This window comes from Leuciscus leuciscus (genome assembly GCF_965113295.1).
Source record: "Leuciscus leuciscus genome assembly, chromosome: 15".
Lineage (NCBI taxonomy): Eukaryota > Metazoa > Chordata > Actinopteri > Cypriniformes > Leuciscidae > Leuciscus > Leuciscus leuciscus.
In genome coordinates, this window is record NC_138739.1 from 31,531,640 (window position 1) to 31,603,429 (window position 71,790).

At 37.6% G+C, this 71,790-nt stretch overlaps 2 protein-coding genes across 2 annotated transcripts; one reads left to right on the plus strand and one right to left on the minus strand.

The window, feature by feature from the left end:
- Positions 1–36,089: 36,089 nt before the first annotated feature.
- On the minus strand, positions 36,090–37,967 carry LOC309476697 (putative inhibitor of apoptosis). The gene has a single exon (XM_082139853.1). It carries the CDS (start codon positions 37,898–37,900, stop codon positions 36,335–36,337), a length of 1,566 nt encoding a protein of 521 aa, XP_081995979.1. The 5' UTR covers positions 37,901–37,967; the 3' UTR covers positions 36,090–36,334.
- A 4,025-nt stretch (positions 37,968–41,992) lies between these two features.
- On the plus strand, positions 41,993–43,861 carry LOC309475741 (putative inhibitor of apoptosis). The gene has a single exon (XM_082138618.1). It carries the CDS (start codon positions 42,063–42,065, stop codon positions 43,626–43,628), a length of 1,566 nt encoding a protein of 521 aa, XP_081994744.1. The 5' UTR covers positions 41,993–42,062; the 3' UTR covers positions 43,629–43,861.
- The last annotated feature ends 27,929 nt before the right edge of the window (positions 43,862–71,790 follow it).

The window sequence follows — 71,790 nt, forward strand, 5'->3', positions numbered from 1 at the left end:
TCTAGGTTCAGGAAAAATGGCATGCCAGTTGCAGCCGAACACGGCTGAACTTTACACCAGTAACAAGGGAAAAGCAGCGGGTGTGAAAAATGCTATAAACAATGCACAGAGATCTGTTGGTACTTGTACTTAGAGGACTTTTAAGTGAAACATTGCTTCTTCTTTTTTTGACAAGCCAAAGAACATCTTAGTACAATCAGAAACAGTCTAAGACCAAAATGGCTGCCAAGAAAACCCAATCTCATGAGAAAACATAACTAATTTGGTAGGAGGAGGCGATTTTGTATATGAATTTGAACGATGTGATTCGAATGGAAGTGTCTAGTCAAGTCAGTGATTCGATGATGCAAACAGAGTTCATTTCGTCTATAAAACGGTTCTGCAGAAACAGTGACGTTGTCGTCCAGCTCAATTCAGTTCTCATCCAATAGTGTCAGTGCAGTCAAATCAATAATATTGATATATATAAAAAATATATCAATAATATTGTTGAATATTTAGTGTCCATCTAAAGTCCATCAGGAGATAGAATGTAGACAAAACCTTGGGAGAAACCAGGCTCAGTCGGCGACCAATTCTCCTCTAGCCAACGAACAAATACAGTGTGATTTTGATTCAAATGTAAAAAAAATAGAAAAAAATAAATAAAGCATTAAGGTCCCCCCCGAGACCCATCTGTCAGTGGGGTGTACCAATTATATAGTGAAGATGACGATGCTGACTCGTCATCTATGCAGTGTAGTGACCGCGCGTGCACCTATAGAGAGAAATGCACCTTTTATTTGGATTACATAATTAAACTATTTGTTTTGAATTGGTTTGTTTAAAAGTAGACATTTCAAGCTTCAATAAGCCTATTTCTCATGTCTGTGAGGCAAGTATCCTATAAGCTGAGTTTCGGTTCATCAGTTCTTCTTGCTGTCGAAGACGGATCAACTCTCTGCTGGTAAGTTTATTCTGTGAGCTGTTAAGTGCTTCATCAGATTTGTCGTGTTGCCGGTCATGGCAGCAATCATCTTGTCGCAAATATTGCATCGCTCGCTGCTGGCATCGAGTCTGGTGAAACATAGCTACACTTTTGATCTTTTCTACTATTTTTCATTTATGTGGGTTAGGACACTTACACAGTATAGCCTCACGTGTGAGTCTCGTCTCTGTGGGCAACCGCGTAAACTAGTGTTTTTCTGCCACACTCCAATAATGCTGCATTATTGGCTCACTGCAATATTGGCTCACTGACGTTGACGAGATTAACCCCTTAGGTATCGAAATCTGGTACCAAACGACAAGACATGTTTCAATACTCGATAGCATCGAGGCAATTCGGTCGGTACCTAAAAAGTATCGAGCTCGATACCTAGCCCTAGTAGCTGTTGAATATTGTTGCTGCTGATGGTTATTGCTGCTGCTGTTGGATATTGTTGCTGATGGTTATTTCTGCTGCTGATGCTTCTGTTGGATATTGCTACTGCTGATGGTTATTACTGCTGCTGTTGGATATTGTTGCTGCTATTGGATATTGTTGCTGCTGATGGTTATTCCTGCTGCTGCTGATGCTTCTGTTGGATATTGCTGCTGCAGATGATGCTTCTGTTGGATATTGTTGCTGCTGTTGGTTATTCCTGCTGCTGCTGCTGATGCTTCTGTTGGATATTGTTGCTGCTGTTGGTTATTCCTGCTTCTGATGATGCTTCTGTTGGATATTGTTGCTGCTGTTGGTTATTCCTGCTGCTGATGATGCTTCTGTTGGATATTGTTGCTGATGTTGGTTATTCCTGCTGCTGATGATGCTTCTGTTGGATATTGTTGCTGATGATGCTTCTGTTGGATATTGCTATTGCTGCTGCTGCTGCTGCTGATGTGTCTGTTGGATATTGCTGCTGCTGATGATGCTTCTGTTGGATATTGTTGCTTGCTGTTGGTTATTCCTGCTGCTGATGATGCTTCTGTTGGATATTTCTGCTGCTGCAGATGCTTCTGTTGGATATTGCTGCTGCTGATGATGCTTCTGTTGGATATTGTTGCTGCTGATGCTTCTGTTGGATATTTCTGCTGCTGCAGATGCTTCTGTTGGATATTGCTGCTGCTGATGATGCTTCTGTTGGATATTGTTGCTGCTGATGCTTCTTTTGGATATTTCTGCTGCTGCAGATGCTTCTGTTGGATATTGCTGCTGCTGATGATGCTTCTGTTGGATATTGCTGCTGCTGATGATGCTTCTGTTGGATATTGCTGCTGCTGATGATGCTTCTGTTGGATATTGCTGCTGCTGATGCTTCTTCTGTTGGATATTGCTGCTGCTGTTGGATATTGCTGCTTCTGCTACTGTTATTGCTGCTGCTGCTGATGGTTAGTGCTGCTGCCATTGGATATTGCTGCTTCTACTGCTGTTATTGCTGCTGATGCTGTTATTGCTGCTGCTGTTGGATATTGCTGATGCTGCTGTTATTGCTACATTAATTACCCGTAGCAGATCTATACAGGTGGAGCTGGGGAAGATGGAGGGTTTCAGAAAGCACGCTGCAACTGCTACAAGAAATGATGTCCAAGTATTTGAAGGTTGAACAGCGAGCTCATAGGCTACTGATATAGCAGGAACCAATCAGCTGTGCCCTATAGATAATGATGTGATTGCAAGCAGATTGAGTCTGTGCCACCTAGAGTTTCATGTCATTTTTTCTTGTCATTGTCCATTGTCAACAGTATAAATTAAGTTTAAATTAAAATAGTTTTTTGGGGGGTATCATTTTGTTGATGTGATTAACAGGGCATGTGCAAGTTTGGCTGTCATTAAAATAGTTTACAGTGTTATTTTAATTCCCAACATGGATGGAGTCCATGAGCTGCAGCAACATAAACACACAGTGGGAGTTTCTACAATTTGACATATGTAGCTCCTGATACACACGCACATAGTGGCTCTTATAAGGGATTACTGTCAGAACAGATGACAGCTATGTGTCTGCTTAGAGCATGTTACAGAGCATAAGTGAGATAACTGCTCTTTGAACGTGATGCTAGCCTGCTGAATAGTTCATTGGGCTTCCCGTCCCTGGAGCTTTATGGTCTGTAGCTTGACAAAAACTTCATCTTGAGATGTACCTACTCAAAAGCTGTCAGAGACTGCTTCACATTTTGTTTATCGCTGTCTTTAAAGGGACCCTCTCCTCATGGACTTACCATTTGGAGGTCTGCCCACATTTCTCAGCTCTACCTGATATGATTGTGTGAATCTCTCCAGGTCATATGCTGCCTTGATCATAGGAATTATCTTTTACGAATTGAGCACACGGGCCACCAAGTTGCAATCGTGAATCTTAATTGAATGCATTAACATTAATTTTGAATGCAGTTTGAGTACTGTTGTGACATAAACGTTGCTGGAATATATAATTTAGCTGGTCATTTTAGCTGAAAAGCTAAACTACTCTTCCCATCATTCTGGCTGTAAAGATAAAATACACAGACAAAACATCTGTTAAACATTTAATATGCGTCCTTTGTGCTTCCTGAAATAAACATAACATTTCCCAACATATTCATTTTTCAAAAATGGTGATCACACATGATATTATTAAATGATTTACCAGAAGGACTTGAAGGAAGATTTCATTCACCCCAACATCAAAATAACACAGCATAAACACAGGCAACACAGCATAAACAAGTAAAATATTTTATCTTTTTGTATTTAGTGTTTTATTTTGATTGTTTCTATTTTCAAATGAATTATTTCTAACAACTTTTTATGATTTCATTGATTATTAGCTTTTCATACATTTTATGAACTACATGCCATTTAATGTTTAATGCATATCAATATGGTACAAGATTATACTGTTCAAATCAATGTTGTCACAGTCACCAGCTGGTGTGCCCAGGACAGCCATTCAGTCATGGACTTCATTGCCCACAATCCTTTGTACTCATTATGGATTCATTCATCACACCTGTGGATTGTTATCTTGTTTGATCTGGCTTATTTAAATGGTGTCTTTTCACGATTTCTTTGTGTAGTCTCATTTGCTTGTTACCTCTTCATGTCCGAGCTCCTGAATTCCTTTCCTGGATTCTGTGTTTTGTTCCTCTGCCTAGTTGTTTTCATTTTACCCTGTATTGGATTATCTTGATTGGTTTGTTTGGAACTTTGCCTGCTTTTGACTACTCTTTGAATTTCCCTTAAATAAAGTATTGCATTTGGATCTTCAGCAAAGACTTGGAGCATTGATTCGTAACAGTTGTACACAAGTTAGGTCAAAAGTAATCTAAAAGTAATCCAAAGTAAAGTACCTAAAATGTGTAATGTATTAGATTACTAACCACATTTTTTAATCATGAAATGTATACGCAGTAATGGATTACAATTTGTAACCCACCCAGCACTGTCAATGTGTTATGCTTTTAGAATTGAATAAAACAATTAAATTAAATGGTGTCTGGAAAAGGCTATAATGTAATGGATTTTTTTATTTTTTTTGAGAAAAAATATTTTTGCTAAATATAATATATTTATTACATTCAGTAATATAGTATATGCAAATACAACTCTGAGCACATCAGTTGATGTGTATATTAATGTGTGAAGTATCTACATTTCTTGGCAACTGAAAACAGCCTAGTTACACCATGAAACGATCTGGAAAAACAATTGTTTATTGGCATTATTAGTTCTTTTAATGGTTTATTGAACCTCAATGTCTTTTATCATGCCGCCTTTGCTTCTGTTTAATGAAAGCCATAAGGCACTTGAACCCATATGTTAAATTGATTTTTACCATGATTAAGGGGGATTTTAACAGCCCCAAACTGTGGTAAAATTCATTGTAATGCATGGCTCCAAGTGGCTTATTGCTTATTAAAACCATCTATCAAAGTTCATCCGTGTGGAGTGCATTTCTAATGACGAGTTAGTTGGCATAAATACATCAGCACACAGCACGTTCTTCACACAGATGACCTCCAGTACTTCTCAGCACTCTAAAATCCAATGTACCGGGAGTTCTTAAACTATGAAAGAAACCTTAAATCACACTCTGACCTGGCCCACAGCCCAGCGATCAAAAGCCCACCAGACTGACACGCGAGGAGAATGACAATGCGAAAAGTAACATCCCTTCCCTTGCAAACGAAACTATCAACAATAAGTGCAAGTCCATTCGAAAATGACTGTATCCGCTCCCATTATCGCCACTGCAATTTAGCTAAAGCATCCGGCGCAGATGCTGGGCTGCTCTTCTATCTCCAGCAGAATAGAGATTCATGAGGTCAGGATCTTTTATATTTTCAGCATATTGATGCATTTTTATTTACAGTGGGGTACAAAAGTCAAGTGAAAGTGCTGCTGCTTTGCATTCCTTTTTTAATTTAATACAAATGATTTCATGCTAATTATATTGTTGAATTGAGAATTTTACATGCATTTCAGAATGTATTTGTTTTGCCCCCCTTTTTTATTTAATGACAGCAGCACTCGAGCTGCATGAACAGTTTGCATAAAATGTGATGATCATATTCATCATCATTTGAGAATCATCCAAAGAGTTTCTTGTGCTTCAGCTAAAACTGATGTTGTTTAGCGTTTCACATCCCATAAAGAGTATTATTCTTAAGTTTACTTGTCTTTTGCGTATTAAGAAACACATTACTCCATTTAAATTTTACATAATTATTCTTAAAGTGCCCCTATTATGGATTTTTGAAAATGACCTTTCATATAGTATAGCTCTAAGTGAATGAAAACATCCTGCAAAGTTTTCAATCTGAAAATACACAGTATAGAAAGTTATGGTTTCTCAAAAGTAAGAGTTGACTCTGAGTCAATGAAATGAATAGTTTTTCAAACGAGTCCTAAGCCTTTTCGTTGTGACATCAAGACGAAACATTAGCATATTGCGAGCACAGACACCAGGGAAAACTTGAACCTCAAACCTGCAGCTGATTCCTGTGGATACTGGACAGCATCATGTCGAGAAGACGCTGTGCTCTACAATGTGAAGGTAAAGCCAGTTTTTTTTAGACTGCCCAAGGATGAGCATGTGAAGAATCAGTGGTTAAAGTTCATCTTTACAAGGATACCACAGCAGTATAGCCCGAACTTTGTGCTGTGTTCCCGTCACGACTGCTTCTTCAACCCAAATGCGTTCAACGGTGGATTCGCAAACCTGGTTGTTATTGAAGGATGGGTCATTACATGTACTAAGTGTCAAAAGCACAAGTATTGCAGAAACAATACACTACCTGTCTACTTCCTTGCAGCAAAGATTTTCAGCCTTGCTTGGCATTTTGATACAGTTCTCACACGTGCATCTAAATACATTTGCTAATTAATTTGTCTGACTCGTTACACTGAACTAACAAATGGCGACAGACAGCAAGATTAATCAGATTACAGCACGTCACTTATCAGACATTCTTACTCTGATTCTGCATGTTCCATCGGCCTGAAGTGCCATAAACTACACTGACACCATTGAGAAAGGTCCTTCTCCAGTTGTGTTTGCGATTGACTTTCTGGTTCATCAGCAACTCGTTTCCTCGTCGGACTCTGGCTCGAATTAGTAAGGCAAAATTGATGCCATGTCTGTTCATACACTGTATACAATTTTCAACACTTGACAAGCCGTAATCCAGTAATGGTGATGGGCGTTCCGTTTCCGACAACACGCAGTATACCAATCACAACTGACTGGGTCATCTGACCAATCGCCGCAGATTAGCGGGGTTTGGAAAAATTAATCGTTGAGTGAGTCCCTTGGGAGTCGTTTAACTTTTTTTTTGTCCTTGCATGCATGCAAACCTGTTTTGGGGGATTTCCAAAACAAAAATAGGAACCTTTCAAATGCCATGATAGGGGCAATTTAAGCAAATGTTTTAAAAGTAAAATCAAGCACTCGCTGAACATATTTTGACAAGTTTAACAGATACTTAAAATATTGCATGCAAAACATCTTTAAGCACAATATGCATAAATCTGGGGGGAAAATAGGCATTTATGTATCAGAATGCCCTTCTAACGGAACCATCTCTACATAAATATGCATTACATGTATATAACCTTCTTATATTTCCATCATGGGATCTTTTCATATTTTATATTTCAATTTTAATAAAATTTTATGAATTAAGCAGCTTGTTAACATACTTTAACACTAGAAAAAATAATAATAACCTGTTATATATGAAAGTATTATGCATTAATTTAAGACATTTCCCCTTATTTATAACCTTTTGGCATAAAGGGCTCTTTAAAATTGAGTCAAGAACCCTAGAATTCTATTTAGAATTTTTTTCTAAGAGTGAATTTCTAAACAGGATAGTAAAGGGGTATTCCACCGCGAACTGCTGCCTATGCAGTAGAAAGGCTTAAAAAAAAAATTATCGGTGCTACCTGACTAGAGAAAACGCTGTTGTCTTTCCTTTTGCCTAATGGGAATAGGAAAACTTAGACACAAATAATGCACTGTTGCCGTCCAGGGCCTTAGCAAACTCAGGACAGTCGAGGAAGCTTAAGGGAATATATGGAACAACTGGGGTAGCAAAATATGGGCTACAATTCAATGACTTAAAAGTACATCCAATTGAAAATTGAGTCTTTAAATTACATGAATGTGGAATATATTTTATTATTATTAGGCTATTATTATACACCAAATTCACCTTTGCTGGGTTGCTGACAATATTAATAAAAAAATATATATAAAAAAAGATCAATCTGATAAATTATCCGTCTGATAACTACCAAATAAATTAAACATGAAATATTGATTTGAGCTTATTAGTTTGCAGTAGCCTATGTAACCCTCATTACATTCCCTCATGTAATTTTATATTGGAATCCAGTTCAGAATTATATTAAATTTCCAATCAGAGCATGTTGTTTTCTTAAGTGTGCTCTTTATATTTCACTTTTTTTTTAAATTGTACCCAAGGCTTTGTAAATCCCCTCCTTACCTTTCTGAAAGAGTAAAACATCGGAATATTTCGAACACTTTTTCTAAAGCTTCAACTACAGGTAAAATTTTCTGTTCAACTGTTTTTTTTGTTGTTGTTTTTTTAAACAATGCACTGCATATAGCATCTCTAAGCTGCTGTAGCACATACCACTGTGTCCAGATGCCCTTGAAATGTTTCAGTGAGCTCAGTTTTGACTGGCATCTGTTGGTTCTATACCGCAGCGCACCGCACTCTCTGGGTAAGATTTCTGGAAATAACTTCAATTCATTCATGTCACTGAGGAGTTTTCCTCAGGTTCAAGGGTGTGCAGCTAATTATTGAGCTTACAGAGGATTTCTAATTTGCCGGCTGCCTACAGCCTGTTCCACACTACCAATAGAACAAGCAAAAAACAAGCATGCGAAATCAACTGCGTACATCTGTACGTCTCTGGAGGGCTGCGTGTATCTGTTAATTATCAAAGGTCACGCGAAGGGAAACAAGAAATGAAGGTCAGTGAAAAAATCTTTTAATTCTTTCTCCAGAAAAAAAGAAATACATGAGATTTTCCAAGATACAATTAGTGCAATATATATATTATTTATACTGTATATTATATTATTTGATTCAGATACTGCATTTCTGTAGCCTGGAAATCCAGACCTAAATCTAAAAGATTAATGGTCTGGCGTCGACTAATGAAAATCGGCCAGCTCGAGGGGCGGCACCAAGCATGCATTTGAAAATCTCACTGCACGCAATTGGATAACACTACGACCAATCACAACAATAAACCCCATACGCTTAGCTACCAGCGGAGCTAACTGGTAGATTATACTCTTACCGTATCCGGTCGGCAAAACTGCAAAAACGCAATTCTTGCAAAGGAACGATTCGAGCGGCGTCTTCTGTTCCTGTTTTAGATAAAAAGCCAAGTCTAACTCGTTCATTGTAGCGGCCAAAGCCGTTTCAAACAACTGGTCTTCATCCATAGCCATCTTGCAATGTTTACAAATGACTTCGACGTCACAGCGCTTATTTAATGAGCATCATTACTCGACACCAGAGTAACTCGCTGAGCAAATTCAACTTGTGCTCTCGCGAGAACTCTGGATTACCAGGGTAGCATTTCTGTCCTTTTTGTAATAAAAAATAAATGCCGAATTCCCAGACAGCAAACATAGTTTTGGCCCAGATCCGGCCCACATCTGGTACACGTTGAATCACATGTAACAGATGTGGACCAGATCTGGGCCGACACTATGTTGCTGTCTGGGTTCTTTAACCTCCAGAGCAAAATGCCCTAAATGCCAACATTTAAGTGTGAAGTTTGTCATTTCTGAGTTTAAAAATAATGTTGTGTATCCCAATTCAATATCCAGTCAACAGTATGTAAGCAATTTGTAGGCTACGTTTAAGCACTCTAGCGTTATTATTGCTCTGCAACCCAACCCAGCGACATTAGGTGTGTTCGACTTGAAGCTGTGCTGCATAGACCGATCGGTGTATGACATCAAAGTACCACGAGAGCGATTAGAGAGAACATGGCTCTGAATGCTTTTGAATCGCTCTCTCGTTACATTTGTAGCCCTCCCGCCGGGTAGAATCTTGTGGCTCACAAGGAATCTGTCTTGAGGATTTTAAATTTGCCCACAACCCCGGTAAAGGCACATTTCTCTTCTGTTAGAGTATTGACACATATAACCCAGATCTCAGATCTTCACCTGATAGTGTCAGATTTATGTTTTCTGTTTGGAAATAAGAAATACACTACTGTGTTTACCTTTAGATTTGAAAATACAAATCCCTCAAAAAAAAAGGGAAAAAAAAGTATTTATTCTTCTCAGTGCTCTTGTCTTTTTACTCTTTGAAAGACCAAATAATTCAATTCACAGTCACAAGACTCACAACACAACAGCTAATAATCACCATAACCCAAAAGAAAAAAACAAATGTCAATGTAATACTCTAATTTTACCCAGCTGGGATTTTCAGTACAGATGGCGCGCTAGTTGGATCTCTGTGATGCAAAACCAGTGTACTCACAAATCAGGAAAAACAAGAATTCCAGTTGCAGAATAGTGATCTCTAACCCTCACTCCCCAACGAGATTATAAACTGCATCCGTGACGCAACCCACAACGACGTTGAGTGGATCTCGATGAACAAATGACAAATGAAAATCGCCCAGCTCGAGGGGCGGCACCAAGCATGCATTTGAAAATCTCACTGCACGCAATTGGATAACACTACGACCAATCACAACAATAAACCCCATACGCTTAGTTAACAGCGGAGCTAACCATAGATATTATATAGAGATGATGACTATGGAGCTAACTGGTAGATTATACTCTTACCGTATCCGGTCGGCAAAACAGCAAAAACGTCCTTCTTGCAAAGGAAGGATTCGAGCGGCGTCTTCTGTTCCTGTTTTAGATAAAAATCCAAGTCTAACTTGTTCATTGTAGCGGCCAAAGCCGTTTCAAACAACTGGTATTTATCCATAGCCATCTTGCTTTACTAATGACTTTGACGTCACAGCGCTGTCGTCATCTGTTTAGCTCGCCTCTGGCCCGCCTATATCAGATAACCCGATGTGATTGGTGCAGCTCAGATTGAGGGGTATATTTAATGAGCATCATTACTTGACACCAGAGTAACTCGCTGAGCAAATTCAACTTGTGCTCTCGCGAGAACTCTGGATTACCAGGGTACGATCTATCAGTCTCTTAAAGACAATGAACACGCACTTGACATGACCTCCCAACTACATATGCCACTGCGATGCTTTTACCCAAAGTTAACAAAATAAACACAGGTATATTCTTCCGGATTTAAAACGAATTACACAATTTATTATAACTTAAACTGCAACACTGAACTTAAGAAAATAAACACGGGAATATTCTTCTGGATGATTTCACAATATAAAACGAATAAAACAAATAAACGTGACTATAAAAAAAAGAAGAAAAAAAAGATTCTCTCACGTGAAATCCCAGCAAACACAGAACGTTGGCACAACGTACCCAACCTTCTAACAACGTTTTATCAACATGACCAAAAGGTTGCTATAAATACGTTGTGTGGTGAAGGTTGTTACAGCATTGTCACAATGTTGACATTAAACCACTGTTCAGGGCCACAGACTGCTTAAGGTTGTGCCAACGGTGTCTTGACAACCACTGGACTGTACTCGTCACTCCCCTGAAGCGCGAAAATCAGCCTTTTAAATTCCAACCGCCCGCGTTGGGCTCATTGTGTTGTCTCGTTCTTCATCGAGCAAGGATACGTGCGTATTGCATTTTATTTACCTCAGCTAAATAAGATACGTAATTATTCAAACACAACCTACAACTTCATTTTCTAATGTGACTAATGTAGCTTTGCTTGCACTGTTTAGTTTTTTATTTGAATTTGTGGATGTTTCCTGGACTGATTCCATTTACCGAACTTTATCGTCCGGCTTTCGACTACTGTCTGCCATGTACAGAACCGGTTTTGTTCATTAAATGTTCTGATCTTTGCTTTTTATGTTTTATTTATTATACTTAAAAGAAATTTATTGTGTATTATTTTTTTATTTTTTTTAATTTTTTTTTACAAATGTATGACTTTTGGAAGTGCAATTTTATTAACATATATGCAGTTAGTTTTAATAAAGTTGAATTAACATAACCTTCTGTAATTTTTACTCTTCAAAGTGTACTTGCAGGTGTTGATTATAATTAGGCTAATGTACTGATAGCCCCATTAAATAATAATAAGGATAAACAATATATGTATATATATATATATATATATATAAAGATATAATTATCTCAAATCTGATTAAAAATTAACCTCAAAACATAAAATGCTAAATGGGGGATATCTATAGGCCTATCTAGCATAAAAACATGAAATTGTCAGAATGTCGTCTCTCAGTTGCTGAATGTGGATTGTGGACAACGTTGCTACAGCCCTGTCGCGTCTTACAATTCTACGTTGTTACAATGTTGCAAGCACGTAGACAGCGACGTTGCCACAACGTAAATGTGTTTGCTGGGATCCTCATGCTAGATCTCTTCCATCTCTCTCACGCGAAACTCAAGTGCACAGTCAGTTTCCACGTTCCCTGGAAATCCAGAGTTCTCGCGAGAGCACAAGTTGAATTTGCTCAGCGAGTTACTTTGGTGTCGAGTAATGATGCTCATTAAATATGCCCCTCGATCTGAGCTGCACCAATCACATCGGGTTATCTGATATAGGTGGGCAAGAGGCGAGCTCAGATGACGATAGCTATGTGACGTCGAAGTCATTAGTAAACATTGCAAGATGGCTATGGATGAACACCAGTTGTTTGAACGAATGAACGAGTTAGACTTGGCTTTTTATTTAAAACAGGAACAGAAGACACCGCTCGAATCGTTCCTTTGCAAGAAGGACGTTTTTGCTGCTTTGCCGACCGGATACGGTAAGAGTATAATCTACCAGTTAGCTCCGCTGGTAGCTAAGCGTATGGGGATTTATTGTTGTGATTGGTCGTAGTGTTATCCAATTGCGTGCAGTGAGATTTTCAAATGCATGCTTTGTGCCGCCCCTCGAGCTGGCCGATTTTCATTAGTCGACGCCAGACCATTAATCTTTTAGATTTAGGTCTGGATTTCCAGGCTAGTTTCCACGTGCAGCAAGCTGCAAACTTTCCCACTTTCCCAAAGTGTGACACTTTCCCAGGTCACATAAAAACCCAAAAATGTGCGTGAGCAATGACTGCTGTCAGCTTTTCCAGCGGCGAACTGAAAAAATCATACAATGGCTGCATTTTTTAAAACTCTTGTATAAACACGTCTCATATATAAACATGAAAAAAAAAAAAAAAGTCTATCAAAAAGTCTATCTCTTCTCATAAAAATTTAAAAAAAAAAAAATAATAATACGACAGTTACACATTTAGAAACCCAAACATTTGTCAAGGTCTCTACACATTGATGTCATAGATTGATCGGTTTGCGTAGCACCGTTTTAATTAAGAGGAAAACACCTAATAGGTGTGTTCAACTTAACGCAGCACTGTGCAGACCAATCGACGAGATATGCTGCTTGGAGTTGGGGGCAGAATTGAAAATGGTAGCCGTCAAGTCAGACACTTTCTGCTTCCCGTAGTAGTGACGCTGACGCGGTGTTTGCGTACTTGGACGAAGTGGATTAGATGCAATATTTGTCAAATACACAAATTGCTGTCCAGTCTCTCGCTCGGTACTTTGATGTTATACGTCTGTGACGTCCCATCAGCGCGTCAGACTCAGACAAAATTTCTAACCAGCATTCCCTGCTTCAAGTCAGATGCCCATCATTCTGAGCAACATTGCATGAAGTCCAATGTCATTAGTTTTGGGGCTGGGCTAGGGTTTGTCTTACCAATAGGTGATGTTTGTTGGGAATTACCTTTGCTGTTGCTTACCATTGCTGTTTCTATTCAGTCTATTCAAAGTATTCATGTTTTGTTTTGTTGTTTTTTTTGTTTTTTTTGCAAGCAACATGTAAATTGCAAAAATGTCATTATATTCTAGCAGAATATAAAAGTTTGACATGGACTTCCTGTTTTTCTCTTTATTCCATGTCTTTGAAAAAATGTGCATTTCCTTTGCCATACTGCTGAAATTCAGAAGTAGAGCAGTCTACAATCATCGCTTATGTTGTTGTTGTTGTCATTAAGATAGCAGTAGATGTTCTTGCACCAGACATCATCTCATTCTAGGCGATGAGTCCAGTACCTCTGGAAAGGAAACGTTAATGATGTTATGCTTTAATGTTGAGCAGTGCAGTCCAGGGTCAGAAGGTAAACAACACTGGACTTAGTACAAAGCCCTCATTGCAAAGAACGGTAGAGCACAAGTCCTATATTTAAAAATTTTTTTTTTTTTTTTAAGGTTAAGATTTAAACCATATCTAAACCTTTTTGGCCCATACTCTGCTTTGGTGACAAAAAAAAATCTCGATCCCACAAGACATATGCCATGACAACAACATATGTATTAATGAACAAAGTTGTGTCATTCAATACATTATTAATAGCCTGCAGTCAAACATTGAAGAGAGATGGCTTACCAACAGCAGTAAACGCGTTTTTGGTCTTTCTTTATACTCTCCTAATCATACATGCACCATAAAATAAATTGATGAGCTCTAGATGATCTGTTTTCAAAGCAAATAGACATGAACATGTAGCCCTTTGAATTTGACTGGGTTTACAGTAAAAGATGGATAATAAATGCAGTAACCCTATTTTCCTCTAGAGGGCCTTTATTTTGTACAATTGTCCTCTTGTGCTCAGTTGGTGGCAATCTTGTTGAGAGAAAAGTGCAAAGACACCTGTTGAGTTGGACTGATTAGGGCAGAAGAGAGTGGATGCGAAGAAAAAGAGAGGATTATTAAATCCTTTTCAAGAGAATGCGACAGAAGATACTATTTTGAAGGATTTGATTTCAAGAAATTCTGATGGTTTTTATGTACTCTTCACAATTGTGATTAATCCTTTGTGCCTGAAATTACAAATTAATCATCAGATCGGTAACTGATGATTGATGTGAAAATACTGAATTATTAATTGTTAATTGTGTGGGTGTTTTCAAAGAGTTATTGCACTTCACTTTTTTTATTTTTTATTGTTGTTGGCTATTGTGGTGCTGAGGGATTCAGTGAGGTCTCCTTCAAATTGTCATTCAGCCAGCGAAGACCTTGTTTTCTCATAATAGAGCAACCGAAAGGTAAAGCCTTCTGGGTGTCCCACATTTACCAAAGGAAATGATTCTAAACTAATCATATTGATGTAACGAAGCTGAGCTCCCCGACTTTCCAGTTGAGGAGTCGTGTGCTGCAGTCTCTGCATTTTGAATGTTTCCGTGCTGCTGACTCAACAGATGGCACCGTTCAAGCATCCAGACGTCTGCCTGAAGTGAGTGCATTCAAAATGAACAAACACTCAACTGAGAAATGCTACAATGAACTCAGACAGAAATTCAAAAGCGGAGATGTGAAGCCATAAAATGATGAAACATGTCCTCGACTCTATTCTTGGCTTCGTAAAAGGCGTGAAATTAAATATTTCTCGACTTATCTTAGGACTGAATGGAGACACGACTAGTGACTACTGAAGAGAAATGCAAATTAAATTTAGCTTACAACATACCCTCTGTATGAGCAACGGTTGCGTCACACCAACCACCGCTGGTATAGTGCCTGGACATGCATTATTGAATTCATTTCTAAATTATTACAGATAATTTATATATTTTATGATTTATGTATTATATTATTGGAAAATCACAAAGTAGGCAATAAACAAAATGTCTCAGGTTACGACTGTAACGCTAGTTCACTGAGAAGGGAACAAGACGCTGTGTCGAAGACGCTTTGGGAACACCCCTGTGTGATTACGTCTGAAGTACGTATGTCAACTAGTCCAATGGCGAGAGTGAACGTCATGGGCGGATGACGTCACGACCAGGAAAGAATAAAAGCACATCCGGTCTGACCGGAAAGTCGATCACAGGAATGCAGGAAGTATGGCAGGGCGACGCATCGCCTCGTTCCCTTCTCAGGGAACTAGGGTTACATTCGTCTTCCCATATATACTCCACCACCTCGGGGTGGAGTCTCCAATTCCCTGGCCTCAGCCCCTGTGTCGACAGGATGACTGCTCCTATATTTTGGTACCCCGGAATATACACTGCCCTCAGGGAGAGTATCTTCCCTAGGGACCACAGGAGGATCTGGACGTGAGCGCAGACCCTCCTGGTGATTTATGTAAGAGACCACCGATGTGTTGTCTGACCGGACAAGCACATGATGGCCCCTCAGATCTGGGATGAAGTGTCTCAATGCATTGAAAACCACCATTATTTCCAGGCAGTTGATGTGCCAAGAGAGATGATGACTCCTCCACAGACCTTGAGCTGAGCGGTGGCAAAGAGCTCCTAACACTGGATCCTGGGATAGGAACCAAGGTTTCCTCCATATAACCAAGGTGCGGAGACACCGCCGCGTGATCTTGATCATACGAAGTGGGTTTCCCCTAGGGGAGAACCCTTTGGTCCTGAGCCACCATTGCAAAGGTCTCATGTACAACGCCAAGGGGTATCACATTGGACACCGCTGCCACAGGGCCTAACAGTGTCTCGAACTGTTTCAAAGTGCATGAGCTTTAACTCTTTTGTGGCTGTAAGGATAGCAGCTACACGAGCGGGCGATAAGACGGCCCGCATCGTGACCGAATCCCAGACCACACCAAGGAAAGTGGTTCTCTGTACTGGAGAAAGCACACTCTTCTTGGCATTGAGTCTCAACCCCAATTTTTGCATGTGTGCGAGGACGACATCTCGATGCCGAACCGCCACTTGCTCCGACTCTGCTAGTATGAGCCAGCCGTCGATATAGTTCATAATGTGTGTGGCCTGCAGCCTGAGCGGGGCCAGAGCTGCATCTACGCACTTCGTGAACGTGCAGGGTGATAGAGCTAGACCGAATGGAAGAACCCGATATTGATATTCTTTGCCCCCAAAAGAAAACCTCAGGAACTTCCTGTGCTGAGGGAGGATGGAGACATGGAAGTATGCGTCTTTCAGATCTATAGTGACAAACCAGTCCTCGGACCTGATTTGAGTCACGATCTGTTTGAGTGTCAGCATCTTGAACTTCAGTTTCTTGACTGTACGATTCAACTGACGAAGATCTAGTATAGGACGCAAAAACCCTATTGCTCTGGCGGTCTCCTTAGTGGCCCTGAGAGAAATATCTGTGGCCCGATATTGATGGCCCGAAAAAATGGAAGGCCCCGTGATGGAGGTGACACATTAATTTGTGACAAAAAGCGCTCGTCTAATTTTCTTTTGGGACGGGCGCCTTGTTTCTCGGCCGGCCAGTCATTATTAAGTTTCGCCACGGCACGAGTCATCACCTCCACCAGCTCCTCATACACTGGGGAAAGGGGTGGCGAATCCTCTTCCCCCTTATTTTCACTTTCAATGCTCAGCACATCTAATTCCTCGGAACTAGAGCACTCAAGCATTGGGCTCTCACCCCGAGCGTAAAGCCACTGGGTGGGCTTCCGACACCGGTGAGAGAGCGCTGGATCCCTCGGGTAAAGGATGAGAAAAGGCGGAGCCCGTCTCTAACCCCGCCGAGAGATCCATTTGCGATCCCCAAGAATGCCTTCTCCATGCTGCCTCAGTAGCAGCGGGTCCGGATCCCTGAGGATCACAAGCCTGCCCACTTTCCTCGAAAAGTGACAGGCGAGAGCGGAGCGTGCGAAGTGGAAGCCTCTCACAATGCTGACAGTCAGCCCCCTCGAAGGCTGACATAACATGCTCTGCTCCCAAACACATAACACACAAATCATGTGTATCCCCACCCATTAAATAACGCGGGCAGGGAGAAGCACACAATTTGAATGATTGCATTTGTTTCGCCATAAAATACTGAGTGAACAGACAATACAACAGAAATTATAACAGACAGTTTCAACATAGAGCGCTTGCTGAGGCACAGAAGCTAATGCCGGTCAGACCGGATGTGCTTTTATCCTTTCCTGGTCATGACGTCATCCGCCCATTACGTTCACTCTCGCCATTGGACTAGTTGACATACGTGCTTCAGACATAATCACGCAGGGGCGTTCCCAAAGCGTTGTCGACGCAGCGCGAGTTCCCTCAAAAGGTAACTTAATATAAAAGAGTATTTGCGTATATTTAGAGTGTCGACAGAGCAAATATTTATCAAACAATGATGGGATGTGCTACATGCAAAGTGTGTGTAGCACAGTTATTTTGGGGGGTGTTTGTGGTGTTGCCTGATTTGCATAATTCCTTAAGCGAATCGCTTGCCAAAATGACAGACAGCGTTTGCAAATTTTCAAAAGTAGTAGATTAATACTAGCCTGGATGCCAGCCGAACTTAGCCCCGCCCACAACATTTGAGGTCGGGAAGTTCGGTCTGGACTTGATCCATTGTGGAGCTACTATGTTCGAACCAGAGCTGTTCGGACCAATCAGATTGTCAGGGCAGGCTTTATACGATGATAGACAGATGATCAACAGTAACGTAATTATCCACGTCACCAAAGAGCGCTTGGGTTGAATTCGTTTACAACAAAGATGACTGCCGCTGGAGAACTGATATGTGTAGATTCTCCATCACGACATATTGAAGATATCGACAGCGCATTAATTTTAAAAGAGGAACAGAGAAATGCACTCAAGGCATTTGTCGATCGGAAAGATAAATGAAGAACATCCGTCACTTACTCCGTTGCTCTGATTGGTTGTAGGTCTATCCAATTGAGTGCAGAGGCATTTTCTTTCCTGGTTCGGTTGAAACACGCCCCTTAATCACAGCCCAATGGAGAACTATCAGACTCATATTCTGACTAGAATCTGAGTATGACGACGTCAGGCTAGATTAACACATCTAGTGCCGAATGAAAATGACATCTAATATGAAATGTGTTGTCAGCTTATTTGCCTTTAATACCTTGAAAAAGTATGTGTTCATTTATTTATTTATTTATTTATTGTTGTCGAATGCATGCAAGCCATAATCTTGTGATTAGTCCATAAAATATGCAATATTGCCCAAGGCAGAATTCTTGTGGTACACGAAAGCATATCTGCCTGCCAACATCAGTTGATTGTTGAATGAATAATTTGATTATTCAGCATAATCAATGCATTATTGCCATTCGTGGCAGAAAGGGTGACTGGTCCATCAGTCATAACTTCAGGCAGTTGAATGCATTAGCACATGACAAACAGTTCAGTGATGCAAACCAATGTTTTGTTTGTTGTTCTTCATTAGCATTCAATTTCATTAATAGGTAATTTCCTGTAATACACCATCACGTGCATTGCTAACAGACAACATGTATATATTACAAACTGTTTAAGACCACAAATCAATCTATCTATCTATCTATCTATCTATCTATCTATCTATCTATCTAATCTATCTATCTATCTATCTATCTATCTATCTATCTATCTATCTATCTATCTATCTATCTATCTATCTATCTGTCTGTCTGTCTGTCTGTCTGTCTATCTGTCTATCTGTCTGTCTGTCCATCCCTCTATCCATCGATCCATCTGTATGTCTATCTCATCCGTCCGTCCATCCATCCAATCATCTATCCATCCCATCATCCATCTCTCTGTATATATCTATGTAAAAAAAAATCGGTGGTTTCTCTACCTTCGTGAAATCTGCAATTGCTCTGTGAGATCTGCAAGTGCAAGGCAACACTATCCACACGTACATAGTCCCTATTAGGTTTGTAAAAAAAAGTTACGAAGCAGGGAGGTCGATTTGAAAAGCAATACAGCAAGTTTTCAGCTTTCCTACGGCTCTTGAAATATGGATTTCTGGGTAGAATTCTGTGAAAGACATCTGGGATGTCTCCTTTTGCACCTAAATAAAATCAATTAGCCTGCTTTGAAATATGAAACAATATTTTGAAGGCACTAAAGTCACCTTGTAATGAAGCATGAACCTTTTACTGTCCAGTAATATTAGAGTAATTAAACATCATTGTACATGTTGTTCTGGGTGATGAGTCACTCTGAGATGTGTCGTTATAAATACGTCAATAAGTGTGTTTTGAGTGTGTGATTGTGTTCAAAAATGACTGTGTGCATCTCCATGTGCCCTAACCTCCAGAAATAACCATGGTAACATGTGACGGCGAGGGGGCTTGGGGCTGAGCTCACCTGTGACTCATTAGCAATAGACTTCCAGGGTTACACAAAACATGCACAACATTCCGTCAGTGAACTCAAAATATGCCATCGTGGGGTTTGATTCTCCCCCGAGGTTGCACATCAAAGAGAATATATGAATATCCACATGCTTATTTTCACAATGCTTATCTAAAACATTCTCAAGAACTGACCTAATTGAGATCCGACCCTGTCCCATCATATCTGCGTGTTTGCTGGGGTTTTGTCTCATGTAGGTTGAGAAATCAGACACATTTGTTGGCCTTTCTAGAGATATATTACATCAGCAATATGTCAAAGTGACATGCTGTCCACTCGTTTTCACCAATTGAACATGTTGAATCAGTGTTTGTCAGGTCGTGGAATGTCTGAGAAGTGACGTGCTGTAATCTGGTGACTGTTGCCGTTGGTCGCTGTCTGTCGGTGCAGTGTGAATTAGCCTCTAGGGGCCTAAAAGGGGGACTGCCAAGTCTCTGTGACAAGGCTCAGATCCCTCCATCAGTATAAGCCTTTGGGATTTTGTTGTCATTTCATTGTATACCATTCTCAATTGTCAGTCATCATGGCTGCAATTATGCTACAGATATCAACATTTCTTTCCAAAGAAATTTACTCTTACTCTTAAGCAAACCTCTGTTAAAGGGCCTTTCAAGCTGCTATTTCTGAATTATGCAGGCAGGTTTTATTGTGCTGTCCCAGGAGGTCAACAGGAGTGATACAGAGAAAAAAATACATCAATAAAGCACAAATATCATGTTCTGTTATAAAAGCAGGAAAACAATGAAAGAAAAAAAGTGTTTGTATTTCAGCACTGGGATCAAATGCCTTCAGCTATGTCACACAAACACTCACAAGCGGCCAATTTGCAACCTATAGCCCTTCTCAGCACCACTGTTGCCTGGACACACATGCAATCCCACTTCAAAAGTGTCTACTGTTCACAAATTCATCAAACTGAGCTTGTCTGTTTTACCATCCTCCATATGCAACCTGCAGTTCTGCAGTGACCATTTAATCAAATGTAATATCACAGTGGAGAAATGGGTGTGAATATGTAGGGGAATAATCCAATGGAAATGCTCAGGAACATTTCGGCTCCATAAGAAAAAAATATGCAAGAACTAGGCAGTGTGGGCGCTGGGCTTCTGCAATTTCATTTTTAAATGAATGACTGTGCTTAGTCTTTCCACATGGCTCATCAGCGTCTGAACCTCAGATGGGTTTTGGAAGCATATGCCCCATAAGTGGAGAGATGAGCCAGTCGGGGAGCGGAGGGAAGGGGCGGCGTGGCGTTGGTTCTTGACTGAATTTGACTGGGTCCAGAAACGAAGCATAATTACCCTCCCCAATGAGGCGACTGGTATTTGGCCTTGGAACATTAAAGGAGCCATTGCCAGGCACTGATGGCCCTACGATTAGAGGCAATTTGTCGATTTCACAAAAGTAAACAAGGGTAAATTGATATTGCTATGCTAGATTTATATTACGACTATACGCATATATGTGGATTCATTGTAACTCTGTAAGATTATGCTATTTTTAGATCAGCCAATTACACCACAATTTTTTTGCTAAATTATTATTGTTGGAAAGACAAAAATGTGTGTTGGTTGACTGATATGGTGTTTATTTCCTTTTTTTTGTTGGATTTATCAAAAAAAAAATTCCCCATTAATTTACATTAGGCCACTTAAATATCAATAAGATAATTCTAATATTAAAGTTGAAGCGTAATGATTGATATTGTTTTAAGTTTAATGTAATTTTGCAGTTGTCCTGCGGGTTACTTGCAATGCACATTGCAGCACTTGTAGATCTGCAACAATTTTAAGTACAACTTAAATTATAATGCTTTTGTATAACGTTTTTCTAAACCTTTTTGTAAAAGCGTGTCTGATCGGTTCTACCATCCGCTTAGTCAATACATCAGTCTATGACCAATCATGACTAATCGGCCATCAGTGTGATAATAGACTAAAGATAATGTAGAATAGCTCATAGTGCTCACCTACAATGGCTCTTGTTTATTAGATTTGGGATCTATCTATCATGAAACCACAGCCAGCGAATGACCTTTCTTTGGCAACATCTTAGTGTGAAGTCATCTGTGAGAAGGGTGCAAATTTATGAGCAGGCTCAAGGCTGAGGCCAGCCACAGCTGACTAGGAAGCCTTCACCTTTGGAACGCTACTGCTGCAGGCTTGAAGATGTAGGGCAGCGGCGGAGTCTTTATTCCTGCTTTCCTGGTCTGCTTTCACCTTCAGGAGCTGATCTATCACATGCATGCAGGCGGCAGTAATGCATGTCATTACTCTGAGTGTAGTTTTATTGGACTTTCGGCTTCCTGGGAAGGATGATCCCTGGGGCCTTCGAGAGAGGAATACATGCATTTTAAAACCCAGCTTGAAACCAAGCACAGTCCTGCACCTACTTGAATGATTAGCGGGAAGGTATTATCAGGTCGGGGAGATAAGAAGGCACATCAAAGAGGTAAGCAAAGTCCCTCTTAAACATGTCGGGTACACTTTACCTTGTGGAGGACTAAGATTGTGGAGTTGTCATTTTCAGCAAACTTGTTCCCTTTTTCTGCTGACAGGGTGCTGGTACTAAAAGTTCCACGTTTCCACTGGTAGTGCTAGGCCAAAAAGATTTGTTCCTCGTGTGTCCCCTGCTGGTCGAAAGCAAGGAATCGCAAACATCACAGGATAGTACTTTCCAAGTAAGGTTTCAAACCAACTATCTGACAAGACTGATGCTAAACACAAGTTGCTCCTAGTCAACACGGGAAACTCCTGTTAATTTTATTAGAGTGGTTCTTAGAGTGGTTTCGCCAGTCTTCCCCTTGCTGTGATAAAAGAACCAACAATATTTTGCTGGAAAAAAAGTGTATAAGTGAGTCTCGAAAGTTCGGATAAGGTGTTCCCTTTCAGTCGTTCACGTTCGACGTACGTCTCCGTTCCTTCCTTCAGGGAACGAGGGTTACATACCTAACCAAGACGTTCCCTTTCAATCGGTCACGTTCGACGTATGTAGACGTACCGATGTATTAGGATCACAATACGCCGGTATCCCGACTTCCGTCTCCGTTCCCTCCTTCAGGGCACGAGGGTTACATACGTAACAGAGACATTTGTAATCAAAAATGCTTTGCGTTTATGGAAAGCAAGGTACCTTCTCAATGGTGTATTGAGGTAGCAAGTTCCTCTGTGGGTTGTGGATTTTAACACTGTTGGGACCAAAAGCAAGCATTTGGGGTTAATCAGCATTGTAGCGCCAATTCACAGTGGAACAATGGACCCATTTAGCAAAACGCTGAGACGACTCTAGTGTCTCGTCTCCACTCCATAGGTTTTGCCCCCTCTGTGTTTTTTCCTCATCAATGCACATTTGATCAAGTTGCGTTTGCCCCTACTAGTCGATTAATCTTTGCCACCTTTCCAAGTCTTCGCCTGCTGCCCACTACTGTCTGGGAATCCCTCTGCTGCAGTGCGCTCTGACAGGAACATAAGTCACAGGCTGCATTAAAAACACATTAGACTAGCGGATGGAATTAGGGAGGCCTCTCTCCTTATCTGACGGCGAACCGCAGCGCACACCCCCTGCCTGAAGCACCTCGCGTCCCACCCCCACTACATGTATCACCATCTGCCTCTGACAATCACATGACAAATGTATCCCTTCGATACACTCCCCTGCACTACGGCCATGCGAACATTATCAATTTATATCTCAGAATAATCTGAGCGACATTCCCACAGCCCCCATTTCTCCGGGGCCCACAGTGTCACTTTCCCCAAATAGAGAGTGCGAGAAGTTTTGCTTGCAGTAATTTAATTTGCCATGACTCGTAATGCTTCCATGCCCAGATGACTTCACTGAGAGAAATCAGTCAGAGCAGTCCATTAGCGGAGCAAACTGTGGCTCTGTTGATTGATAGTAAGAAATGAGACAGCAATTGCTATATTTTATGATTGAAGAAGGGCCGCGTGTAGGCCAGACAGATAGATAATGAAGCACTACCCCACTCGTGCCCCTGCCTCCTGCATATTTACACTGCAGCTCGGCGGTAATAATCTTCGCTGTTGCATTTATTTTGAGTCTGGGAGTGGGGGTTTTGTGCACTTCATAAACACCCATTTAAATAAAGAATTATCACGCTAGCTCAGAAGCAGTGCAAATGATACATAGTCACAATCAGTAGCTTTGAAATATCTAGATTCTTTTTACGCTTTTTGGAAGCTAAGTCAAAACATTATCCGCATGAATGTTGATGTAATTCAGTGGGATTTATGCACAATTCTGTTGTCAGTGTCGGAAACAGGAAAGCCAATTAAATTGAAGATCTATTGAACTGGTTAAATGGCACAAAGGTGGGAAGTTCTGTTGCTGTATCATTAGGAGTACTCTTTAACTGCAGTGTTACCTGTCGCTAGCTCACAAATCCTTTAAGTATTACTTTCTGGGATATTAATCTCAGAGGCTCTTATTATTTGAGTCATCATCTCTCAGAAAAATTACAGATAACACTAATTGGGCTGAGTGATTTTCTGTCAGCGAGGCTTAAGGCATGTCAAACCTGCTAAAGCCACTGATAAATTGGTTTCTGAGATATCTTAAGGGTAAAGCAATATCTAGATCAATGACTGAATTAACTATCTTGTTTCCTTTCTGGGAATCTTCAGCCTTTAAATATGTGCGTCTATAGGGAGTGTTCACTTTGTACTCCACACTTGCTAAATTCTAGTCTAAATGTACACTGTAAAAAATGATTGTGTGTTTGCCTTAACATTTTGAGTTCATTGACTTCCTACAATGAAGGTGATTGGTTTAATCAATAGAACCTCAAAATAGTATATTATCTGAACAACATTAATTATCTAAGTTGATTTGACAAAAGATAAATATTTGTGATAACAAATCATAAAAATAATATTTAACAGTGTATAACTACATTAAGTTTTGTGTTCTGGTATTTCTGTGTTTGATTAGTAATCCTGCATAAAAATAGGGATTTCACCATATTGGCTCCCAGTAGATATTCTTTTTTAATTTATCGGTATTAGTCAAAATGTAATATATATATATATTTAATATATAAATGCCAAAATGTATTAAAAGAGAGCTTAATAATTATAATAACTATTGGTGTTGCTTAAAGTTACTCGCCAGAGTTAACATTCTACAGGGAATGCATGTGTATATAAATTGCAGCAGTGTGCAATGCATCATATCATGAACAAGATGAACGATTATCAATGCACGAATCAAATAATGCTGACAGTTTCTAACACGGTTTTCCACAAACATTTTTTTTTTATATATTGCTTTATGTGGACAGAGACAAATCCTTTAGAACAGTGAAATCACTCACAGCATTAACTTCTCTGTCTTGCCCACACTCAACTACAGCATCTCACAGGAGACTGAGTCACCAACTCTCATTCAAAATAAATGATTTCAGGACGCTACGTCCCTGCTGATTGCTGTCAGCGCGAATGCTCCTTAAGACATTGAAAAGCCCTGCATTAGACAACTGAACTGACATGAAAGTTTAACACCTGTTGTACAAAATGTCCTGTGCTTGTTCTGTTATTTAGGGAATCATCTCCTGATTAGTTATTTGTTAGCTGTCATCTTTATCAAATATCCCAGAGAGCAACATAGTGTCGGCTAAGATCCGGCCCACATCTGGTACGCGTTGAATCCACATGTATCAGGTGTGGCCCAGATGGGATTCTTCTTTAGTGTTCCAAGGGGAAAAAAAATAACAGCATATGGGCTTTGAACAACATGAAGGTGAGTAAATACTATCTCTTTAAGGCTTGCAGGCGTTGTGCATGATCGGCTATCTGCCCTGGTACTTGGCATTTAACGTGTCTAGTGCACTTTATTGTAAGTCACTTTGGTAGGAAGGCATATGCTGAGAATATAAATATAAATATAATATGCAAGTTGAACAGATTCTCTGCATATGCCAGAGAGGAAAATACTGCAGCAAACACAAGGTCAGTTTAAGCTTCTGGCCTGTAAAGGGACATTGCGAACACTTGCAAATCTTTTTCAGATGTCAATGAACAATGGAGGGAAATGTGAGCATTATCTCTGAAAATTTGTCACTAAATTATACGGAGATCGACCCTGAGTGATTTTCCCCAGGGATTGGGAATGTTATGATTTGTGTCAGGCACACTCAAAATCAGATCGAATTGATGTTTGTTGTGGGATAATTAAGTGTATTGATAGTATGTTTAATGACTTACAGACTAAAGCACATGTAAAGCAATATCTAGCACGTGTGGTGTGTTATTCAATATTATATTTAAGCTTAATATATTTGAAATGTACTAAATTGCAACTTCATCATTACAAATCACATACAAGTTTCAATAAAAATGACATTAAAGTAAATTGTAGTTTACCAAAAATGTTTGTCGTTACATTCAGCTGCACACTTTAACCATATTTCAAAGACAATAGAAGTAATTATAAAGTGCATGCATTTAATATGAATTTCAACCATAATGCATTTTAATCTAATTGTAAATGGCATGCAATTAGGTGTCCGAAAACATTCAGTTTGCACTTAAATAAGTTATTTTAAAGTATATTATTTCCGTAAAAAGTAGTCTTTTTAAAAGTGTGCTCCTTTAACAAAGGGAATAATGATGTACAGATGATGTACAGTTGCAAAATAATAGATCAGAACTTATTTGATACTGAAAGGGTTTATTTTGTGATAATGGCCAGATTATTGTAAGTTATCTTGCTTATTACATGTCCCTTTATTTGCTCATTAGATTGGCCATGGAACATTGATTTGAGCTGTAATTATATTATTACTTGAGAAGAAAAGACCATCGAGTGCAATAGAAAAGACAGTGTTGGAGACCGGTTGCCAGGGTGGCGGTCAAACGCGCAGGTTAGCCGGCCTTGTTAAATATTTGATCGCCAAATGAAGAGAGTCATGTAATGAATTTATAAATATGTTCAGATGTTTCTAACTATACAGTTAAAGCATACAGTGCATATCATTTTCTGCCTCATTATCTTAATTTAGTTCATTAATGTGACTTATGTTATGCAGTAAATCTACCAGGAAGAAAAGACACTTTGTTTCATTTGTACAGACTGGAAATTAAGGGTCTTAATCACTTTTATTGTGATCAAGGTAAATTGATGCAAATAATTTAATAATTTTCTTTTGGCAGCTTGTTTTACATCATTTCTCAAGTGTCTATAATCCTTAGAGTCATTTATTATAGTTGATCATTTAATGTTTACCTGCAGATGGTATATTTTACATAATTTTTCACTTATGATTGGTCTCTATAAGAACAGTTAATGCTACTAGAAGCAGAGTTGTACTACAATAATAAAACTAAAAATAATAAAGACTAGTTCTATTTGGCTTTGAAAGCCAGTCTTACTAATGGCTGTGCAGAAACTGCATTTCCAGAACAGCTGTAATTACTGAAATCAAGGGTTCTCTTCATAATCATTTCACTGACTCATACTGAATCAAATTGAAACAATTTAACACAGTTGGAAATAAAATCGTTTAAGTAGGCCTATTTCTTTTTTTTATTTTATTTTTTTATTATCCCCTTAAGTCTTTTAATTTCTTAAAAGTAATTTCAGTACTTTTTGTTAATTTAAGATGTTTTACACAAAGAAATGAATCGTGATTTATTTTTATTTAAAAAAAAAAAAAATGTATGTCTAGATTAAGTAATAATGACATTTGTCAATGTCCGAGACCACAGGGATGAAGAAAAGTCAGTGAAACAAACAAAAAGTAATTTCCCTGAGCAGATTTTATTGTGGAGAATTCTTGTCTTCAGTGAGACAAGTTTTATTTGATTTGAAGAAAGAAGGAAAACAGGCCAATGTTTGGAGAATCCTTCCTGTCTCCTACAATATTTCATGCATGCACTGCTGATGCATTATTACATTTCAAATGTTACCATATTTTTGTATATTTGTTCTGGATTTTTTTTACTAACAATATACAAATGGTATTTTCTGATTCAGTCAAACAGTTAAACATCAGAGCTCTGTTCCAAAACCTTACTGCCATCTAAATTGGGAATTGCAATCTAACAGAGGTGGAAAGAGTAGGGGAGGGCGGGGCACAACCTAACGCTTTTTGACTTTCTCAGTTTGTGTAAATCTACTTATGGTTCAGAGTATTTATTTTTTCCCACATTAATTTCCCTCATGTCTAGTACAATTATGTGGTTTTGTTTTATTAATACAGTATATACTTTTTTCTTGACACACCCCGAAAGAATGGAAGTGAAATGTGACAACATGCCCCATAGGTACCCCATTGTAACATGTGTGGGGCACATTGTAACATAACATATGACAGCTTAAAATGTTATCTGATCTAATAAAAAAATATATACAAAACAAACTAAAATATTTTGTAAATAAAATACAATTAAAAAACGTTTTCATATAAAATAATGGCAATTTTTAATAATTAAATATAAACACATTTTTGAGTTTTGACTACGAACACATGAAAACACAGCTATACAACATAGTTCAAAACAAATAAATAATTAGTCATTTCTGAACATTGACTCTCAATCTTTATTCACCTTTTTCTCACGTTTTCCCAATAAAATGAATAAAAGTATAGAATATAATAGCATATTTCTAATAGAGCACATTGTAACGCAGTGTTACAACATGCCCCCGCCTGCACAACTGGGATTTAAACCCTGCTAGTGTCTTCTGCTAGTTAGCGAAGCATTAAATATCTATCTCAACTGTTAAATAACATCTTGGAGATTAAAATAATATCAGATTTGTCTTATTTTAAATAAACACAAAAAATAGAGATGAAAAATTAACTTAAGTAAGACATTTACTTTTGCTATATGGTTTAATAAATGTCTATGGATATCTTCCCCCAAAAAATTATAATTAAAATATATTTTTTTTTCTATGGCAACTAGTAAATACACAAAGTTTTGTCATCCAAGCATGTGCGGAAGTATTTAAAACAAGCGTGTTACAACTAGCCCCGCGTTAGGTTGTGCCCCGCACTCCCCTACCTAAAAATGTTACTTAAGTAAAAGTATTGCTGCTTAAGTAATAATTTACTTGAGTACAAGTAGAAGTGCTGAAAAATAATATGACTCAAGTAAGAGTAAATAAGTAGTTGGATTAAAAACACTCAAGTAACTACGTTACAAAGTACTTTAGTTTTATTTTTGAATTTTTACCCAAAATGGGGTGATGATATAGCGATATGGAGCACTTAACACTCTCATGTCATCGGTTTCATTCATACTGGAAGCCTAGTACATACTGATTCATACCTCACACAGAAAGTCCACAAGTGGGATTCATAGAAGTATTAAACTTATGACGTTTCAGGAAATGCCTTATATGAATACAGTAATAACATGCAAATAGAGACGTTTTGACTGATGAAACATAAAGAGAAGCACATGATAGCGATAATATATCTGTGTTCATCAAGCCATCTCAGGTGTTTTCATAAGAATGATTGGCTGGACAAAATTTGAAGCTCAAATTTTTTTATCATGGATGGATGCACTTTTTTGGGCTTCAAATTTTTTTCCAGCCGTTCACTGCCATTATAAAGCTTGGAAGAGCCAGGACATTCTTTTTAATATATCTCTGATTGTATTCGTCTGAAAGAAGAATGTCATGTACACCTAGGGGGACTTTAGGGTGAGTAAACCATGGGCTAATTTTCATTTTTGGGTGAACTAACCCTTTAATGCAACGCTAATCAACATATCCTGTATCATAGAGTTTAATAAAATAATATATTCTCACTCTGTGTTAAGAAGCAACATGAAAACACAGAAGCAATTTCAAACACGACTGGCATGTATTGTAATTTTGGAGCAAAGCATTATATTAAACTCATATTGTAGTGTTTGATGGTATGCTATAAGCAAACATATGGCTTTCCCTGATGTAAAGAGCGATTGTTTTATTACCAATTTTGAAAAAGTCCAGGTACGATCATTTGAATGTTTTCATTTGAATCATTTCATAATTGAAAACAAAGAAGGTTAAGGAAGAGGTCCGATAAAAAAAGAAAGAGAGATTTACAACATTAGTGGGATACGGATCTTATTTCACTGTTGTTGAGGTTATTTCAGCTTTGTACAAATTTTGCTTCATACGTTTAGTTTAACTGTAGTTTTAAAGAGGGCAAGCTTTACCGTTCAAATGAACTATGTCCATGTGTTTTAGACACTTAAATTGTTCTTGCTCCGTCAATGCAAAATGTGTCCTTCTTATGATATGAGCCGAGTTTTTTTATTTACTTCAACTGCTCAGTGCTCTGGTGTTATCAATGAGATGACCCATTTCAGGAGTTGCCATTATAAAAATTTTACATCAGAATATGAGCATAGCTCACTTACATCAGAGCCCGTCTACGGAGAGCCTGCCCACTCCCTAATAAGTCCTATTGTACCGAATTTTGGTTGTAGTTCCACCAGAGTTCCACTGGGGGGCGCTCGCCATGAGTGCAAAATGAATGGGAGTCAATGGGGCTAGACGGCTAAATTTGTCTCTTTCACCCGATTGCCGTTGAGAAATCTCAGATTTGATTGTAGGTTTTGCAAGTTCAACATGGGTTATAGGTCGAAAGTTGAATGAACGAGTACTTATGTTCTTTCGATTTCTTACAGGTTGAGTTGTTGTTGCCCATAACACGCTAGCATTCTGCTAATGAACGCTGATTGGTCAGTGAAGGACTGATTACGACCAGAGATACAGCTTGATGGCATCGTGGCATCCGAAGCGGGACCAGAAACAAACAAAACAAAAACTCTTCTAGCACGTGTATTTCCCTGTGTCAGCTGTGTTGTCGATGCCTCGAGAGAAAAGAAAGTGCAGAGCGCGAAAGCACCAAAGTGACTGAAGGATCGCCGTAAAGCAGTATCTCTGGTCGTACGATGTGTATGACGTCATTGACACTTTAAAATACTTTTTAAAGCAAATAAGTGACTCAAAAAAATCTAACACCCAGCAATGTGTAATTTCTTTGCATCCCCTTTCGAAAACAACATTCAAATTACTCGACAAAAAATTATATCCTGAGAAAAGTGGATTTTGAGAGCAATATCTCCATAGACCTCCATTCATTCTGCACTCGTCCTGTGAGCGCCCTCATATGGAATCAGAGTGGAACTGCAACCAGTTCAGAAGCCGGAAGTTTACTGAGAGTGAAACTTCTCGCCATATTAGACATTCTCTGCTTACATGCACTAAAATATTGAAACGTAAGCGATACTTTATCAAAACACGAGCGCCAGTGATTGAATATCAGCGCGGTTTGAATGCCCCGCCCCCCAGCCGAACTGGAAGTTTTGATTGGTTTTGCACCCGAGTCAGACCTGGCAGTTATTGGCTGAAGTACTTCAGACATGTCAGTTATTGGCTGAAGCGCAGGGCTCCACCACAGTAGTTTGAAAAGTGTCAAATGCCAGTTCGCCCTGTTGTTACTTTGTACTTTTGGTGAAAAAATGTTGAATACTTTATTTTTATTCAACTCAAGTAAAAGTAAAAGTACCACAATTTAATTATACTCAAGAAAGTAGGATTTTTTTACAATTATTTTCCACCTCTGCAATCTAAAGCCACCATTCTGCAGTCTCCGACATTCGTATACGATTGTCGCATTATGTCCCGTATAATGACAGTCGCACAGAACTTTAAATTGTGTGGTGAAAGCAGCCCTCCAAAGACTGAGTCACATTTGGCTTTGAAAGCCAGTCTTACTATTTCAGCAGGTAGCCTAATTGCTGTGTGCAGAAATTTTCAGAACAGCTGTGATTGCTTGAATGCAAGTTTTTTTTTTTTCTTCTTCAAAATCATTTCGCTGACTCATATTGAATCAAATTCAAACAAATTACCATAGTTGGAGAGAAAATCTTTTAAGATTTTTTGAATCCCCTTAAGTCTAGTATCAGTGCATTTATGTCAATGGCAGTTGCTCGGCTGGTGCAACCAATCAGTCAATCTGCAATAAACCACACGCAATGCTTTCTTAACCCTTTAAAGGCATACCTCGGGCCTTTGGTGTCCCGGGACGTTATTCACCGAATATACTGAACTCGTATCGAACCGTGACCCCAAAACCGAGGTACACTGAACCATGAATTATGTGTACCATTTCACCGCATACATATATCTTCTTCCTTTCTATTTTTTATATATATATATATATATATATATATATATATATATATATATATATATATATATATATATATATATTTTTTTTTTTTTTTTTTTAATTTTTTTTTTTTATGAAGACCAAAGATAATCCGTCAGCCCAGCCTGCAGCTTTGCTGTGTTCCAGAACAGAAAACCAAGTTGCCTTGGGGTAGCCATCTTTAGATGTACTTTTGGGGCTGGTGCTTTTGCTGAGGAAAGAGGAACTCTATCCATCTTGCTGGGAGGAAAGAACTAAATATACAACCAAACTTTTGTGCAAAGCATTATATTTCAGTTCTTTTAACATAATATTCACAACTTAAGATGTTGTGTTAGGCTACCTCATGGGTTTAAATGCATTATGCAAGCATTGCAAAAATGACTAAACATAAGCCGAAACCACGGTAGAAATGAAAGTTCTGTTCACAATTACAGCTGGAGTCCTACAGAGGGTGAAGGCAGCGTGAATGACATGAATGCTAGTTTTTCCCTTGCTGTTTTTGCCCATTAAGATTCTAGAGGTATTTTGAAGTCTGTCAGTAATGTGAAACAATGCATCCGTAATCAAGGACATACGACTTGAATGGACGCCATTCAAAAGAGCTCTCCCGCATTGTATCGTGGTGATTAGGAGACGCCACAGCCGAATTCAATTTGAGTTACTTTTCCACAGTATGTGACACTTCTCCAGGAGATAAAAATGACGGGGCTGTGTGGCGCTTTGTGTATTCCCTGGATTCGCTAATTGCAGCGACCGTCTCTGCCTGGAGACGGCCAAGCAATTAAAAGTTTATCGCTGAGTAATCGTTTCGCAGGCCTCAACTTAATGACATTGGATGTTAAAAGCCAGTCTAACAAGTAGTTGATATGACGGACCACCTGTCAAAAAATGATTGATTGACAGGTGCCACGCCCCTTCCGGTGACAGGTCCCGCCCCTTCCGGTGACATGTCCCGCCCCTTCCGGTGTCCCGCCCCTTCCGGTGTCCCGCCCCTTCCGGTGACAGGTGTCCCGCCCCTTTTGACTTTTGATTGACAGTTTGACAGCTAGTTTTGACTTTTGATTGACAGGTTGACAGTTAGTATGACTTTTGATCATGTTTTGACAGCTAGTTTTGACTTTTGATTGACAGTTTGACAGCTTTTGATCATGTTTTGACAGCTAGTTTTGACTTTTGATGTCTTTTGAAGTCTTTTGAAGGCTTTTGAAGCCTTTTGATATTGACAGAAAGTGTTATAACAATATGTCATGGTATCTGACAGCTAGTTTGATGCCTTTTGAACATGACAGTTAGTGTTTTTGAAGCCTTTTGATCGTTTGAAGACACTGTGATTAAATAATACGTCATGGCTATATGACAGCTAGTTTTAATTGTTTGAAGCCTTTTGAACATGACAGTTAGTGTGTGTTTTTGAAGTTGGTATCACACACACGATCCTCCCTACATATTCCTGAGCGTATCCGGGCTGTACTGTGAAACTGATAAGGGGAAAACTGTGGAAGTTTATCTCACACACAAATGTTGAAAAACCATTCAGTTCTTTTAAAAGAATATAAATGAAATGTTTATAAAGATCTTACTAAAATCTCACTCAAAAAGTTTAAATAAAATGGAGTCATAAAAAATTGCAATCAGTTAAATGTTTATAGAGTTAAAAAACAAACAAAAAACATACAGGTTATGAAACAATCAGTTAAATGTTTATAGAGTTAAAAACAAACAAAAAAACATACAGGTTATGAAACAATCAGTTAAATGTTTAGAGAGTTGAAGAAAAAACATATAGCTTATGAAACAACGCAATAAATGAAACGGGTTCACGAAAAAAATCAAATAAAAACCATTCAGTTCTTTTAAAAGAATATAAATGAAATGTTTATAAAGATCTTACTAAAACCTCACTCAAAAAGTTTAAATAAAATGGAGTCACAAAAACAATTGCAATCAGTTAAATGTTTATAGAGTTAAAAACAAACAAAAAAACATACAGGTTATGAAACAATCAGTTAAATGTTTAGAGAGTTGAAGAAAAAACATATAGCTTATGAAACAAAGCAATAAATGAAACGGGTTCACGAAAAAAATTAAATAAAAAATCATCTCACATGTTTAGATAACTAAAGCGCCTCTCCAGCACAGCCCCGGCCTGAGTGGTGCGCGCGCCCTCCGCATTCTGACATCCCCCCTCCTTCTGCTCCTCCACATTCCAGAGCACAGAGATAGTGAGAAACAGAGATTTTATAAAATAATGTCTATTTCACACAAATAATATAATATACAATAATATAAAATATCATCTTACATAAAACATTCTGTTCTTTAAAAGAATATAAATGATTATAAATAATATAAAATAAAGATTTTACTAAAACCTCACACAAAAAGTTGAAATAAATGTAGAACTATCCAGTTTAAATAAAATGGATTCACAAAAAATTGCAATGAGTTAAATGTTTATAGAGTTGAAGAAAAAAAACAAAACAAACAAAACAAAAACAACATAGGCCTACATGTTATGAAACAATCAGTTAAATGTTTAGAGAGTTGAAGAAAAAACATACAGCTTATGAAACAACGCAATAAATGAAACGGGTTCACAAAAATAAAAAAATATCTTTATTAGAAATCAGGGCCCTCTGGCCTCTTTACACCAGCGTTTGACCTGCGGAGCTTTCAAAAAGCACCAGCCAAAGGTGTGTGTGTGTGTGTGTGTGTGTGTGTGTGTGTGTGTGTGTGTGTGTGTGTGTGTGTGTGTGTGTGTGTGTGTGTGTGTCAGAGAGTCACACAAATTCAGTGATCAGGATATCAGGTGCTGAGTTTATAAGAAGTATAATCTTAAAAGTTTAAATGATATCTTTTAAAAATACAAGATTGTTTAAATGAAATCTTTAAAGTTTGAATAAATACACATCTTCTATTTATCTTTTAGAAGATTACTGTAATGATTTTGTTTAACGGTTATTAAACAATGTCTGTTCAAAAACTGTACTTAATCGTCTTAAATCTCATTTATATGAAAAGATTCAATCAGCATTTTTTTGTCCATGCGGGGTTTAAATTTTTATGGTGGGGGTCTTCCATAGCCATAATGATTTTTGTACTGTAACTGCATATTCGATCATGTAGCCTACACCTAAACACGACCATCACAGAAAACTACATTTGTACATTTTCAAAAATGAAATAAATAAATAAATAAATAATTCAATATCATTTCTAAGCTGTATTGCACGCGCACACACACACGGTTCTAAAAAATTAACTAATCTCTATGTGCATCATGTCACAGCGTATGTAATGTTAGTCTACTAACGCCTTTCCAGAGCCAAAGTTTTGTTCACACTAAATTCATTTAAAAGCATAATCGTAAAAGTTTAAATGTGATCTTTTAAAATGAAAGATTGTTTTAGTTTGAAGTTAAAATTTCTTAACTTTCTTGCTTGAAAAAATCTTTAAAGTTTGAATACATTCATATCTTATATTTATCTTTTAGAAGATTACTGTAATGATTTTGTTTAAATTGAACCTAAGGTATAATTGTTATTAAACAATGTCTGTTCAAAAACTTTAGATGGTTGAAAAACTGTACTTAGTCGTCTTAAATCTCATTTATATGTAAAGATTCAATCATAATTTTGTGTCCATGCGGGGTTTCAATTTTTATGGCTTTCCATAGCCATAATGATTTTTGTACCGTAACTGCATATTCTATCCCTTACACCTAAACACGACCATCACAGAAAACTACATTTTCAAAAATGAAATAAATAAATAAATAAATAAATAATTAAATAAAATGTAAAAAAAAAAGTTTTAGCTAAATAAATATATAAATAAAAACACCTTACATTTCCAGAGAGGTGAAGTAGTTCTTTATGCAACGATAAAAAACAATCCAAAAAGCAAATAGTTTAAGTTGTCAAACAAAACACCCTCAGATCCTTCAGAGATAAACTACAGTGTGAACTGAAGCTTCAGGATATAGGGTAACAGACCAGATGAGTCTCGGGGGACAATGTCACAGTAAATCTAGTCCGCGTTCCAGAGTACATCCAGAGTTTTATACTAAATTCATTTAAAAGCATAACCTTAAAAGTTTAAATTAGATATTTATATATGTCAATCAAAGTGTTATTAAAATCATATCTTCTATTTATCTTCTTAGAAGACTTATGTATTATTTTTACTAAACAGCGTCTGTTCAAAAACTTTAGATGGTTGAAAAACTGTACTTAGGCGTCTTAGATCTTATTTATACAAAAATATTTCAAACAGTATTTTGTCCATACAACATGTTGTCAAAGTGTGTCACAATGTTTTGTTGTTGCGTTATTTTTAAGAAATCCGAGGACTCTACGTTGCTCTTATTTAGACTAAGTTGTATCATCAAGTTAAATGTAAATTTGCAAATCCAAATGATAGGAAAACTTTATGATAGGAAAGCACGGACAGCGCCTTTGACCAAGCCTCTACATATGGGGCACTTGCGTAGAGAAGGCGCACATTCTTTGCACACAACTAGGTGACCACAGGGGATGAAGACAATGTTCACTTCCTTATCCATGCAAACTTTGCATGTGCGCTCCTCTTGAAGTCTTCTTAACTGTTCCTCCATAGGCAAGTCTGAAAGATCTTGACTCGGTGATGCAGCTTCATTTGTCTGGGCCATCAGTTCTCTCAGCAGGCAGACATCATTCTTCTTGATCCAGTTGCGGAAGACCTCTGCTGCTGCATTTCCTTTCGACAGGACTAACTCAATGAGCTGCCCTGTCTGCTGCTTGACTGTAGTGTAGTTACGAATAATGTCATACTCTTTCTGTGAGATGACGTTCTCCTCTAGAAGATGGTCCATTAAGCACTGCACACTTTTTAGCCGCTGTGACACGGCAAGATGATGTTTCTTAAGAAAAGTAAGAAACGTACTTTCTCGCTCCTCCTCTCTCTTCTCATCTTCCGCACGTAGTAAATCAGACACCAATTCTTGAACGGTTTTGTAATTTTCTCCACTTGCGAGAATTTTGCTTTGAACGGTTTGCTTCACCACAGGATTGTTCATCATCACTGCATCTTCTCCAGGACCCAGGTGTACAGCAGCTGGATCAACAAATTCTCTTGAGTCGCTGTCTCCATTAGTCAATAGCTGTTCAAATAGTCTTGGAAATCTTGCTTGAATCTGATGAACAAACTCTTGGCCCTTTTCTTGCAACAGGTATTCACATCTTGGAAACCACTTAGCATGTTCTCTCCATGGATCATCACCAGACTCCCAACATCTGAGTCCACCATCACAACAAAAGCACTTCACGTCATCATTACGACCAACATAGTAAAAACCAGCCTTAGCCAATTGGTCTGGTCGAACAGTTATTCTTGAGGGCCAGTTGACAAATGTGAGCAACCTTTCTTCACACTGTTGCATTGCCGATCCATTGGAAAGGCCGCCACCAGATAAAGGTACATTATCTGCACGGTCACCTTGAACAAAGCGGCAGTTGGGGTAATGCCTCTGGTGCTCTGATGCTGCCCGATCTCCCGGTTCCCAGTTGCTAAGCTGGCCTCCACAACTGAAGCAAGCCACTCTGTCGCCCTGGCCAACGTAGTAGAAACCACTTTTGGCAAGCTCAGCTGGAGCTAATGTAGCAAGAGTCCAATTCTGAAAGGTGTCAAGGCGTTCCAGTTCCCGACGCATGCCAGGATTGTGACAAGTCGGAGGTCGCTGGTGAGACATATCCTCAACTCCACGGGAGGAAATGGGGCTGGAGAGGGCCAGGTTGCTGAATGCCGTGTTTAAGTAACCCACCTGCTCCTCCATTTGGCTTGAAAAAGATGCCGTGGCGGTTGATGTTACGGCTGTCGCAGGGTTGGAAAGCTGTAAGATGGCTACGTTGCGAAGCGGGGGAAAAGGCAGAGTGAGAGGACGACAGGAGGTTTGCTGTGGCGGGTAAAAATGTGACCACAGGGTGTGTCCACTCAAGCCCTTCTCTCTGCTGGACATCCCATGACTAGTGTCTAGTCGTCCATGACAGAACACATAATCTTATTAAACTTATTAAATACCCTCTATGATGCAGGAACCGATGCTAAAAACAAAATCAAACACCACAATTTCAAAAATTTTAAAATCACCACACAATTTCAGGTATTCACATCTTGGAAATGGTTGCCACCTCGGGAATACAGTCATTTAAATGCAGAAATCAAATATTTAAATATTTAATCTTTTAAATCATGTAGTATTTTTAATTATTCTAAATATTATTATTCTAAATATTATCATGTATACTATTATAATACTATTATTATGAGCTCAGACATTTTTTAACCAGATTTTTTTTTATTTCAACATTATACTTTCGAGTATACATTGAAGTAGTGAAGAAAATGATAGATCGGCAGTACATAAAGTAAAACGACGTTTACAGATGGTCTAACCAGAATAGAAAATCTCTGCAGGCTATCATGTTTTGCTCTAGGGTATAGTTGACCAGACTTTCAACTATTTCACCAACGTCAGTTTTTGCATTTTTTGACACCAGTGACATGCAGAGATCTGTTACAAAAGTCCATATAGCGAGTATCTCTGTGATTTCGAATTCGTCACAACATTCACGCAGCACATCCAGAACTTGTTTGAGGATTAAGCCGTTCGGCTCTTTGCCGTTAAAAAACATGGGTGTTACATCAGGCCATGGCTTTGTCAAGCCTCTTACGACATCCATTTCATTTTTGAGATGTGTCACACGTTTGGTATCCTGCGCACAATCGTTTTTCATACCACACGCAGCATCGATGATCCTGTGCATCAAGCCAACCATCTGACCTCTAAAATGATCTTTAAACATAGAGTCTAGCGTAGCTCTTAAAGAACACTCTTTGCCCGTGGCGCACTCACACGCCGGATGATACTTGTTCTCCATCCGTTTTTGCGTCGCCATTTTTTCAACTTTTCGAATAGTCCACTATTCGATGATGAAAGATGCTTTTCGTTCCTGGAATGTTCCTGGAATCTCCTGAGCGAGTCCTTGCGGCACAGTCGTCCAGGGTTTGTGCGTTAATGCTCGGAAGTTTGTGTTTTGGGGTCAGAAGCGTAGTTTACGTCAGGTTCAGGCAAACAGGACTTTCAACTTTTTCCTTCAACCTTTGATCAATGAGATGATGTAGTAGCACAGCAGTCCGAGGCTAGTAGAGCTAGAAGTAGAGCTAGAGTGTGCAATGTCCTGAAATATTTATCAGGACAACGATTGGGGTCCGCCCCCTCGCCCCACTGGAGGGGTTGAATAGGGTGTCGTCATCAGGAAAGCCATAAATAACTATGTAAATTATAGTCACGATGCATATGCCACCAGAGAGAAGTTTATTATCTTCACTCAATCCAGTTACAAAATCTGATTAAACACTGTATTCAGTTGGCTTTAAGTTAATTTTACCGACTATGAAGATATTAAAGTTCATAGACCTTTAGCGCATTCAAATGTATTGAGTTAAAATCAATATCGCATCAAACACATCATTACTGTGTTTAATAACTTCAATAGTTATCAAGGACCAGCTGATTTAAGTTTTTCTTCAAACAAAAGTAATTTTCTGATAAATCATCGTACACCTACATGTGTGTTTTGTTGTATGCACAGATTTTGAGGGTCGCTTATAGAAAGATGCGTCCTTGTCTTTGTTTCGCGGTATTTTAAAAAACATAGAACCAGAGAACAGAGAACCTTGTGCGGAATTCTATATCCGCATAAAGGGTTAAAATATAAAATTTACATTTTAGCGCTATTTAAAAACTAGGACGGTATAATAATAATATAATGTAAAAGTCTCACGTGAAGATGATGGTTTAAACCATCATTTTATCAAATCAAGCCAATTCATGTGAATACTGTCGTATATGAACAAAGAGAAGACCTAGAGTTCACTAACACTACAGCTACAGTAACAGTAGGAAACCGATATCCGGGGGAAGGTGTAAAGAAAACGCCATACAAAACATTACAATCACACCCGGCAATACGATAAGTGTTACGCTAGTGATGTTAAAAATTGTTAAACAATTTCAAAACAGGGTGTTTCAGAAGAAATGCAAATAAATGTTACGCGTTAATATTTGGTCTTGTTTCAGAGTCGGTATGGTCCGGTGAAACTTTGATGAGGCCGAGAATAATAGCGCTGTTAAACATGCGCTTCAATAACAATGTTCAATATAAACAAGAATCCAACTCTAATACGACTGAGCTTGTTTCACATATAATAGTTAGATGATTTATCTAACCATTGAAATTTACTATATATTAAAACATTCGGAATTATGCAGAATAAAAAGAAGATCATAAAAAGAAGAACAATTATTAAGACATAAAACACAACGGCTGTTTTCTGGATCGGGCCTAAAAGACAGATGCCTAAAACTCAAAGTATTGGTGGGTACAGAATAAAAAAAATTAATCAACCCTCCTTTCACATAAAAATACCATGTATCAACTGTGATTCATTAGCTTAACTGTTGTTTAGCGACCCTCAAAATCTGTGCATACAACAAAACACACATGTAGGTGTACGATGATTTATCAGAAAATTACTTTTGTTTGAAGAAAAACTTAAATCAGCTGGTCCTTGATAACTATTGAAGTTATTAAACACAGTAATGATGTGTTTGATGCGATATTGATTTTAACTCAATACATTTGAATGCGCTAAAGGTCTATGAACTTTAATATCTTCATAGTCGGTAAAATTAACTTAAAGCCAACTGAATACAGTGTTTAATCAGATTTTGTAACTGGATTGAGTGAAGATAATAAACTTCTCTCTGGTGGCATATGCATCGTGACTATAATTTACATAGTTATTTATGGCTTTCCTGATGACGACACCCTATTCAACCCCTCCAGTGGGGCGAGGGGGCGGACCCCAATCGTTGTCCTGATAAATATTTCAGGACATTGCACACTCTAGCTCTACTTCTAGCTCTACTAGCCTCGGACTGCTGTGCTACTACATCATCTCATTGATCAAAGGTTGAAGGAAAAAGTTGAAAGTCCTGTTTGCCTGAACCTGACGTAAACTACGCTTCTGACCCCAAAACACAAACTTCCGAGCATTAACGCACAAACCCTGGACGACTGTGCCGCAAGGACTCGCTCAGGAGATTCCAGGAACATTCCAGGAACGAAAAGCATCTTTCATCATCGAATAGTGGACTATTCGAAAAGTTGAAAAAATGGCGACGCAAAAACGGATGGAGAACAAGTATCATCCGGCGTGTGAGTGCGCCACGGGCAAAGAGTGTTCTTTAAGAGCTACGCTAGACTCTATGTTTAAAGATCATTTTAGAGGTCAGATGGTTGGCTTGATGCACAGGATCATCGATGCTGCGTGTGGTATGAAAAACGATTGTGCGCAGGATACCAAACGTGTGACACATCTCAAAAATGAAATGGATGTCGTAAGAGGCTTGACAAAGCCATGGCCTGATGTAACACCCATGTTTTTTAACGGCAAAGAGCCGAACGGCTTAATCCTCAAACAAGTTCTGGATGTGCTGCGTGAATGTTGTGACGAATTCGAAATCACAGAGATACTCGCTATATGGACTTTTGTAACAGATCTCTGCATGTCACTGGTGTCAAAAAATGCAAAAACTGACGTTGGTGAAATAGTTGAAAGTCTGGTCAACTATACCCTAGAGCAAAACATGATAGCCTGCAGAGATTTTCTATTCTGGTTAGACCATCTGTAAACGTCGTTTTACTTTATGTACTGCCGATCTATCATTTTCTTCACTACTTCAATGTATACTCGAAAGTATAATGTTGAAATAAAAAAAAATCTGGTTAAAAAATGTCTGAGCTCATAATAATAGTATTATAATAGTATACATGATAATATTTAGAATAATAATATTTAGAATAATTAAAAATACTACATGATTTAAAAGATTAAATATTTAAATATTTGATTTCTGCATTTAAATGACTGTATTCCCGAGGTGGCAACCATTTCCAAGATGTGAATACCTGAAATTGTGTGGTGATTTTAAAATTTTTGAAATTGTGGTGTTTGATTTTGTTTTTAGCATCGGTTCCTGCATCATAGAGGGTATTTAATAAGTTTAATAAGATTATGTGTTCTGTCATGGACGACTAGACACTAGTCATGGGATGTCCAGCAGAGAGAAGGGCTTGAGTGGACACACCCTGTGGTCACATTTTTACCCGCCACAGCAAACCTCCTGTCGTCCTCTCACTCTGCCTTTTCCCCCGCTTCGCAACGTAGCCATCTTACAGCTTTCCAACCCTGCGACAGCCGTAACATCAACCGCCACGGCATCTTTTTCAAGCCAAATGGAGGAGCAGGTGGGTTACTTAAACACGGCATTCAGCAACCTGGCCCTCTCCAGCCCCATTTCCTCCCGTGGAGTTGAGGATATGTCTCACCAGCGACCTCCGACTTGTCACAATCCTGGCATGCGTCGGGAACTGGAACGCCTTGACACCTTTCAGAATTGGACTCTTGCTACATTAGCTCCAGCTGAGCTTGCCAAAAGTGGTTTCTACTACGTTGGCCAGGGCGACAGAGTGGCTTGCTTCAGTTGTGGAGGCCAGCTTAGCAACTGGGAACCGGGAGATCGGGCAGCATCAGAGCACCAGAGGCATTACCCCAACTGCCGCTTTGTTCAAGGTGACCGTGCAGATAATGTACCTTTATCTGGTGGCGGCCTTTCCAATGGATCGGCAATGCAACAGTGTGAAGAAAGGTTGCTCACATTTGTCAACTGGCCCTCAAGAATAACTGTTCGACCAGACCAATTGGCTAAGGCTGGTTTTTACTATGTTGGTCGTAATGATGACGTGAAGTGCTTTTGTTGTGATGGTGGACTCAGATGTTGGGAGTCTGGTGATGATCCATGGAGAGAACATGCTAAGTGGTTTCCAAGATGTGAATACCTGTTGCAAGAAAAGGGCCAAGAGTTTGTTCATCAGATTCAAGCAAGATTTCCAAGACTATTTGAACAGCTATTGACTAATGGAGACAGCGACTCAAGAGAATTTGTTGATCCAGCTGCTGTACACCTGGGTCCTGGAGAAGATGCAGTGATGATGAACAATCCTGTGGTGAAGCAAACCGTTCAAAGCAAAATTCTCGCAAGTGGAGAAAATTACAAAACCGTTCAAGAATTGGTGTCTGATTTACTACGTGCGGAAGATGAGAAGAGAGAGGAGGAGCGAGAAAGTACGTTTCTTACTTTTCTTAAGAAACATCATCTTGCCGTGTCACAGCGGCTAAAAAGTGTGCAGTGCTTAATGGACCATCTTCTAGAGGAGAACGTCATCTCACAGAAAGAGTATGACATTATTCGTAACTACACTACAGTCAAGCAGCAGACAGGGCAGCTCATTGAGTTAGTCCTGTCGAAAGGAAATGCAGCAGCAGAGGTCTTCCGCAACTGGATCAAGAAGAATGATGTCTGCCTGCTGAGAGAACTGATGGCCCAGACAAATGAAGCTGCATCACCGAGTCAAGATCTTTCAGACTTGCCTATGGAGGAACAGTTAAGAAGACTTCAAGAGGAGCGCACATGCAAAGTTTGCATGGATAAGGAAGTGAACATTGTCTTCATCCCCTGTGGTCACCTAGTTGTGTGCAAAGAATGTGCGCCTTCTCTACGCAAGTGCCCCATATGTAGAGGCTTGGTCAAAGGCGCTGTCCGTGCTTTCCTATCATAAAGTTTTCCTATCATTTGGATTTGCAAATTTACATTTAACTTGATGATACAACTTAGTCTAAATAAGAGCAACGTAGAGTCCTCGGATTTCTTAAAAATAACGCAACAACAAAACATTGTGACACACTTTGACAACATGTTGTATGGACAAAATACTGTTTGAAATATTTTTGTATAAATAAGATCTAAGACGCCTAAGTACAGTTTTTCAACCATCTAAAGTTTTTGAACAGACGCTGTTTAGTAAAAATAATACATAAGTCTTCTAAGAAGATAAATAGAAGATATGATTTTAATAACACTTTGATTGACATATATAAATATCTAATTTAAACTTTTAAGGTTATGCTTTTAAATGAATTTAGTATAAAACTCTGGATGTACTCTGGAACGCGGACTAGATTTACTGTGACATTGTCCCCCGAGACTCATCTGGTCTGTTACCCTATATCCTGAAGCTTCAGTTCACACTGTAGTTTATCTCTGAAGGATCTGAGGGTGTTTTGTTTGACAACTTAAACTATTAGCTTTTTGGATTGTTTTTTATCGTTGCATAAAGAACTACTTCACCTCTCTGGAAATGTAAGGTGTTTTTATTTATATATTTATTTAGCTAAAACTTTTTTTTTTACATTTTATTTAATTATTTATTTATTTATTTATTTATTTCATTTTTGAAAATGTAGTTTTCTGTGATGGTCGTGTTTAGGTGTAAGGGATAGAATATGCAGTTACGGTACAAAAATCATTATGGCTATGGAAAGCCATAAAAATTGAAACCCCGCATGGACACAAAATTATGATTGAATCTTTACATATAAATGAGATTTAAGACGACTAAGTACAGTTTTTCAACCATCTAAAGTTTTTGAACAGACATTGTTTAATAACAATTATACCTTAGGTTCAATTTAAACAAAATCATTACAGTAATCTTCTAAAAGATAAATATAAGATATGAATGTATTCAAACTTTAAAGATTTTTTCAAGCAAGAAAGTTAAGAAATTTTAACTTCAAACTAAAACAATCTTTCATTTTAAAAGATCACATTTAAACTTTTACGATTATGCTTTTAAATGAATTTAGTGTGAACAAAACTTTGGCTCTGGAAAGGCGTTAGTAGACTAACATTACATACGCTGTGACATGATGCACATAGAGATTAGTTAATTTTTTAGAACCGTGTGTGTGTGCGCGTGCAATACAGCTTAGAAATGATATTGAATTATTTATTTATTTATTTATTTCATTTTTGAAAATGTACAAATGTAGTTTTCTGTGATGGTCGTGTTTAGGTGTAGGCTACATGATCGAATATGCAGTTACAGTACAAAAATCATTATGGCTATGGAAGACCCCCACCATAAAAATTTAAACCCCGCATGGACAAAAAAATGCTGATTGAATCTTTTCATATAAATGAGATTTAAGACGATTAAGTACAGTTTTTGAACAGACATTGTTTAATAACCGTTAAACAAAATCATTACAGTAATCTTCTAAAAGATAAATAGAAGATGTGTATTTATTCAAACTTTAAAGATTTCATTTAAACAATCTTGTATTTTTAAAAGATATCATTTAAACTTTTAAGATTATACTTCTTATAAACTCAGCACCTGATATCCTGATCACTGAATTTGTGTGACTCTCTGACACACACACACACACACACACACACACACACACACACACACACACACACACACACACACACACACACACACACACACACACCCTTTGGCTGGTGCTTTTTGAAAGCTCCGCAGGTCAAACGCTGGTGTAAAGAGGCCAGAGGGCCCTGATTTCTAATAAAGATATTTTTTTATTTTTGTGAACCCGTTTCATTTATTGCGTTGTTTCATAAGCTGTATGTTTTTTCTTCAACTCTCTAAACATTTAACTGATTGTTTCATAACATGTAGGCCTATGTTGTTTTTGTTTTGTTTGTTTTGTTTTTTTTCTTCAACTCTATAAACATTTAACTCATTGCAATTTTTTGTGAATCCATTTTATTTAAACTGGATAGTTCTACATTTATTTCAACTTTTTGTGTGAGGTTTTAGTAAAATCTTTATTTTATATTATTTATAATCATTTATATTCTTTTAAAGAACAGAATGTTTTATGTAAGATGATATTTTATATTATTGTATATTATATTATTTGTGTGAAATAGACATTATTTTATAAAATCTCTGTTTCTCACTATCTCTGTGCTCTGGAATGTGGAGGAGCAGAAGGAGGGGGGATGTCAGAATGCGGAGGGCGCGCGCACCACTCAGGCCGGGGCTGTGCTGGAGAGGCGCTTTAGTTATCTAAACATGTGAGATGATTTTTTATTTAATTTTTTTCGTGAACCCGTTTCATTTATTGCTTTGTTTCATAAGCTATATGTTTTTTCTTCAACTCTCTAAACATTTAACTGATTGTTTCATAACCTGTATGTTTTTTTGTTTGTTTTTAACTCTATAAACATTTAACTGATTGCAATTGTTTTTGTGACTCCATTTTATTTAAACTTTTTGAGTGAGGTTTTAGTAAGATCTTTATAAACATTTCATTTATATTCTTTTAAAAGAACTGAATGGTTTTTATTTGATTTTTTTCGTGAACCCGTTTCATTTATTGCGTTGTTTCATAAGCTATATGTTTTTTCTTCAACTCTCTAAACATTTAACTGATTGTTTCATAACCTGTATGTTTTTTTGTTTGTTTTTAACTCTATAAACATTTAACTGATTGTTTCATAACCTGTATGTTTTTTGTTTGTTTTTTAACTCTATAAACATTTAACTGATTGCAATTTTTTATGACTCCATTTTATTTAAACTTTTTGAGTGAGATTTTAGTAAGATCTTTATAAACATTTCATTTATATTCTTTTAAAAGAACTGAATGGTTTTTCAACATTTGTGTGTGAGATAAACTTCCACAGTTTTCCCCTTATCAGTTTCACAGTACAGCCCGGATACGCTCAGGAATATGTAGGGAGGATCGTGTGTGTGATACCAACTTCAAAAACACACACTAACTGTCATGTTCAAAAGGCTTCAAACAATTAAAACTAGCTGTCATATAGCCATGACGTATTATTTAATCACAGTGTCTTCAAACGATCAAAAGGCTTCAAAAACACTAACTGTCATGTTCAAAAGGCATCAAACTAGCTGTCAGATACCATGACATATTGTTATAACACTTTCTGTCAATATCAAAAGGCTTCAAAAGCCTTCAAAAGACTTCAAAAGACATCAAAAGTCAAAACTAGCTGTCAAAACATGATCAAAAGCTGTCAAACTGTCAATCAAAAGTCAAAACTAGCTGTCAAAACATGATCAAAAGTCATACTAACTGTCAACCTGTCAATCAAAAGTCAAAACTAGCTGTCAAACTGTCAATCAAAAGTCAAAAGGGGCGGGACACCTGTCACCGGAAGGGGCGGGACACCGGAAGGGGCGGGACACCGGAAGGGGCGGGACATGTCACCGGAAGGGGCGGGACCTGTCACCGGAAGGGGCGTGGCACCTGTCAATCAATCATTTTTTGACAGGTGGTCCGTCATATCAACTACTCTAACAGTTTAAATCACTCAAAGCAGACCCTCATGCTAATTACCTCTGCCTCAGAAACAGCTTTCATCGAAAAACACATCACGACTACGTTCACCTCTGACTTTTTTCCCTCCCAAGTCAATTTATTTACGACATCTGATGAGATGTTAGTTTGAGGGTAGTAACACAATGTTAGACTATTGAGTTTTTTTTAGTCAGTCAGTCATATTTATTTATAGAGCACATTTAAAAACAACAGCTGTTGGCCAAAGTGCTGTACAAAGTGTAAACAGGTATCCTAATGAGTAAACATAAAACACACAAATAAACAATACACTACAGTTTAGGCCCACTCATGACCATAAGCATCAGTAAATAAGTGGGTTTTAAGCAGAGATTTAAAATCAATGTATGTTGGTGCAGTCTTTATGTAAAATGGCAGATTGTTCCAAAGCTGTGGAGCGGCCACTGAAAAGGCACGATCTCCTTTCAATTTTAAACGTGTCCTTGGAACAGTCAGCTGTATATACTGGTTGACCGAAGTTTTCTAAAAGCATTATGGTGGGATGAAAGGAGATCAGAGATGTATGGATTAGCCAGTCCATGCAATCTCTTATAAGCAAACAATAGTGTTTTGAACTCAATACGATGTTTATGGGAGCCAATGGAGAGAGAACAATACTGGCGAAATATGTTCGCTTTTCCCAGTTTACTGGCAACAACCTCTGTGGGAGTAGAGGAGCAAAAAATTAAGACTTCCGTCTTGGAATCATTTAACTGAGGGAAGTTGGCAGACATCCACGGTTTAGCGTCTCTCAAACAATCAAACAAACACTGCAAACTAGAGTCATCCTTTGGATGTAAAGGAACATAACACTGAGTATCATCTGCATAACAGTGGTATGATACGTTATGCTTGCTAAAATATACTCCGGGAGCATGTATAAGAAAAATAAACAGGATTTTTTATTTAAATCTAAGGAAATTTAAATGTCACCTGCTGTATGTTTCTTTATCAGAAATAAATTAGGGGTGAATTAACTAAGAATTAATTGCGCAAATTCTTCAATAATTTTTTTTTAAAAAGAATTAATTGCGCTGTTGGTATAGCATTTATTTGCATGCATTGTTTGCGATTATTTTTAGCACCTAAAAAAAATAAATCCACTTAACACAATTTGTGCATTTAATACATAAATTAGTGAATGATACATGATTGCTCCAAAATATTAAACTGTTTAGTGAATGCGCTTTTTTTATCAGGACATTCGTAGGGCTAGCAGTCTATTCCCAAAAGGATTGATGCTTTGATTCAGAGATGTTGGGAATGAAAGAGAAGTGGCGATTTATTCAACCCATTGACTCAGATCTTTTAATTCAGTTTACCTGATTTGTTCAGTCATGTATTCAGACATTATGTACATCATAGTCTCGTATAGACTGTCAGTCCAAATCTTTTTGTGCATATCCGATTGAAATCCGATCAGATTTACAGTAGAAAGTGTGACTGGCAAAAAAATCACATGAAATGCGTGAAAAGGGTTCGAGCTACATTCACATGTGGTTTGAAATCCTATTCAAATCTCATTTCTGGAAATCTGTTTCAGTCTGACTCCATGTTGCGGTTGTTCTTGGCGTATACATACCAATGCAACGTCATTGCCATACACTGTACACAATTATATGATCAATAAGTTAGGGCAACATGTTTTTACATTGCTTAAAGCTGCAGTCCGTAACTTTTTTGGGTAAAATATTACACATTAAACTTTCGTTTACAAAGACGTGAAACTCACCGAGTGGTCAGGGGTGTTCACTATATGCTCACACAAAAATCGCTGCAAAAGATGCTTTCCAACAGGTGTTTTACCGTTCGTTGAGAGCTTGAATAATAGATACTCCAGCCCAGTTGGTGGCGGAGTAATAGCGTACCTCACAGCACATCCAATACAAGTCAATGGACATCCAATACAAGTCAATGGAGTTGGACAAAAACTACGATAAAACCTGTTGGAAAGCATCTTTTGCAGCGATTTTTGTGTGAGCATATAGTGAACACCCCTGACCACTCGGTGAGTTTCACGTCTTTGTAAACGAAAGGTCTATGGAGATATTGCTCTCAAAATCCACTTTTCTCAGGATATAATTTTTTGTCGAGTAATTTGAATGTTGTTTTCGAAAGGGGATGCAAAGAAATTACACATTGCTGGGTGTTAGATTTTTTTGAGTCACTTATTTGATTTAAAAAGTATTTTAAAGTGTCAATGACGTCATACACATCGTACGACCAGAGATACTGCTTTACGGCGATCCTTCAGTCACTTTGGTGCTTTCGCGCTCTGCACTTTCTTTTCTCTCGAGGCATCGACAACACAGCTGACACAGGGAAATACACGTGCTAGAAGAGTTTTTGTTTTGTTTGTTTCTGGTCCCGCTTCGGATGCCACGATGCCATCAAGCTGTATCTCTGGTCGTAATCAGTCCTTCACTGACCAATCAGCGTTCATTAGCAGAATGCTAGCGTGTTATGGGCAACAACAACTCAACCTGTAAGAAATCGAAAGAACATAAGTACTCGTTCATTCAACTTTCGACCTATAACCCATGTTGAACTTGCAAAACCTACAATCAAATCTGAGATTTCTCAACGGCAATCGGGTGAAAGAGACAAATTTAGCCGTCTAGCCCCATTGACTCCCATTCATTTTGCACTCATGGCGAGCGCCCCCCAGTGGAACTCTGGTGGAACTACAACCAAAATTCGGTACAATAGGACTTATTAGGGAGTGGGCAGGCTCTCCGTAGACGGGCTCTGACACGCTCGTGAAGTTACTAAACAAGCTGCGCGAGAATGAAACTTGATCGCAGCCGCAACAGGAAATCATTAAAACGATGCAAAAAAAAGTGATTTTTAAAAATTCATTACAGGCAGCTGGTTTAATGTAGGGAGCATGTCAAAACCCAACTGTACAAGAGATTCAGAGTGAATTAAGCCTGCACCAGGTTAAAGACTTTTCCCTCTACAGGGAAACACTGATCCACATTTTTCTGATAGACCAAACAACTAATCAATTAATCGAGGAAATATTCAACAGATTAATCAACTATGAAAATAATCCCAAATCCCTAATCATTATGCACAAGTGCATTGCATTGGAAGCCCTGGATATAAGCCTCCCTCTCGATCTCTCTTAAATATTTTTGTTCTCTCTGTTTTGTCATTTAGTAAACTTTATAGATTTCAACCATATTATTCCTTTTTGAGTCTCTTTAACAAGAACTTAGATTAATGTATGAATTGAATAGTGATTGTGTGACCTATGATGAGGGAACAACCAGTGATACCCTTGGTAGTACCATCAAATGATAGCCTATAGCGATGTCATCAGGATACACATACACCAGTAGGCAGTGGCCCACCTTACCGGGTGATCAAGTTGTGGTCCACCAGAATTTATAGTTTACCCACCTCTTTTTTTACCACTACACCACTGATCACATCGCATCACTGCAGTTTGCCCCAAACCCATTGTGTACAGTATACTTTCTCTAAAGAAAAATACCATTTAGTGTGATTTATTCATTACATTTATTGCATTAGGTATAAAAGATCGCTTATAGATATTCTTGTTTGCCAGAGGCACTCTGTATCGTCATCCTGAAGGGAGCAGCTCGAACTCATTATGGAGGGGGTGTTTTTTGTCAGCAATGATGCTCAGGGCCTGTACATCATTTTACATACAAACATACTTTATATCATTTATTTAGAAACGAATTCCAGATGGCCTGATAATCATTTGCACTCGTTGCATGAACGCAATTATCATCAAAGCTCAACAAGTATGACTGTGCTGTCATGATGGTTCAAATATCACACCACTAAAAATATATATAATAATATAAACAATCAGCTAAATGTGTTAAAATAGCTTGATGGTGTTAATTTTTTAACTAATCTAATTCATTATAAATACAATAACATGTTCTAGGAACCTCAAAGGATTGGTAAACATTTGCATGTTTCTAAAGTTGGCAGGGTTGTTAGATGTAACACAAATTAAAAAGTTGACTTTTGAGAGGTAACAGGTCTGATGTAAACAGACAACTGTATATTTTTAATTTCCCCGAACTCTCAATCTCGTTGCTAAGTTTAGCCCCCCCCCCACCCTCTCCGTTAGCATCTGAATGAGAGACAGAGGTGTTAAATGATAGGTGTACGATGTAGGGCGAAGGCCTTTCACAAACAGATCTCTGAGCTAAGCTTTTGGATATTCCGTTGGTAGATCTGATAGACGGTCCCAGCTGTGATCGCGACTCTGTGGGATGAGAGGTGGGAATTAGTCAGACTTTGTAAGAGTTATACGCTACTGGCCGGCCAATCATCACCCCTTCCTTGAGGATATCATGAAGACAGATGCCTTTTCTCAGAAATGACACCCTGTCAGAGCAGTGAAACATACACAGCTGATTGAAAATTGCCTTCCTGTCACACTTTGCATTTAATCACCTCAGTATGTCGCTCGGGTTACAGGCACGAGATGATTTTTATTGGGAGCGACGAAGAGTCGGGTTCCCTCAGGGCGACCTGTGGTTAGGCAGTCTTGCTCAAGGGCACAGTTGAGGTAGGGGATCTCGGGAATTTTGCATTTTTTGTTACCACCACTGTTTGATTGGCTACGGCATCCAGATCTTTCCACATGACAGAAACAGAAAATCCAAGTGGAAATATGCAAAGAAAGGAGAATCGCTAGTATAGTCACGTTGCTGTCCGACAGGCATCAAAGCAAAACGCCCTAAGACATTATGTCTTCGTTTCGGCCTGTACAAGATATGCAGCTCATTAAAACTACAATAGGCTCATCTAATAGCATTATTGTCACATTTTCATCAGCCATAAAGACGAAAGTAAGAGCTGTCAGGGTGTGTTGAACATGTGGGCCTGTTTCTTTAGATTACGCAGTTGTGTTTGACGCAGTAGCTCTTTCCTGAGGGAGTGCCGGAGTAGCCATCGACAAAAACAGTGAGGAGAGAAAGACATTACTGGAGTAGTGCACTAAAATTGAAACACCTGTCATTATTTTTTCACCCTCGTGTCGTTCCAAATCTGTATGCTGTTATTTTTGTCGTCCAAATGTTTACTCGGATTTGTTTCATACAACAACGATTCACAGTCCATACAATTATGTGCCATGTTTGTCTTCAACAGTGTGTTCAAGGTGAGTTTATGAGCTTTCTGGGAATTGAACCCACAACCTTCACCTCTAAATCTTTTTTTTATTTTTTATTCTGCATATTCGAACAATACTAAACTCTTTTGTTTTTCAGTTTGTTAAAGCCATGATTCAGCAAATACAAATTTAAATATTTTGAATTAAGCAAGTAAGCGTACCCTAAAAGAGGGACAAATTATTGACAGAAAGAGACGAAAAGGAGAACAGACAATGACACGTATGGTTAGTCAGATAGATCTCGGGAATCTCAGACTGATAATATGAATGGTAACTCTGGTAAATGTTAACATTTGGAAAATACCTTAAATTGTTTGCTTTCAGGCCCGCTCTTTTCTTCCCCCATCTCTGTCCGGAGCGAGCTGCAAGACATCTTTTGATGAACTTTTCAATCTCTCCATTTGATGCACTGCAGTAGGGCCTACTTGCATTTCTTCGCACGGATAAAAAAAGAAAAGAAAAAGAAAAAAAGATCAATCACAATACTATAGAATGTTACCAATCCAGTTTCTTTCAGCATCAACAAAAGCCATATTTACACTGCAAAGGTGGAACAGAAGTTGCATCTGACATGGCATTTATGCTTATTTACACAGGCTAATTAATGCTGTTCATGTACATGTATTTACACAAAAAATGAAAGAAAAAAAAACTATTTAAAGGGTGAAACTGCAACTAGGTAGGGTTGGAGCTAAATTCTAGCGCTATGTCAGCGAACTCACGTTTATAGCTTCATTATAAATAAACATTACTTCGATATTATATGTTTAGAATATTTTGTTAAAATTATATTATACAGTATGTTAGATTGCAAAAAGGTTTACTCACCACGCTAGCAAGAAGTTCTTCTGGTCTTCTGGCACAAAAATCCCTCCAGGTGTCGTCACTAGATGCAGCTAGTGCGCATGTCTTGAAACTCGTATAGCAGAAATAATGTTAAAGTTCCCTTAACCACTTTAAGCTTGTTTCATTCTATGAATTAAATAATTAATTTACAAATTTAGGGTAAGTTTACATGACAACGATATGCTTAAAACGGATCCACGAAAATGAATAACCCTGTATTCTGCTGCCAAGCCATTAGATGGCGATGAAACACTATAGACTGAACACGTTATGCGCATGATGTCATCGTCTTCAGAGATTCGAGTTTTCGCTGTTTACATGCAGACTTTGAAACCCGTTTTCAAAACTTTGCGTTTTCAGGCACCCATAAAGCCGTTGTCTTGTAAACGAACGGCTAAAACGCACAAACGTTTAAATTTTTATTGAAAACGGTGTCGTGTAAACAGCCCCTATATAGCCGGGGACATAATTAACGACTGTAAAGCTGATTATGAATGTAATTTGATACTTACGACTGATTATTCCCAAACGCGCCGAGTCGCGTTCAGTCGGTGTTCACAGTCAGAGTTTAAAATCTGCTGCAGTCGTTGGAAACAGTCTGTAAGTGTGTTCAATTCAGTCTTTGAATATTTAGCTAGTCGTTAAGTGTGTCCCTGACATTAGTTAGTTGAGAAAAGACAGAATGTGGAAAAAAGGAAAAGATTTTAATAGGAATTAAAATAAAAGATACACTGATAAATAACATAACGTTGACAGGGATAGGATATTTTAAGGTTATGGGTCACTACATACAATTTACCACATTGTAAAAGGAGACCCACCCCCACTCAACCTAAACTGGTCCGGGTCTGTATGGCCAAATCTCACCCAAAATCAGACCAGCCCTTATGGCCCATAATCGGGCCGAATGTGGTAAATGAGCCGTGTCAAATTTGGCCAAATCCATCTAGCCAAATCTGACAACCATTACTGGCCCAGAGCTGGCTCACTTTTTGGTGAGCCGCTGCCAGAACACGGCCGAGTGAGCCGACATTCAGCCGCAATTGGCCCGATTGCGCTGGCTGCTTACAAAAATTTTTTTAAATACGAGAAACATGTTATTGTCTCTTGCTCGTTTTAGGGCAAAGAATTGCATGCTGTAGATTATCAGGCGACTCCACGGCAGTCTATTCTCGCTGTTTTGCGCAGGAACTGCTAAAAGCAGGCCATGAACTCCTGCGAGGTGCCGTCCCGGGGTGCTCCGCGCAGCTCGATGGTGTCTTGTCATTGTGTCAGAAAAATTACAGATATGTCGGAGATGGGTGACTCACAGTTCAGTGTTGCAAAAAGTCTTTTACAGCAGTTGGATGTTTTAAAATGGAGGAATATTGGACCGAGAGAGAAAGAGAGAGAGGTGCTAGAGCTATTTATATGCACCCTGTCGAGGTCTGCTCTTCCTTCCCTGTCTTTAAAGGTCAGGCTTATTAAAGATGCGCGCCATGTATTGGATCTGCAGTGCCGAAGTATTGCAGCCACTCAAAAAGAGCGTTTATTGATATAGTACGGTATGTAATAAAATAATTTCTTTGTATTGCCATCCTTGCTCATTCACACCAATGATTTGCATGGAATGAGTTTGACGCCTCGGATTATGTCTTTTTGAAAACGTTATTTTACTAATGGAATGAACTGGGATAATCCTTTTCCACTGATTCACTGTCATCCCAGCCGATTTTCTACAGCATATAATCTATTTAACTGGATTTAATGACCCTCAAAATTGGGTTCATTGACCATTTCTTGGAATGCTTAGGGAATAGATAATACTAGTAATCCTTAATAGTCTTAACTAAATCAATTTAGAATAGTTTAACGGACCAGTTTGGTCTGCAACATATTTTTTTAGGCTTTTTATTTGAATCTGCAGTCTCTTGAAACATGCATTTCGCATAATATCACCTAAAAATGTATATTCAAGTTGTTCCAAACCTTTCTTTCTTCTGCGGAACACAAAAGAAGATATTTTGAAGAATGTCTGTAACCAGACAGTTGACAATTGCCATTGTCTTCCATAGTACTTTTTGTTTTCCTACTATGGAAATCAATGGAGACCGTCAGCTGTTTGATTACCAGCATTCTTCAAAATATCTTCTTTTGTGTTCAGTAGAAGAAAGAAACTCATACAGGTTTGGAACAACTTGAGGGTGAGTAAACGATGACAATGATGATTTGTGGGTGAACAATCCCTTTAACCATCCTTTATACAGTATATAGCTATAGTGTATGGCCTAAAAACAATATGCTGAAACTATCTGGGTTAAATTGCCATTAATTTGTAAAGATTAAACACCTGTTTGTAACACTTAAAACTACAGTGAATGGATCCAATTGAGACTTTATTGCTGATAATAACAACACTGCAAACAAATATCCAATTTAGCGAGTATATTTGTCTAGTTTTCCAGGTAAAATGTCGAAAAATTCTTGAAACAAGATGCATTTACTTGAGAAGCAACTCTGCATAAGATATTACAACAATTTTTTTTAAGAGATCGTCTCTTTAAAATGTGTATTTTGTCTTATTTCTTAGACTTGTTTCACTAATTTTAAGTATAAACAAAATGCACTAATATTTAAGCTACAAATTAAAAGTCCACATTTCTTATGCATTTTTGCTTCTCTGGTAAATTTAAACCGTTTTAAGAATATTTACATATGGAAAACATACATTAATATATTTGTAGAAGTATTCTTTTAACAGTTGAAGCAGCTAAAGTTAGAGTTAGAGAAGTCAACACTTTCATTAAATTTTGAGTTTGCACCGTATAATCACAAATTTGACAAAGACGTGCCTGGATGAAGCTCATAATTATGGTAATTCTGACATGATGTGAACACACCAGGATTCACCAAACCTGTTAATAACTCTTTTTAACTTGCGGGTGTGAGTGGAGGCTGTTTTTCCCCGTCTCTTGTTCCTCATCGTCATTTATTCTTGAACGTTCCAGTTGCCTGATCCGTACCTGCCTCATCCCCTCTTCCACTGGAGCGGTGCTATATCATTCTGTCGTTTCAATAAATAAATTAGTTCCAGTCAAATTATTCTCTAACTTATCCATGTAAGAGCTTTTGTACTATTTGGGTGCTTCAGTACATCACAGAAAAATGGATAAAGCAAGCAATAATTCAAGAGCACTGTACCTGGTCTAATGATGTCGCTTTGCTTTCCTCTGTCCTTGAAAAATTAGGTAAATTGGGGCTTTATGTTTTAAAAGTGTTGCTGTTTGGATTTAAATAGGTAAGTGTTAGAGATTGGATCATTATTGCAGTGATTATTATGTTTCTAGCATGTTTGGCAACAGTTCTTCCAACCTTAATTGGTGGAGTGTGTAGCTTCTCATTTCTTACCATGTAGGAAGACACATCATGGCCATATTCCAGGATGATAACGTCAGGATTCATCAGCTCAAACAGTGAAAGAATGGTTGGGAGGAGCATGAATAATCATTTTCACACATGAATTGGCACCTCTGAGTCCAGACCTTAAATTCATTGAAAGTCTTTGGGATGTGCTGGAGGAGACTTTACAGAGTGCTGGACTCTTGCATTGACAATACAAGATCTTGACCAAAAATGTATGCACCTTTTGATGGAAATAAATGTTGTGATGTTATTTCCATCAAGAAGTGCATCAGTTTTGACCTAAACATGGTTGAAACAATACCGCATGTTTAAGAGTGTGTGTGGTTCAGGTATTTTGTTTGTAATGTCCCCACAATGATGGTATGGACATTGTTTGGTCCCCATGAGAAAAACTAAATTATGTTTTTTGTTTTTTGTTTTATGTAAAAATGTATAAAGTTTTCTGTGAGTTTTGCAGACCAGATTATCTGAGCATGTGCAGTGAAAACTGCACTGTAAAAATATCAATAAGTTATGACAACATATGTTTTTATATTGATTTAACTCATCAAAATAAGTTAAGCAATTTTCAATTTGGTTTATAAGTTATGCAAGCTTCAACTCTTTCAAGTCAGTTTAAACCTAACAAGTTAACTCAACTCAAACCGATTGAGGAAACTGATTGCGGCAAACCATTTAAGTTTAAAGATAAATACATATGAGTATTGTGAACTTATATATATTGATGACTCAATATATATAAGTTCACAATACTCATATGTATTTATTTTTAAACTTAAATGGTTTGCCGCAATCAGTTTCCTCAATCGGTTTGAGTTGAGTTAACTTGTTGGGTTTTACAGTGTGAAATTACTTAAACATCCAAGTTGATTGTACTTAATTTAAGACAGCAACTTTTTTTTACAGTGTATAGACAGGGAAAAAAACGGCTTGTTGCTACTTTATTTAGAAAACATCAAGCTGCTGTTATTCTTCTGAAAAGTATAGTTAAGGTAGTTGTCGCTACTTTGTGTTAATTATTCCTTAAAGGTTGGTATTTACTGCTCTCTGGATTTATTGAGATTAATCCTAAACAACACCATAATCACTGGTTATCATTGTTGTCATTTGTAAAATACCTCATTTCTTTCATAAAGAGAAACTAAGCCATTTTACAGACTAAAGCTTATGCCGACAGAGCATGCATCAGTGATCAAAGTGTTTTAGTTTCAAATTAAGCTCTGCTCCTATCAGGACCAAACAGAGTGTCTTCTCAGGAAAAGGAATGCTCCATTCAAAGCCTCTTTGAAAGTAATTACATTTTTTGATTTGCAAATGAGCCTGTTTTTTTTTTTTTTTTTTAACAAAGTATGGTTGGTTTTAATTATGAATCAGGTTTTCAAAAACAGAAAATTCGTAATAAATTGAGGCTAGACTAACCCATGAACATACTGTAAAAGCAGCACTATATTACTATATTATTGAATATACTATGGCTTTAGTACTATATTTATCACAAGAAGTGATTTCTTCTCATTCCCTAAGCTTTGGTTCTCTTCGATCAATTGCTCTGACCTTTACAGTATATTGACTGAATCTATTGTGTAATGACAGTTTTAGAAGGTTACAAGTCTCAATGACATCTGATGATCTGACATACAAAAGATGACAAACACATAAGAGTCACCTAGTTAGTTAGATACTTAGTTTTTTGTTTGTTTGTACATAATTTTAATCTTTAATTAAATTTTAATTTTTAATGTAATTTTATTTCAATTTATTTATTTTTAAATGTTTTTAATAAATACATTTATAAAACTTTATCTATTTTCTATCTATTAATTTATCTGGTTATGTTTGAATTAATTTGAGTGTTTTTAACAGTTCTTATTTAATAATATGATTCATTTTTTTAATTTTTCTTATTTAGTAAAATGAATTGTTAAAATTCACTAAAATTAATAAATGCATAACCAGATAAATTTATAAATTATATACAGTACAGGCCAAAAGTTTGGACACATTACTATGTTTAATGTTTTTGAAAGAAGTCTCTTCTGCTCATATATATATATATATATATATGTATATATATGTAGGCCTATATATGTATTTTACTATTTCAACATTTTTAATTACATTTATTTTTTAATTATATTTATCCATTTCACTTTGGAGTAATCTAATATGTATTTATTTATTTTCATTTCATTTTATTGTAAAATATATTTTTCATTTGAATAACATAATTTATACATTTGTATTATCTATATATTTTCTATCATCTTATCTATTAATGTATTTATTTTAATGTTTAAACAGGTTTTTTACTGAATGAGAAATTTCTGTTTATCTATTTATTTATTTCATCATATATATATAATCTGAGCAACCTCAATAAGTTGTTGTATTTTTACAAGTAGTGAGTAATAATACAGTATAATGTCAATTCTACTATTGAAATGGCAATCTTTGCATAGTCTGTTAGAACGTTATTCTCATCTGATGGTATATATATTCGCAACAACTTCCAGTGTGCAATAAACAGAGCTCGCTAGCTCAGGTACTACTTCCCACAATTCAATGCTTTTATCACTTCCATTCCAGCATGTAGTCAATGGCAGTCATCCAGGAATGGTTGCAGGTCATGTGCCAGTGATTTAGTATTGAATTTAGCATGTGTTGGAACATGTTGCCTGAGGGTGGGATAAAGTTTGTAAGTAAAGAGAATAACAAATGATTTTTTGTTTTTATGTGTTGTTTTTAATATATAGTGATTGAAAGAAGGGATCTAACCCCAAGTTAGAGCTGTCCCTTGGGCTTGAAACAGTTGTTTCAGTGATACACATTGTACAAAATACACATTGTCACCGGAGAAGAAGCTAATGATGTGTAGTGCTTTTGAAGAGATTACACACGATGTCAGAGGGATAAAAACAAGCATGCATTATTACTCAACTGAGTTCACTGAGTCTGTGGTAATTGTGCTCTTAATAAGCAGATCAGAGAGAGTGAGACGGCTAAATATTGAAGACAGTTACTATCATATTCCAGCTCGTTACTTTAAAATAACCGCAAAACAAGTTGTCATCTGAGAGCGCATTTCCAACGATGCCTTTTTCATAAATAAACACTTCCGTCAAAGCTTTTTCTATTCAGATTACACTGCTACAGTGTTGTTCGGCATGTTTGCAGAGAAAGCGAAGTTTAACAAGCCTTTAAATAATGGAGGTTGCTCAGATCAAGCAGCAACTTCAAAGACTTTTTTCAGATGATTATTGTAAATGCGGCATGGAAGACATGAAAGATACTGTCAGGCTTATTTTAACTGGACATTTTCTGGTCTGGATTTTTATAAAAGAAAATGTGTATGTTGCTATGAGACCATTTGAGGGGTTGTTTTTTAATGTTAAAAAGCTTAATTTGTATTTCGGGTCTTGATACTTTCACTCAAGTAACCTATGGAAGCTTGTTTCCGCCACGGAATAAAACCTTTTAATGGATAATTGTGTCTTTTTATCTTACAATTCTGATTTAAAAAAAAATAATAATTAGAATTGCATGATATAAACTTGCAATTGCAAGAAATAAAGTCAGAATTAAGAGATATAGTCATAATTGCAAGAAAAAAGTCATAATTGCGAGATGTAAATGTGCAATTGCGTGAAAAGTCAGAATTGCAAAAGAATTCTGAATTGCGAGTTATAAAGTTAGAATTAAGAGATATAAAGTCAGAATTGTGAGAATAAAGTCAGAATTGTGAGAATAAAGTCAGAATTGCAAGAAATAAAGTCAGAATTGTGAGATATAAACTCGCAATTATGAGAAATAAAGTCTGAATTGGGAGATATAAACTCATAATTGTGAGAAATAAAGTCAGAACTGCAAGAAAAATGTCACAATTGCAAGAAATAAAGTCAGAATTGCGAGATATAAACTCGCAATTGCAAGAAATAAAGTCAGAATTGCGAGATAGGCCTGGTTTCACAGACAGGGCTTATATAGATTAAGCCAAATTTGTCTTTTATTAACGTACCTTAAGAAAAAAACATAACTGGTATGCATCTTGAGACATAAGAAATGTCAGTGCAAGTTGCTTTCATTTAAAACATCTTAAAGAGCTTCTGTTTATGTTTCCTGATCAATATTTATATGTGAATAAAAGCCTAAATTCAATCTGTTCATCATATAAAGCGATTGAGTCTCTTCAGAATTTTGTAATAACCCACATGGATTAGTTTTACGATCTCCTTATGAACTTTTTGAAATATCAAAGTGGTAGTTGCGTAGCTGTCAATGGAGGGACAGAAAGCTCTCAGATTTCTTCAAAAATATCTTCAATCGTGTTCTGAAGATGAACGAAAGTCTTACAGGTTTGGAACGACATGAGGGTGAGTAAATTATGACAGAATTTAAATATTTGGGCGAACGAACCCTTTAAGCCTGGTCTGTGAAACCGGGGTTAAAGGTTAAAGGCTTTATTTCTGTAACCATTAACTAATGTTCCCAGAACATTATAGAGTATAGTATTTCAGTTTTACAATTATTTCCAGGCTAACAAACAGAGAGCATTAAATGTCCATTTAATTCATCAAAAATCAGAAGCTCTTCATTCACAAGATTCTTAAGTCCCCACACACACACACGCACACACACAATCACAATCACTTAGAAAAGTAGTAGCACACTTCTGAACATTGTTCGCAATTTGAGATGTCAGAAGCTCAGGCAAAGCGGGATGAGTTATGCGCTTAAGTTTAATGCTCAGCGATAGGGGTTAATTCAAATGCTCTAAGTATGAGCAATCGCAAAAGTGATGCTTGCCTCAGCAAGCAGCACTAATTAAAATGTCTATGAGCTATAGTCTCACCCCTATTGCTCTGTGCATATATGTTGAGTGTGTCTGTGAGGGTTTGAGGGTTGGGGGTTAGTATCTCACTATAGATATGTCCTGTCGGTACGAATTAAGCTCGGCTCAGAGCTGCCTGTCAGTGTTAACCCATGGCTTTCTCATAATTAATCACAGAGAGGGACAGATCCATACCTCCATTTAAATGGCAGGACTGGAGCAGATGTCAGAAGACATTATTCAAAAATAGACATCGCAATAAATCACCCTGGCACTAGATTGGGAGCATGGATGTATAGCTTTGTTCTGCAGCAAAACTGAGTCAGCCTATATTCTGGATATGGATCATCTGTAGTGCTACTGTATGTTTACTTGTGCCTTTTGTTTAGCTTGTCGTAGCGAAGGCTAATGTGGAAAATCATACAATATAGGAAAGAAAAATCACAATTGGTTTTTCAATTTGATTCATATTTCAGTTACACTTAAAACAATTATATGATCAATAAGTTATGACAACATGTTTTTACATCGCTTTAACCCGTCAAAATAAGTTAAAAAGTAAAAAAATTAAAATAATGTATACGTTATACAGGATTCCACTATTTTTCTATTTTAGTTTTTAAGTTGAAATGACTTAAATAGCCAAGTTGATTGTACTTAAAAAATGTAAGGCCGCAACTTTTTTTTTACAGTGTAGTTTTGATTAGATTAGATTAATTTGGGGATATTTCAGTTATAATATCCATTTTGCTTACATATGATTTAAAAATAATAATATTTGCAGCTATAATAGAGCAAATTGTGCAGGAAACCTAACTTTAGAGGATTAAACAGCAGGGTCCAAATATGCATTTCATTTTCTAACGACTTCAGATATAATAATCAACTTATTTTGATGAGTTAAAGCAATGTAAAAATATATGTTGTCAGAACTTATTGATCATATATATTTTTAGTGCTGTAAAGCTGCTTTAAAACATTAAAGCGCTATATAAATATAAAAGTGACTTGACATGTACTGTACGTTATTACGTGTGAGGACAAGTAAACAGAAAAACTTGTTTTACATATGCAGCACTGAAGACAACATTTTTTTATCGCATATTAATTTTAGAGCTCATTCAGCAGTGTATGGTGAAATTTTTTATCAGTTTCTTCTCCTGAGCGATATTAGAAGAAACATCTGTGACAAAAGGCAGAATCTAACTGAGGTAATATCCATTGATATTAAATAAAACATATCTGAGAACTCAATTTCTCATCTAACAGTTTTGTATTGCAAGTGAAAAATGGCCCATTTTCAGAAGGAAATTATGTAATCCTATCAATTCGGTCATTTAGACACGCAGACTTGGCAGTTTCCAAATGTGAAGAGACACCTGGCATCTTGGGAAAAAGCCTGCGACACACTTGAATCTTTTCTCATCTCACTTAGCACTTGTTTGGTAGTGTCACCACACGATCAAAATGCAAAATATCTCATAAGTGAGAATGTTGTGAATTCATCCCCAAAAAAAACAACATAAAATCATTTCAGGAGAAACATTTCACTTCTGCAGCAGGAAGACTCACTCTCTTGCTATTAAAAAATCATGGCTCGTGTCAGTGGAGACTCTTTCAAAGGCCTTATTCAGCATAGCATGAATAATTCATCACAAGACAGAGACACAGATTTCTCAAAACAGTGAAGACAGGATTTAATAGCCCATGATTTTGCAAACTCAAAGCATCACTTTGACCATGGCATAATGAGGGTAACCTCTAAAAATAACTCCTGAAGTCTAACTTCTGGCAGACAAGTCATGACGTAGAAATATTTAGAGGAAATATGTGTTCGCATCAAGTGATTCCAAAGAGATGAGGCCTATGATGAAGCAATATATAGGCCTATTGCGTGATATTGAAATAAAACATATGTATTTTGCTTGTGAAAGAGTTGTAAGTCACCTCATTTCTTAATGTCCTTAATACTCAATATTTGATATCTGAAAACTGTTTCCTCTCCAGTTGTTACAGCTAAATGTATTTTTTTTTTATTCAGAAAGGAAATCATATGGGGTTCATTTTGAGTTTTGTATCAATAACTGTTTTTCTCTTTGACGGTGACATCTCTTGCTAACTTTTTGCGGGCTGGAACCCTTCAGGATTGATTTATTAGGAAACGAGGGGTTGCAGGATAAGCCATCTGCCCCGTGGAGTGAGCGTTTTGGCCCTGCTGCCATTCATCACTTCCAGACAGATTACAGATGTTGAGATCAGAGGAGGTCTGGAGCTCAATAAACCTGGAGAGCGGGGTGTGGGGCATGAGAATGGCTCTGAATTTCACGGTTCTGAGAATAACTGTACCTACCTGTTCCCTTACAGTATAGACTATATTGAGTATCTTTTCACTTGGTGAGTTATGAATGAACCCAAACAAATACAGAAGTGGAAACATTTTAATATTTGTTTTGCTGTGCAAGAGCTGTCACTCGTAAACTCACTAGCCAATGAGAACCTTTAACTGTAAGGCCACTCACTCGAGAGGTTAGTGCCACAATTTAAAAAAAGATATAATTTGTACAAGTAAAAATGTTGCAATGTATGTAAAAAATTGTTCAGTCGTTGAAATTTAACATTAAATACTTCTAATACTAGATCAAATTGAATCCCTAATGCCATTCCATTGTAACAAATCCAGGGCCATGAAAATATTCCATGTCAAAAGCATTCAGTGGCATTTTCTTCGAAATCTGTGTAATCTGACAGGCCACATATGTGGGCATGCTGTATGCCGTGTGCTTATAACCACTCATTACAGGCTTTTACTCAGTGACATGAGATATGTGGGTGAACAGAGCTATTAGAGAAAATTATTAACCCCGATTTAACTGAAACTCTGAAGCGGAACAAAGTTTTGTGGAAATGTTGCAGAAACTTCAGCTGCGTTTCCTGATATAAAATGGTGCAGTATTGTTGCAAATGTGAAATAAAAATAAAATGAAATTACTACATTGCCGTTATATGTGGATAGACAGACATGATGGATAGATGGATATTCAAATAGATAAGATAGATAGATAGACAGACAGACGGACGGACGGACGGACGGACGGATGGATGGAGGGATAGATAGATAGATAGATAGATAGATAGATAGATAGATAGATGATAGATAGATAGATAGATAGATAGATAGATAGATAGATAGATAGATAGATAGATAGATAGATAGATAGATAGATAGATAGATAGATAGATAGATAGATAGATAGATATAATTGCATTTCGTTGCCTTGTACCTGTACTTGTGTAATAACAATAAAGTTGAATCTAATCTAATCTGGATGGATGGATGGATGGATGGATGGATGGATGGATGGATGGATGGATGGATGGATGGATGGATGGATGGATAGACAGACAGGCAGGCAGAGACACGGACGGATGGATAGATGGATATTCAAATAGATAAGATAGACAGACAGACAGACAGACAGATGGATATTCAGATGGATAGATTGATATATGGATGGATGGATGTTCAAATAGATAGACAAAGAGACGGACGGACCAATATATTGATATTAAGATGATAGATAGATAGATAGATAGATAGATAGATAGATAGATAGATAGATAGATAGATAGATAGATAGATAGATAGATAGATAGATAGATAGATAGATAGATAGATAGATAGATAGATAGATAGATAGATAGATAGATAGATAGATAGATAGATTTTCAGATGGATGGATGATCAAATAGACAGGCAGAGACACGGACGGATAGATGGATGGATATTCAAATAGATAAGATAGATAGACAGACAGACTGATATTTAGATGGATAGATTGATAGATGGACAGATGGATGGATGGATGCTACCAGAGCTCTGGAGTATTGTCTTCTCACACGGTTGCTCAGCTTTTGTTTGGCATTTTCCACTGAGCTGGCAGATGTCGATCTGTGATTACACATGCCTGTTGCTTTGATTTCTGGCAAGCAAACACTGCAGAAATATCAACTCGAAATGATTCATTAAGCCGACATTAGTGCAACTTTGAAAGCCTGGAATTCAGCCAAACAAGAAGCGCAAATTCCAAGAAAGTTTTCCCACATCCTTAGAAATGTAACAGGACAATGGCCAAATTGTCTGTCTTTAGAGGATCCTTACCTGGCAACATAATAGCATTCATGAGAATGACTTAATATTTCTGTCCTTGAATGCATGAACATATTTCCTTACATAAAAGCTGCAGAAAAACACTTTCATGTGGTATTTGGGAATTTGGGGGTAAATGATTGGTTTCTTTATTCCTGCATATCACAAATGTCCCACCTGTTTTATCTTTTTATTATTCTTATTATTATTCAATGATATTTTCAGGCTGAATTATGTATTATATAATTCTTCCTTTGAAGCCGATTACATGCACACCCGTTCTCAACAGCAAACGGCACAAAATAATCAGTTATCCTCATTAATTTAAACCGCAGTCTTCCTAAACATGGATTCCCACTGCATGTGGGAGTCTAACAGTGATTCATACATTATTTACTGTTGTTGATATTATATGAATGATAATAGAGAGCATTCTTACAACCACGGCTGTTTGATCCCGTGATCGGTTAGTGTACATCGCTCTTCGAGGCTATTTTTATAGTGAACTCTCCGTAAGAGGTTGGTGATATTTTGCATCATTACTGGGCTCCCCTAGGACATGCTGTTTAATTTTTTATGCCAGACTGAATACTGGATGCACATTATTAAAATATGGATCACCATTCTGTTCCCAGCATGCACCGCGGCTCTGCAACACTGGAGCTGCTGCTTGAAAATAACACAAATAATGCTCTTCCTTGTTTCATTAAAGCTAACAGGGAAAAATGCAGCTGCTAATGACGGTGTCATAAAGCGTCAACATAAGCGCTAACTGTATTTGTACAAGTGTGGATCATGTCCAAGTAATGAGGTGTTTTTGAAAAGGCACTGAAAGACCACCTATAGATCATTTATTTCTTTGAGCGTTTCGACAACTTTAAGTCCTATTATGTCAAAAAAAAAAAAGAAAAAAAAAAAAAAAATTTTTATGTTATCTGAAGATCACTTCAAATCTTGAAATCTTTTATATCTTTTTTTATTTATTTATTTATTGTCATTTCCAGTATAGCCAGCAATTTTCCCTGAATTACATTTTTACTAAAAAATAATATACTTGTTTACCAAGGAGACAAAAGGTTTCAGTCAAGAGCTTGAGAATAAACAAGACGTCACGTATGAAGAAAACAAGAAAAATTCAACTAAGTCACTGAAGATTTAATAGTGCATTGTTTTGATCAAATTCTAATTCAGCCAAATTATGCAGAGAATGTGAAAACTTAGTTTTATTTATTTATAAAATGCTAGATATGCAATTGTGCAGTTCAATTATATAATATTTCTTATGGACCACTTATGTTTATGGATTTTATGGATATTTTTATGGATTTTATGGATATTTTTATGGTGATTTTACATTCTTTTTTAATCTCGAAAGCTCTAGTTCTCCCATAATGCGCGCTCTGTAATTAGTATCACTAGTTGAGAAAAAGACTGAGGCTTTGGGTTGATCTGATGATCCCATCTGAAATCACATCAGGAGGATTCTACTTATAATGCTGTTTGACATTTGTGAAAGCACAATTGGTTATTCATGGTCATGATAGCGAAAGGATGGAGGAGGACGAGTAATAATGAAAGAGTCTAACTGCCCTATACTGTGGCTACTGGAATGCGTATAGGAAAATATCCATTCGTTTGGGTTTAAATGTCATATGAACCTGTAAGCTCCATGGTAATCCCGTCACAGATAGGACTTCTGGCATGATCAACACTAAGCAAATGTGAAAAATGATGTATGAGTTAATCCTTCTGAGAATGTCAGTGGTGTTCGACGGTGTAAAACTTGACGAAATTCGAAGGTATTGTGGGTGGTTGCCAGGGTGTTGCTGTGCAGTTGCGGTTTTCTAAGGACCCAAGTCAAGAAGAGATTGAGTTCCTTTCACTCACTCACTCACTCACTCACTCACTCACTCACTCACTCACTCACTCACTCACTCACTAACTCACACCCGCATATATACACATATTTATAATAATATAATGTGGATGTGTTCACTCAGTACCTCTTAGTTTCTGGCATTTATAAATATGATGTGCTACTAAAGAGGAAGGAGGTCCTTCACCAAGTAAGATCTTAAATTGTCATTTTCATGGAGTGACTTTTCCTGGTGTATTTGATACATAATAAGGAATAATTTGCTATTTTTGTCTGTACAGTGAGCCTCTTAAGGATGTGTATATGTCACATTGGACGAGGGAAGTGTGCCTCCGTCTCAACTGCTCCTGATCTATATACATTACAGATTTGCTCTTCTTTAGGTAACCACGTCCTCTTATGTCGTCCTCTTTCTATGGCCAGCTGGTGGTCACTAAGTCTGAACTTAGTTAATAAATGTCTGTGCATGTTATATTCCTTACTGACATTAAATAGTCAGCCAAACTGTACTCTCTGTTTAGTCTCAGATAACATTGGAGACGAGTTTGCTCTTTGGTTTGTTCTTTCCAATGCTGCATGTGTGTCTCTTTCTCTTGATTCATAATTTCTTTAATTCTTGCAAGTTTTTCAGGGGCAGTGATACTGAACGCTTTAGTCAGTTCGGACACCATCACACAAAGATGACTTTTCTGAATTAGATTTTAAGTTAACCCAGAACTAGTTCAGGCCAGTGCTATATGCTGTTGTTGGATGTGTTTCTGTGGACATGAAGGATGTTTCTACAGAACTCTACATGTAGTCATGCTAACGGATGTTTGTGGCAGACATTATGGTTGTAGTTTCTCGCTGAGCCCCAGACCTCACTTCCATATAAGGCAAGGCAGTATGACACAATCAAAAATCTTTGTCCAAAATTCTAAATGGAATGTTTATTTAGAATAATTTCATGCGTATGGCGTGCAGCTTTTACAATGTTTCAATTGCCAAATTGAAATTTCCAAAGGGTGTTAAAACCAGACCAAGATAATTATATTGTAAAGAGTATTGAAGTGTGGTGATGTTTACAGTAATATGTTTATGTTCCAGATTTCTTTCTTTTTTTCTTCTGAAATATCATAATCTTTGGGGTTTTTTTTTTTGGATGTTGACTTCTAAGGTCGAGTAATGGCAGTATTATTTAAAATGTCTAGTTTTTTATGGAGATCTCCTGGTGTTTTAGACAGAAGTAGTAAGTCGTCTGCACACAGTAAATAGTTGACTTCTGTGCCAAAGAGTTGTAGTCCTGGACTCTCTGATCTGCCAATTCATTCATTTAGATGTTAAATAAAGTCTGGCTGAGGCAGCAGCCCTGTTTAACCCCTTCGCTTTTGAGAAACATATTCTGTTCCTTGTTGTCCAATTGTCGAAAAACGCCAAAGGGGCCAAGCATCAACATATGACGACTTGGGGGTGAGAACGTGTTGTTTATTTCCACAAACAGCAATGTTACACACTGCATGAAAAGTAATTCGAAATAGGGGCACTTTAACAAGCAACATGATTTTAGATATCATACAAGTCTGTAGCACACACATGAAAGCATCATCAAAACCAAAACCAAAGTGGTCGAGAAAATATAGAAAAACGCTGTAGGTACAATGATTCATGTCAATATTTCAGCTTAAATATTATGTTTATCAACCAGTTTTCAGGTTTTAGTTGCTTATAACTCTATATTAAATCTAAACAGTCAAGTTTTGATGGGAACTTCTGTGTATTCACTAATTGCCTCTGAAGCACTTCCTGCCAATCACTGGGAGGTCCAGCACAGCTATAGTTGCGGTTTGTTCACAAAAGCCCAGCAGCCCGACTTGCTTTGACAAGTTAGTAAGCATTCTCTCCTCCAGCACTCCTTCTCCTTGTCGCTCCATCTCCGAAAACAACAGCAGGGAGTGGACCACGGGGTCAGGCCTCCTCCAATCATCTAAAACATGGCCATGCCCACCCGCCACTCATCTCTCCGAGTCTGCAGCCTGCCGTGAGAGAGTTGAACGGAGAAAGCGAGACAGCCTGTCCTCCAGGAATAACATCGCATCGAAGCCAGACACTCCCGTGTCTGAAGCACTGACGCAAGACTGTCAGATCCTCACGGCTGGTCTTCCTCTACGGGTCCTGCGCTTGGAGATACAGAATGACAGAGAGCGTCACGTCTCGCTTCAAGTTAATGTTGACAAGGTGGACGCCCAGCGCTGGACTGCTGGAGGCTTCACACATGGTTCACAGATGCACAACCTTTCATTATTGCCTCGGGCTACATTTCTTTTTAAAAATCATTTGTTTTCGACATGAAAGTCATCTCTGGCTGAAGACTTCATGACGGGAATGCAATCGAAGCTTGATACGACTAAGTACATGAGTGGTCGGTTCATCAAAGGGGAAGAGTATTGATTTGGCGTATACTGCTGGTGGAAACCACGTTAGAGGAGTAGGTAAATTCAGGGGAAAGTTACTGCATACATCTGCAGCCCTTTATTTATTTATAGTGAAGGGCCACACAATTTGACCACCTTTGTTTTCTTGTTTCCAGAACTGTATTTTCTGGAAAATAAGTCACATCTGACTATAAGTCACAAAGGGGGAAAAATGCATTGTTGAGAGGGGAAAAAAGACATAAGTCCAATTTTATTATTACATTCAGAAATAATGTTAAAAAAGGTCAATAAAATACATTATATAAAACATTTTAAAAACTATAATCAGTATTTCTGTTCCCCTCAATCCACAACAAATCCATTACATTAATTAGTATTCAGAACAGAAATGAAAAAGTATAAAACACATATAAAGTATAGTGGTTTTAATTGTAAACAAAATGTATTATAAAAGGCATACAAATAAACTTGTGCGCGGTTTGCATGTTTTGTGTAGAGACTTTTCATATGAATAAAAAACTTTTATTCCAGAAAATATGGCAATCCATACATTATCGTTAAAAAGGGTTATATTGAACTGAATTCTATAATGCAGTGATGGAGAAAAAATATGAGATGGGAGGAAAAGTTTAATGATCAAATCTAAACTTCTCAGTGAACACATAACTTTTGCGGAAAAAGACTACATTTCTTGGCGGAACGCAAGCAAACGCAGGAGCATTTAAATATATTTATTTTGTAACTTTGGTAATGTTTGCCCCTGAAACTCTGAGCTCCATGCTTTTACTGCACAGGAATTTACTTGTTTAGAGGAAACCAAGTGTAACCGGTCCTACTCGAACCACTCCGAGCGGGATTCGAACCTCTGTCTCTGGCATGGGAGGCGGGCGCGTTAACAAAGACGTTGAAGACTGCAGTCTCTAGAGCGCCTCTTGAGGCCAGCGAAGTGAGGTTTACATGCACAGCTCTTACTAGCTTGCCTCCATTACACTCACCCCCTAAACCTCAATCCCATTTGGGTCACGGCTCTAGATGTGTCTTTTACAAGTTGAACTGATTTTAACTTGAGCGCCTCGTTTTTAGAACACTGTATAATGCGCGAAACACTGCAAAAGACGTCCGTCTAGCATGTGTTTACATAGAAAAACAATGGAAAGCTCATTGGAATGGAAAAACGCATTCTGTGTGAATGGCCCTTAACACCCCTTGAAGTTGCTATGGGTAATTTAAACAAAAACAATCTAAAATCGGATATTTTTTTTTAATTTTTTTTTTTTAAAGATCCCATTCACACAGATCGTTAAAATCGCTGTATTCTGCTCCCAGGCCAGTAGATGGCGATGTCACTTTGTAAATAAACACTACACGCCTATAGACTGAACACGTAATATGCATGTGCATGATGTCAACGTTTTCACAAATTCGCGTTTTTATAGTTTACACAGAAACAATAACTGTATTGTTTTCAAAAACTTGCACTATAAATCACGTTTTCAAGAGTTTGCATTTTCAGGCCCCCAAAATGCTGTTGTCGTGTAAACGAAAGGTTTCAGTTTTTAGTTGAAAATGGTTTTGTGTAAACATCCCCTAAATGAGTACTTCATGGCAAGTTTTATTCATCAGCAACAGTTTAAAACATACAAAATCAATTGTACAGCCATCATTGACAATTAAAACTAAATTACTGAATGAACATTATTAAATTGCTTTTAAAAGAATTCACCCTCTGTTTTGATATGCAGTGTTGTCCATGTGCACTCATCTCTTTAAAATTTCAACATGTTGGCAGCATAATACTAGTTGGTTTTGCTTAGTATAAGAATTTTGATCTGTGCTGCCTCTATGATTGCTTCATAATTTATGGTCATA

Coding starts and splice junctions, on each gene's coding strand:
- LOC309476697 (XM_082139853.1), bottom strand. CDS start 37,900: ATGTCCAGCAGAGAGAAGGGCTTGAGTGGACACACCCTGTGGTCACAT.
- LOC309475741 (XM_082138618.1), top strand. CDS start 42,063: ATGTCCAGCAGAGAGAAGGGCTTGAGTGGACACACCCTGTGGTCACAT.